Source organism: Brassica oleracea, chromosome C8 (genome assembly GCF_000695525.1).
Source record: "Brassica oleracea var. oleracea cultivar TO1000 chromosome C8, BOL, whole genome shotgun sequence".
Lineage (NCBI taxonomy): Eukaryota > Viridiplantae > Streptophyta > Magnoliopsida > Brassicales > Brassicaceae > Brassica > Brassica oleracea.
In genome coordinates, this window is record NC_027755.1 from 25,651,098 (window position 1) to 25,706,940 (window position 55,843).

The window sequence follows — 55,843 nt, forward strand, 5'->3', positions numbered from 1 at the left end:
TGAACATGATCTAGTTTGCAACCTGGTGCGAGTGCAAGTAGACACAGAGATCGTGAGTAATGTTACTTATACCTCTGCTGAAGAAGCATCACAAGCGCAACTCCCATGGTATTTTGATAGTGGTTGCTCAAAGCATATGACTGGAAATGAAGACTACCTTGAGAAACTCGAACTCATCAGAGGTGGAAAAGTTACTTTTGGAGATGGTGGACAAGGCAAAATCCGTGCAATTGGAATAACCTCCAGACCTGATGTGCCTAAACTCTCAAATGTTTACTTTGTTGAGGGTCTTAAGGCAAATCTGATCAGTGTGAGTCAACATTGTGATGAGGGATTAGAGGTCATCTTCAACAGCAAGGAATGTCGTGCCGTTGACGCAAGAAACAATGTCATGCTAAGGGGTATTCGTTCCAGAAACAACTGCTATCTTTGGAGACCTTCCAATGTGTGTTTTGCAGCTGCTGAATCCAAACTTGATCTCTGGCACAAGAAACTGGGTCACATGAACACAAATGGACTCTTCAGACTCGTAAATGCTGAAGTAGTAAGAGGTGTCCCTGATTCCGCTCCAAGAACTCCTCAACAAAATGGGGTTGTGGAAAGAAAGAATAGAACTTTGCAAGAAATGGCTAGAGCAATGCTGTGTGGAAACAGTGTTCCATCTGGGTTCTGGGCGGAAGCAATCAACACTGCGTGCTATGTGATAAATCGGGTCTATGTCAAGCCAAAGACCAAGACTTCTCCCTATGAAATTCTCAAAGGTAAAACACCGAACTTGAGTCACATGCATGTGTTTGGATGCTTGTGCTACATTCTGAATGACAAAGAACATCTGGGAAAGTTTGAAGCAAGAAGTGGCGTAGGGATGTTTCTGGGATACTCAGTGAATAGTTCAGCCTACCGTGTGTTTAATCAGCGTACAAAGTTTGTAGGCGACAATGTTAATGTAGTCTTTGACGATAGCATTGGATTCTATGAGGCTCGTGTAACACAGACAATAGACGGTGTCACGCCAAGTTCCTCAAGACAAGCTGAGAATGAAGTGATAGAGGAGTCTGAAGAAGAAGCTAGAACAAGAGGCTTGTTCTTGTCGGCTACAGAGATCAAGTAACAGGTGTTTAGCTTGGGTCTCTGTGATTTAGAGATTAGAAACTGGTATGTCGCTAGTCGTGTGTGACTGAGCATAAATCAGACTAAACAGATCTAGGGGATTGTTTAAAAGGTTTCTAATATACAAGAAAGTGTTCTTGAAATCTCTTGTGTGAGTTATAATTTGAGTGTCTCTGAACTTTCAGATATGTCATTAAAATTCTTCAGTAACTTACCAACATCCCATATTCTCAACTTATGAAATCCCAAATGCAGCACTTGCCAATAAACAACTGACTCCAAACTCCCTTTTCTGAACCGTAGCGGCAATATGTGCATCCGTAAGAAACTCGAAATCCTTGTAATAATAACCACTGTGATATTGTAAGAAAATCCCAATATTCTCATCGACGTCGTAGGAGCCAATAGTGGCCACAAAAACATAGAATCCTCTCCGCCAGTGAATGCATAAACCAGAACAGATCCAAGTGGAGACACTAACCGTCGCAGAAAAGAAATATCATATATAGCAGTTAGGACTTCCGCATGATTCTCTTTGATAAGGTTCTTTGAGAAACTATCACTACTCTCGTTGATGTTCCAGTTGACCATTATCACGTTTTTCCAACACGCTAAGAAGGTTGTGTTTCTCTCGAACAATACATCCACGTAACCATGACTTTCACCGGCTTGTAAGGATCGTCCACTGACAAGTGTCGCCATATAAAGCTCATTCTTATGAATTTCAACAAGGATTGATGCTAAGAATACCTTGTTAAGGATGAGTATGCTTTCTAAAGAATGATGATGGAGGATCTCTAACCCAAGAGAGATCATCGTTTGCTCACTACTATCTTCATCAGATGTGGGATAAACATCTCCCCCCCTCCTCCCCCCCACCTTCTCGTCATTGCAATCCTCCACTTCCTCTTTGTAAAAATGTCTCATGTGAGCTCGATGTGGGTGCCATTACTGATCGTTCCTCTGTTTTACAGGTGTGACAACACATTGTTGCAAGATGCTGACAAATTCTTCACCAACCAAGCATCTCTGGGTTTTAAGAATAGCAGACATGATTCCCCTACTCCATTGTTGACGCACACAGCCTTGATGTTGCGAGAGATTTATCTCACAATAGCGAGTGTACACGTTTGAGACGGTGGGAAACTCCATAGCTGGATTCTTAGCAGATTCGAAAACAACATCAGGTTTGTTGGTTTCCACATAATTACTTCGAACAAATACAGTGTGTGAACCTGATAGACCTCCTTGATAACTTGATGAAGCTCTTCCCTTAGAGCAGGAGAAAAACCTGATTTTGGAGCATGAGTTGAGTGAAATACGCAGGAATATACGAATGTTAAATAAAGTTGTGGAGCCTTTATTTAACATTCGTATGTTCCTGCGTATTTCACTCAACTCATGCTCCAAAATCAGGTTTTTCTCCTGCTCTAAAGGAAGAGCTTCGTCAAGTTTAGTGATCTTCGCAGTCAATATTTTTGTATCCTCTTGTTCAGCCTCACGAGCTTGGTGTGGAACACGATCCGGTGGTTCGCGATTGATGTGTCGGTTAAAATTGTTTCTCCATGCACCATAATTCATATCTTTCTTCTGTAAATCCAAAAAGGTATTGCCAGCTCTCTCGTCGCAGATAGGAATAAGTTCTGGTTTGGGAGCATCCATATGTTCTCCTCTGTTGTTGGACCTACTGCTCTCCCAAAAATAATAATCACTTCGCCCAACTGTTGCCACCACCATTACTTTTCACAAAAGCTTCATTAGAAAAAAGTTGGAGTTTTTTGGGCATAAACTGATTCATTAAACTTTATGCTTTCATCTTCCACTTTTCCCACTATGACTCGGTTCATCTCGTCTTCTTCCAACATGTCATAGATTGGAGCAATTTCTGTAACGTCTTCATTAGCCACGTCATGGGTTGAAAAGTTTTCTGCATCGTCTTGATCAGACACATCGAATATTGGATCAAAATTTTGCTCTGAAATTTTTTCTCCTTCTTCTGTATCAGAAACGTCAAAAATTGGACCTCCAAGTTGAACAACATAAGAGTTCTCATTGTCTCTTGTGTCCTAAACTTTTGTATCCAAGTCTTCATACTTATTATCAAAGTATGAATCATTGTTTTTGTTGTTGCGGATAGGGGGTTGATAACGAAGGCGGGACAAAGGATTTTCGTCCTCCTCAAATTCGTCGTCGATAGCAGCTTGGTTGTTGCGTTCTTGGCGAAATACAGGAGTCGCGTGCTGTGTACTCAAGGCGGCCACTGCAGCTGTAAGGTTCTCGATTTGAGCTTGAAGATCTGGGATGGCTCGTCCCGTGATTCCAGTCTCTGTTGGAGGAACAAATTTCTTTAGCCTCACCATTGAATCGTAGGAGCGTAGCGAAGCTCTGATACCAGTCTGGCGCAGCGTACAAACTGTTGAACGATCGATCAAAGAACCTTTAGGGCACATGTTCTTGGATCGATCAAAGAGTTTCTTGCCATAGCTTCTTTGAGAGCAACTTCTTGGTAGATGAATTTAATCAAATCTCACAAGGAATAAGCAAAAAGCTCTATTATTAATTATCAAAGTCTAATAAATAAACAACGACAACGAAGGCTATATATATATATATATAAGCCAAATCTAAACACCAAACCCTAAGATAAACATGTTTAAGATAAAAGACCTAAAGCCCATAGAATTATCATAATTATAAATATAAAATAGGAAAATCCTAAGTCATAACGTTAACCAGGTTACTTGTCGGTCAAGCATGATGCCGCTGCATCAGGACGTGATACTTGTTTTGGTTTGTATGCGTTATAAAAATTTGGATTTGTACTTGACTTATAAAAATGAATACTTGCTATTTCAAATACCTGCCGAAGAATGAATTACTTGCAAATGAGAGATAACAACCAATCCATGCTCTCATTTTGCATCTTCTTTTTTTGAAAAAGAGGTTCATAATCTTCCGACTTTGTCATTCTCATGGTGAGAAGAGGCAGACCTAAATATTTCACGGGGAAGTGACCATGTTTGAATGGGAAAGTCGCAAGAAGATCCTCTCGATTTTGATCCAAAACACCCGCCAAATATATTGTTGATTTTTCAGTGCTGATCTTTAACCCTGGAGGCACTGCAAACTCACCGAATACCTTGATTATACCTTCAACTGATCTTCTCTGATCATCAACAAATACCATTAGATCATCAGCAAAACACAAGTGTGCTAAGTTAATGTTCTTGCATTTAGGGTGAAAACCAATTCTTATTTCAATTGCCGTTTTATCAGTCAAAAGAGATAGCACATTCATGCATATAACAAATAGATATGGTGCAGCACAGCCTTCAGGCAACCCTCTTTTACTCTGAAAAAGATGGCTAGCTGTCCATTCACTTGGACCGGGAAATAGACTATCGTTATGCAAAGTTTGATCTAGTGTATATAATTCGGCGGGAAAACCTAAAGCATAAAGATTATTAAAAAACTTCCCATTGAACTAAATTAAATGTTTTGATATGTGAATTTTCATTGCACATATTGGTGATATGTCCTCCTTGTGATAGTCTTTCACTATCTTTGTTGCAAGTAACAGATTGTTTTGGCGTAATGAATTTCAGAAGCATTTTCTTTAGTCGGTTTGCAAGAGTTTTTGAGACTACCTTATACATAACATTACACAAAGAGATCGACATGTAATTTTCATATTTTTACAAAATGACAGCTGATCCTTTGGATGAGGAATATAATCAGAGAGGTAGTTGATCATAATTAATGGAGTTCTACTGAAAACAGGGGATGAGATTAAAGCTGGGGCCGCCGTCAGCATATCAAAGAGGTTCTTAACAACCTGGTAGATGACCGCACGAGGCCACTTATCAGTAGGAGATTTGAGAGATTTTTTCAGGAGTTTTTGACTCACGGGCCAGATGACTATCATGATATGACAGTGGAAGAACTAGAAGTTCTTTTGCAATCCGGATGTGGGTCAAAGGATATTTCGCATCTTGAGCAGGAAGTGACTCAAGGGGAGATTAAAAACATTATTTGCTATTCTAAGTGACAAATCCCCGAGGCTTAATGGATTCACAAGTGAGTTCTTTAAGGCTTCATGGGCAACAGTGGGAAATGACTTCACGGCAATGATCCAATCTTTCTTCATTAAGGGTTTTCTTCCCAAAATCAACATATTTTTGGTTAGCTCATGAGGCTATATATAAACCACACACTTGTGCAAAGTATAGATCATTGATCAAACAAGTACTAGGTAACAATCTAGTTTTGGTAATTGTTTGTCTGAGACTAAAAACACGAAGTGCAAATATGATTGTGAGAGATATCTTGAAGAGTGTCACCAGAGATAACGATGTTAATATTTATTTGGATCTTCAAAGACCAGCTAATACCGAGTATTTTGAGGTTGTTAATTAACATCTAATACCCTTTTGTTTAGGAGTTTGATGATGTATTAAAACCTTGTCCTTCATTAACTTTCAATGCTCTGTTTTTATGAGTTTTAGTGTTTTACCAACAATAATAATTTAGATGATTTTTGTAATAAAACAAAAGATTTTTTTACCAATGATTCAAATTTTACCAGTCACTTTTGTTTTTAAATAATTTTACATTTTTAAAAGAAAATAAGTGCTATGTGGCGGTTTTATATAATGATGAGCAAAAATAGAGAGAATTAGGTGGTTTCAGGCACTATGTGCAACAATACATTTTTTAAATAATATTTAAAAATAAAATCTTGTTAATATATTATAATTTCTTACCAATACTTTCATTTTTAGTTTTATTTAATTAAACATAAAATTAAGATAAAATTTTATATTTAAGAATATATATGTATATATTTAAAATTAAAATCTTGGATATAATTTTTATCTATTTCTTTTGGTTACAATATATTAAATAATTTTTAATAAAATTAAGAGAAAAATATTAGATATAAAAATTGTATAATTATTAAAAAGTACAACTAAATAGTATTAGTTGCATTTTTATATATTAAAAGAAATTAATGGTAATAGGATTAGAAATTTAATTTAATTTTTTAAATGCATAAATTTTGAAAACAATTTTTTAGTAAAAAAAATGTAGAATTATAAAAGAATAGAATTAAATAATATTTCAAAAATTTTAAATATTGTCATATAGTAAAATTACATATGCATACTTCCCATAAAATCTACACTTACAATCTATTAAAACAAGAAATTTGATAGTTCCATAATTATAAATTATTAACTTTTGAAATCCATTCATGACCATTAGGATTCATTAACACACATTGTAAAACAATAAAATTTAAGTCTACCTATTCTGCTAAGAGTAAACTTCGTTTTACTGTAGACTGACAAAGAAGTCTACAATTTGGATTATTATTTGCAATTAAAATTTTGTAGGTTATTTTTTTATTGAAAATATTTTGGTGAGTTTTGCAATTGACAAGAATTTTCTTAGAATTTGACTTTCATAGAGTGGACTTCATTGGTAATCTATTTATTTCAAAAAAGGTTAGGCTTTGCTACCGACCAATTTTGACTTCCCGGAAGTAGACTGCATAAGAAGTCTACAATAGTGTAGACTTCATCTCAAGTCCACTTGAAAACATGACATGTTAGTTTTGTATTTGACCATAATTTTCTTTTGAAACCTACTTTTTTTAGCAGAGAAAGATATAATTAGAAGTCTACATTTAATTTTTGGCCAGTTTTAATTTCTTAGTCAAACACAAAATAACTTATCTTTGTAGAGTAGCTTCTGGTGATGTCTACAAAAAATCAAAGTTTTGGTCAAATGCAAAAACTAATTTCTCGTAGATTTATAGTTAAATCTGATGTATGCAGATTTCAGATGAAGATTACTTTAAAAAGTCACAGATACAGTCAAATAAAAAATCTAACCTCTTATACACAGATTTATTTATAAGTCTACCATTTTTTTTTTCAAAGGTACGTTCGTAAACTTCTCGTGAAGTCTACGGTGTAAAAAATTAAATTTGATCAATTGCAAAAACTAAATGTATATTGACTGACAAACTGTTAAGTAAGTATACATCTAACTGTAGACATACAAGTAAGTATACAAGTATATGAACAAGGACAAAAACCAAGTGATTAGTTACCTTTTCTGGTGTAAGTTTGTTTCCAGACTTTCTCACCGTCCAAACTTCGAAGATCACCAAAATAAAATATAGTTTAGTGTTTCTAACTGAAAAATCACCAAAATATGAAAGTTTTGTTTTTGAAAATGAAAGTTATAAGAGTTTTTAGATGAAATTAAAGAGAAAATGAGAAGGAATGAGGTTTAATTGGTGTAGAATGAGGAAAAAAAAAAACACAAACTCAATGTTTAAACTTTTAAAGCTTCAGATCGGTTGTTCAAGGTGGTTTAAAAATTGATGATAATAGCATTTTTGAAACTAAATAGAAATATTTAGGATGTATGGGTTTTTAACATTTATTAAAAATAAAAGAAATTTAAAATAATGGTATTTTTGTATATATTTGAAACAATTAAAGATTATGTTAGAACTTCTTGGCAAAATATTGTTAAAAAGGGTCATGTTTGTATTTGACCTCAAACTGTAGGTCATTTTAGTAAAACCTCATATATTTAATTGCTAACTAAAAAAGAGGTGAATTAATTTAATATGATCATTGTTATGATATTAATTGACAAAACTAAAAATGACCCAGTTAAAAGAAAATGAACCACATGCTTAATTGGATGCACCAAAAGGATCCGTTGCTGATAGACGTAATTGATGCTATCAATTTGTACAAATGATGATCGCTCTCATCATAGCTAGGCCGATACTTTAATCCGAGATCCGGATTCGATCCGAGATTCGATCCGGATCCGATCCGAAAATCCGGATATTCGGAGGGGTCGAATCCGGATCCGGATAGTAAAATGTTGGATCCGTCAAAGTCAGATTCGGATCCGGATATCTTAATTTTTAAGTCCGGATATCCGGATCCGTAAGTTTTATTAATAAATATTTCAAAAATAGTAATATATATATATATAAATTAATTTTATTTATTATATTTTCATTTTTATAATAGTATATATAAATTTTGTAATATTATACATAGAAATAATTAAAGACATTATATATATTTTTATTTTTAAATTATTGTTAATATTTTATATATATTAATATTATTTTTATTTATTTAAGGATCCAAATCCGGATCCGGATATCCACCGGATATTACAATTTTTAGAAGGATATTCGATATCCGGATATCCAAAAACCCCGGATCCGGATAAAGATAGTAAAATTATGGATCCGCCGGATAAAGATCCGAATCCAAATACCTTAAAATTACCCGCATATCCGATCAGTCTTATGCCTAATCATAGTAACCACTCCACAAAGCTCCGGAGTCGAAGAGAAATGATAGAGAAGAAAACATTCATTGAATAGTATTGTTTTATTAGAATATATATAATAAATAATTCCATGGCAGTCCAAAGACGTGCTTTGCTTAAATCATTATATGTTCCTTCATTTTGTTTTTTGTTTTATTCTTACTTCTTTTTTTTTTGTTAAAAAAGTGTACACCCTCAAACTATTATCCATTTGAAGCACGCATGATATGATCATAAGCTTGATACCATATTTTTACGTTGCAAAAAAAAATTGCAAATGAAAAACTTTTATGAAATAGAGCAATTCACTTAAATACCCTCTTTTAATTTTCTTTTCACTAACCAAAATAGCCTTTTATTTTAATTTTTTAATATTTATTTATAATTTTAAAAAATTTGAAACTCCACCATTTAACTGTAAAACTTAAGTTTAGATTACTTAATCTTAGGGTAATGTATATTTAACTTTTAATAAGATCTTTTTTGGTCATTTGACTATTTTGTAAAAATAAACTAAAAAACGCTATCTTAAGGAATTTTTCTATGAAATATGTCTGTTTTAAGTGATTTAATTTGACAAAAAAAAAGTGATTTAATTAATGTTATAATATTTAAATTTAATTAATTTACATATTAAAGTACTAATATTAGGTAAAAAAATTTATTTGAGAAATTTAACAATGGTGGATTTTCTAACCGAGTTGGTTCACTTTTCCAAAAAGAAGAAAGTGAAAACTTTATGTATGTACTGTAGTATTTGTTTTTTCAGTATCTTTTCATAACTTTAATTACTAAAGTTGACTGTTTTTGTTATCGATAGGTAAAATCTACCGCAAAAAATAAAGAAGAGAGAAAAGAGAGTTTTGAGCGAGAGAGAAAAAAGGTAGAGAGAGCGTTTCTCCGCAAATGAAGGGACTAAAGTGAGTTCGGTCAGAGGTCTCGAGTACCAGACATAGATAGCTCACTTACTTCCTTAAAATCTCCACCCAATCACTAGCCACTGCTCCCCCCCACTTCGTTCCGCGTGCTCAAACGGTCTTCAAAACCAATCTGTCCTTAACACTAGCGAGGAACAAGAGTGAGAGACGGGTTTCCATTGAACAATCAATCACAGTTTGCAGGTTTGATTCCACTCTCATTACCTTTTTTTGTCAACTGGGTTCTTTGATTTAACCTGTGAATTTGAACTGGGTTTTGCTCTCATGGTTTCAGTGGTAGTTGCTCCCTTTCTTTCTCATAAAAAAATTGCACCTTCTCACAAAGTTTCTCTTTTTATTTATTTATTTATTTGTATTTAATAAAAGATTCAAAAGAAGATCTTTGTGCTTCAGATCAAACTGTTTGGTTGCTTTTAGAGAGCTTTGGATTCTACTTATTGTTCCTTTCTTGTTTTATTTGATTAGTTTAATTGGTTTGCTTGTTATCTTACACATGGAAGATTACTCTCTTCATACATTTCTGTACTACTAATAGATTGCTTAGATCTTCTTACATCGTTCTGCATATAGCATTTTGGATAAGATTCTGCTCCTTCATGTTCAGATAATGTTTGTTCTTGGACATGTAGAAAGATACAGCTATAAAGAATGAAGATTTCTTTTCTTTTCCACAGAGACAAGAACTGAGATTGTGCTGACTCTACAATGCCAGAGTCAAGGGAAGCATCGAACTACGATGAGGCATCTATGGATCAAAGCATGCTCTTCTCTGATGGTCTTAAGGTATACATTCTTTCTATACGTGGAACTTATACATACATTGAAATGAAAATGGTCTAAGCCTCTGCTTCTTTCTCAGGACTTGAGGAATCTGCGAACGCAGTTGTATTCAGCAGCTGAGTACTTCGAACTATCTTACACAACCGACGATAAAAGACAGATGTGAGTTTTATATTCAGCACCGCTTCATATTCAGTTCCATGATTGAAACTGTTCTTCCTTTTATTTCTCGTGTTTTAAATGCAGAGTTGTAGAGACACTCAAAGATTACGCAGTGAAGGCTCTGGTGAATACAGTTGACCATCTAGGCTCCATCACGTACAAAGTCAACGACTTCATCGACGAAAAGGTGGATGAAGTAGCAGAGACCGAACTAAGAGTATCTTGCATCGAACAGGTAAAGATATAAGTAAGTCCCTCACTTTAGATTCTTTGTCTGATCTGATTGATTCATCTTCTTCTGGTCTTTACAGAGGCTAAGGATGTGCCAAGAGTATATGGATCATGAAGGACGTTCACAGCAATCACTTGTGATTGAAACTCCAAAGTTCCATAAACGATACATCTTGCCAGCTGGTGAAACTATAAAGACTACCAATCTTGACAAGCTTAACTACTTTGGAAGCAGCTTAGAGGATGCAGATGACTGGAACCAGTTTCGAAATGGTAACTTTGTTTCTGTTCTGTTCGGACATAAGTTGGTTTCTTGATTTGGTTTGGTTTCTTTTGAAGCTGTGCGTGCTACAATCCGGGAAACGCCTCCCCCTCCTCCACCCGTTAGGTAAAGACTCCAACATCAAACCAACATCTTGAAACACAAAATTTTAATGACTCTTTAACACATGTTCTTGCAGAAAATCAACATCTCAGGCTTCATCTCCACGGCAACCACCTCAGAGATCAGCAACCTTTTCGTTTACGTCCACTATTCCAAAGAAAGAGCAAGGTAGAAACCGCAATAGCTCTGTTTTGTTTTCTTTGAATAATGATCTTATTTTTAATGTATGGTTGTGTGTGTGTGATATAATCAGATAAGAGATCAGTGTCACCGCATCGGTTTCCGCTACTAAGATCAGGATCAGTGGCTACCAGGAAGTCAGCATCTATCAGCAGGCCAACTACACCAAGCAAGAGCAGATCTATAACTCCTATACGGGTAAGGATAACTAAGTTCTGTTTTTTCATCAGTTTGTCGCTTTCTTGATTCTTGTTTTGTGTTTTTTTTCAGTACCCTTCAGAACCAAGAAGATCAGCTTCGGTTCGGGTTGGGTTCGAGAAAGAAAACCAGAAAGAAACAGAGCAGCAGCAGCAACCAAGTAAGAGCAAACGACTGCTTAAGGCTTTGCTTAGTCGACGCAAAACCAAGAAAGACGACACTCTCTACACTTTCTTGGACGAATACTGAAGGAGTTTTATTTGTGGAACCGGTTCACTTAACCGGAAAAATTGCCAATTTCCCTTTTTCTATTTAATTAATAAATATATATTATAGAGAAAAAAAATATCTATTATTATATATAAACCGCACTAGTAAAATGTGAATGCAGTTTCTAAGATTTTCTCTTGAATTAGAACCAAACTGAAGATTGAATATTGACGCTGACTTCCTGGTATCTAAGATATATCTCATACGGTTCAACCTTTCTTTAGGAAACTACACCGGTCAGTAGAAGCCAACCAAGAAAACTTAAAACGGACCGTTAAAGGGCTGAACTTTCAGTTCTTTGACTCTCTAACTCTAAACGCAATTAAATGATAAGCACTCCCAAATGCAATTTATTTTAGTTACATTTTTAGTTTACAAAGATATAATAGATTTCATTTCAATACGGTCGTTTACTCAGTTTACAGAATTTTCCATAATGTTTTCTTCGTCCGTAGGTGGAGGCGGAGGTGGAGGGTTATCTCTTGGGTCTGGGTGTGGTCCTGGATAATCCATCATTTTATGACCATACAGCTCTTCAACCTATTATTTTGCATCACCAACATTTATTTTTTTAGGTAAATTTACATACAAAGAGTTACAACAAATCTTATACGTTTTTAGAAAAATAAAAATGACGATTGAATATTTGAGACAAGAAAAACAATGGAAATTGTATTTCCAAAACACAAATAAAACAGCATACCTTGTTCTCAGCAACTTCGTCACCCTCCTTCAATCCTAATAATTTATAAGTTCAGATATCATATATATGATATACATTTTGGGATCAACCTAATTATTCATAAGTAGAAAAAGTAGATATAGCAATTTTATATATTAGAAAGTTGAAAATATTTACATAATATTATAGAAAAAAAAATAAACAGTTTAATTTTACCTTACTATATAATTTTACTAATTTTGTTGGTATACAAATTTAATTACCTGAAGAGTACAATGAAAATTACCTGAAGAGCACAATGAAAGCACGAGCAAGAACGATATAAAGATGATTCGGTGTATTTTTTTTAAATAAAAATAAATTCTAAAATAGAGATGATTTTTGATTCGGTGTATTTTTTTAAAATAGAAATCTCCAAATATAAAGAAAAATATAGAAGAATGCTATATATTTTTCTATTTAAAAAATAGTAATCTCTATTTCAGATGAAAAATAGAAATGAATTTGAGTGATTTTAAATCTAAATATTATTATAGAAGTGAAAATAGGAGTGGACTGAATATGTTCTTAGACATGTTGACCAACTCGCAGAAAATCAACATCCCACACTCCCATCTCCACAGCAACGACCTCAGCGGTCAGCAAGCTTTTCGTTTACGTCCACATTCCGATGAAAGAACAAGGTAGAAACGACAATAGCTCTGATTTTTTTGTTTGAATAACAATCTTGAATTACAATAGTTATGTGTGTGATATAATCAGATAAGAGATCGCTTTCGCCGCATCGGTTCCCATTACTAATTTACTAGGATCGAGATCAATGGCTACGTGGCAATCAGCATCAATCAGCCGGCCAATGAAACCAACCAAGAGCAGATCTATAACTCCTTAGGCTTTGCTTAGTCAAAGAAATACGACAATGTCTACACTTTCTTGAACTAATACCGACGGAGTTTTATTTGTGCAACCGGTTCACTTAACCGGGAAACTGAACATGAATTCGGTTTCTATGAATATTTTTAGACTTCCCAACTTGGCATATCATACGGTTTTACTTTTCCTTGCGAATCTAAACGGGTAAATAATAGAGCCAACCAAGAAGACTTAAACCTTACTGTAAAAGGGTTGAAGTTTGAATTCTTTGATTCTCTAGTTCTAAACATAATTAATTGATAAAATAAGAACTCACGAATGCAATTTATTTAATTATATGTTTTACAAAGATGGAATGGATTTCAATATTCAGTTAACATAATTTTCCATCATGTTTTCTTCGTCGGAAGGTGGAGGCGGAGGAACTGTCGGGTCGTGTCCTGGGTTTGGGCCTGTTGGAGGATAATCCATCATTCGATCACTATACAGCTCTTCAACCTATTATCACATTTTATTTAAAGTCACCAACAATTATTTTTAGGTAAATTTACACAAACAGTTCAAGTTGAACACGTATATTTATTTTAAAAACTGACGACTGATATATTTATTTTAAATCATTGAGGACTCTTGAAACAAGAAAAACAATGAAAATACAAAGAAGGGTCCCCTACAAGAAAAACATTTTGTTATTGAGATTAATGCATACCTTGTTCGAGGAATAGAGGTCGTTATCAGCAATTTCGTGACCCTCCCCAAATCCTAATAATATATATACAAAGTTTATATGTAGGGATCAACCTAATTATTCTTCTGAAGTAGAAAAGTATATATATTGATTTTAGATATTGAAATTGGAAAATATTTACATCATATTTTCTGAAAACCAAAATAAACAGTTTTGACACACTCTTAATATATCATGTTACGGCTTTAATGTTTGAAGACATTTTTAGTATACAAATTTAATTACCTGAAGAGCACAATGAAAGCATGAGCAAGAACGATATGAAAACCACAAGCTTCATCTTTAAACGCCTTATTCTGCTATTGTATTTAAGTTGTTTAGAAACTAACCCATGCTTCTGTATATATATATACACTTATCACTATTAATGTTGTTGCCATTTGGTCTTGTAGGTTGAATTTAAAAGTTTGACTGACCAAAAATTAATTGTTTACTTTAAAAAGTCTAAAACATATATAAGTTGTCTTTGTTGGTTTTAGAAGTAATTTTTTTTTTTTGACAACAGTTTTAGAAGTAAATTAAACACACAAAGAATATAATCTCATATATATTAAAAGAGAAGCATTTGTCATTAACGTGTTCACACTATATTCGCCACATATCAGGCTCACATCAATTTTAATTTGAGTATGCTGACATCCGGCTTCACAATCTTTAAGAATTAATGCGTTCACATAATAATTTTTTAAATTCCACCACATATAATTTAATGTGTTCACACTAAATTTTTTTAACCAGTTCATTTTTAGTTCATGCGTTTTTAACATTTGTATTTTTGAATTGAAATTCTTTCTGTATAACTATTGAATAATATCATTTTGAAAGAAAAAAATTACAAAATCACTAAGATTCACATCAACTAAAATGCTGTAATGAAAATGTTTTTAGAAATTGAAAGTTTCTTATCTTGCCGAACTTAGCCATGGTTGATGATTTTGTACACAAATGCAATAAATAATTGTGATTGGTTATGAATTAAGAAAACTGAGGTAAAGAACACCACACATAAAGTCGGATATTTAGTTTAGCCAAATATTGATTTTCTTTGCTAAGTTTTCATATCAACCAAGAATTATAAACATAGTCAGATTGCTTGAAAAAATCAGAAATTAAAAAAAAAACTTTAAAAGAATAGAAAATTGAGGAAATCGATTGAAAAACAAAATTCAGGTGCCGAGTGAATAAATCATATTATTTTTTTACACAATTGTATCCTTTTTTATTATATTTATCAAGACACTTTATAAGAAATACATGTTATTGGTTATAGACTATATTGTAACATGCCCAACAATATTGAATGTTTCGTATCTTGCCGAACTTAGCTATGTTATCAATTTTGCAACATGCCCAACAATATTGACACTATGTCCAACCATTTTTGTTGCTATTCTTAAAATATGGTCCAATAATTATGTATGTTAAATAAACCCATAATATTTGTTTTACATTTATTTATTTTGCTCTATATTATTAGAAGAAAGTAAATCTGGGTAAAATATATGGATTCGAAGAACCAAACCAAACTAGATTTGAAAGTAATATTAAACACAAACTAAAACTGATTAATTACTTAGATGGATCTAAAAGTTTAATATCTAGATAACCAAACTCGAATATGATCCAAACTAAAATATTTTGGATACCAAAAATATCTAAATCATAATTATATACTTAAATATGTTAACTATTTTAAATTTTATATGTATGAGATATTCAAAAATATGAAAATATCTAAAAATTATCAACATAGCCAGAAGTAAATATCTGAAAATAACATAATAATGTTTACAATACTGAAAATATTTATTTGTTCCCCATCCAAATATTTAAATTGAACTAATTTTATGTAAATTTAAATATTTAGCTTTACATTATTGAAAATTCTATGTTGTATATTATTTATTTCAGATATTAAGGATTTAAATATATTTGGATTTTGTTAAAAATACATGATTAAAATGGGTACCCAAACTCGAATCCAAACTGAACCCGCAATGATTCGAACCAAATTCAAACCAAAATTTATAAAAATCCGAATAAATCAACTGAATCTGAACGGATATATGAATGTTCATCCCAATAAAAAAACTATATAACAAATATCTTAGTACAACATACAATAATAATCTAATAAACTATTTCACTCTGCGCACAATGCTGGTTACTACCTAGTAGCAAAATATATCTGTGAAAATTTAATCTAAAAGACTAGAAACACAAGGTCTTTAAAACAAGATAGAATTTCATGTTTACCATTTTCATGGCACCATTATTAATTTTTACCACCACTAAATGAACATTTTCAAAAATATCTTCTTCATTAAGTGGCAAAATACTATTATACATTCGTTCTCTATATATATAATAAATAATTATTTAAATAAATAAAAAATAATAAATTTTTTCTTTTCTGTTTTTCGAATTATAGTTTTTCAAATTAGAAATTTTTTATATAGTTTTTTTTTGAATTTTAATTTTTCGAAATTTTTTTTTCAAAATTTCTTTTTAAAAATCGAAATTATGTTTGAAACTTTTTTAAAATTTTTTTTATAAAAACATTTATTTATATATTCATTAGAATCTTAAATTTCATATTCCAAAAACCTTACCCCACCCTTTAACTCTAAACCTCCAAGTCTAGATTAGTTAATCATAGAGGTATAAATGCCTTTTACCTTTCATTAAAAATAAGGGTAAAAGTGGTTAGTGTAAACATGAAATGTAGTTAGTGTAAACATGAAAAGTGGTACTATGAATGTGGTATCTGTGGCAATTTCCCTTAAAACATCCAACCTTTCTCTTTTTTTGGAAAGTAACATTTTTTTTCTTTCATCACTATTATCTGAAGTTTTAAGAACCGATCTTTCTCTATCTAGTTTTCAAGAGAATCGACACTGGAAATAGCTATGCAACGATATGGATCTCTTCTTTAAAAAAATTACTAACCTATTATAAGTAGATAAATAACATTTTTATTTTAGAGAAATTCATTTATATGTTTTTAAATATATTTATGAAAAATTATAGAAGTGAAGCCAATTCTTATAGCATCTGCAAAAGAAACTCAATCACTTTAAATATAGAGTTTTTTGTTCTCCAAATTTGAAGTTTCATCTTTTTATTTGCATTTTGGTCATTATAATTAATTACACATCACATTTATGATTCTTAAATATTTAATCGTTTATCTTTTTAATCCTTAAATTTGTTATGAACATAAAATTAAATAAAATTTTACTATAAGATTTATAATATTTCAAAACTAGAATTGGGCAACAAGAATATTAAAAGAAAACTTCATAAAAAAACTTTTTTAAAAAGTACATGATGATATAATTTATACAGATTTTAAATATTACAGCAAAACTAATAATTTGGTAATTGTTTCCGGAAAAATTGTCAATAACAAATTTTGTGTAATCAAAGATGGAGCATTACGGAAATAATTGTATTATTTTATTTGTAATTTAATATTTAAATATTTATTTTTATTTATAATTTTATATTTTAGTGTAAGATTATATTAATATATTGATGTAATATTTTTATATATGTGTTAGTTATTCATAAAAATATTGATTTGCATTAACTATAACAAATATAAATATTATAGTGTAGAATATAAATAATTTAAAATTAAGTTTGAATTTTTTTTTGAAATTTCACTTCTGAATAATAACACTTTGAAACTCAAATATGAATTTTGAACTTCAAATTGTTCTTTATAGAAGTGCGTTAGATTGTTCTTTTAACTAGACAATGCTTCACGATACTCGTTTCAAACAAAAAGCTGACATTCTATACCTTTTTTTTCATCTTTTGATTAGTATTGTTTTCGGTTTCCAGTTGACATAACCGTTACAAAATCCTCGAGAACATCACTGTTCCAAAGTTTCCACGTATTCGTTTTTCATTTGCATGGGATTAATTTACTAATCTATTAGCGAAGAGAAGTAACAACATATATGAACATTAGGCGTTACAATTCCCCTTGTCATTTTGTGTTTTGTTTTAGGTATTTTTCTAATATATTTGATTTTCTCAAATTTTCATGCAAATGTATTTTTATTTAATATATAGTGGCTAATATTCTGCAATGTTGTTCGCTATTGATTAGAATAATTTAAATTATATGTTGAGTAATATTTTTACAGTAACAGATAAATGCTTTTTAAATCTTGCACTTTTATCCAAAATCTATAATAATAATAAATGACAGTTATCTCTCTCCACATCCCTCGACGTCATATCTTAGCATGGGGCATTTTTAACACGTGGCACTATGTATTTAATTCATAAACTGTTTTTAGTTATGTTTCGATCCTGCAAAGTATTATTTTCAATCGCCACCTCTTCTCTTGAAATGGGCCTTAAATTATTCTTATGTATAGATTTAGCTCAATTCTCTTAATCCAACAACTCCAATCAAACCAGCTTCATTTCTTCGTATTCCTAAAACCTAATTTCCACCGTGTACCATAACCAGCAACGTTACGTCTCACCTCAACATTAAACCATATCATAAAGCTTCACCATTAATTTCTTCAACCCATTCCTCCCACGACGTCATATTTAATTTTCCGTTCCTATATCTCCTTTAAACTTCTGAGGAATTGATACTATTAATAGTGAGTATACACCAGTTCAGAATGTTCTTTGTAAACCCGTTCGGTATCTTACAACAACTCCAAAAAAGAACAAAAGTAGTTTGAAGTGTGTTTTCCTCTCCAATTCATCTGCTGCCCTCTGATGAATTTCAGTTTTACACTATAGGCAAGTGGTTCAGACGAGGCTCCTCTGTTACTAGGCGGATCAATTGATGGGGTAGATATGCTGCTGCTTGATGCAAATGTATTTTGATTACATGTTTTTAAAAAGTTTTGTTCTTTATTAATAAGTTGATATCATAAGTGATGATGATGTTAGGTACCTATTTTCCATTAATTTCTATCTATTGCAGTTCATTTTTTGTGCTTTAAATTTGGCTAAAGATTCTTTGCTAGCGGTGTACTCAAGGCTTTTCATCAGAGCCATGGTTTTGGGAATATGCAATTGCTTCGGTGCTATCTTTTTCGAGAGTTTTTGATGACTAATGTCAACTGAGAGTCATAATTTCCTGGTTGTCTTTGTTAGAGCATCTCCAAAAATACTCTCTATTATAGAGTTTTGCAAACTCTATATTTGAAGTTTCAAGTTGTTCTTCTCCAAAATCAAAAATTCAAATTTAACTTTAAAATTATTTGTAATTTACACTATGATCCTTATATTTATCATAATTAATATAAATCCATAAAAATTTTATAGGTAACTAACACATATATAAAAATATTATAGTAATATTAATTAATAAATTCTTATATTAAAATATAAAATTATAATTAGAAATACATAATTAAATATTAAACTATAAGCAAAATAACATATTATTACATAAAATTATTTTCTTAATGCTCCATTTTTGGTTACACAAAATTTGTTTGGAAAATATTTTAGAAGTTCTGGAGAAAATTCACTAGACTATTAGTGTTGTTGTAATATTTAAATTTGTGTAATAATTATGTCTTCATGTATCTTCTTTAAAAAAATTATATTAAGTTTCTTTTGTAATATTCTTGTTGTCTAATTCTACTTTTAAAATATTATAAATCTTATTTTATTTTATTTTTAAAAAATTATGTGTAAAAATTAAATTTATAAAAATAAATTTGAAGTATTTAAAATATACAAAAGTTTTAAAGATTAAAACTATGAATGAGAAAAAACATAAAAACTATAAATGTAAGATATAATTATTTATAAAGACCAAGATGCAAATAAAAATATGAAACTTCTTTTTCTTTTTTTTTTATCGAAAAAATATGAAACTTCAAATTTAGAGTTTTGAGTAGTGAAACTTCAATTCACTTCTTAAAACTCTAAATTTGAAGTTTTGAAGTTCTTTTTTGGAGAACAAAAAACTATATATTTGAAGTTATAGAGTTTCTTTTGGAGATGCTCTTAGTGATGTTGATGATGATGACACTGAAGCTCTTATGGCTGAACTCGACCAGATAAAAAAAGAGAGTGGAGGAGAGGCTCAAGAAGGTATGTGTTCTTCTCTGTGTTTTTGTGAGACGGTGTCATCTCATTGAAGCGTTTTTCTCTCATTCTACAATGATTCAAGCTTCACTTAGTGTGCACCGTCCCAACACGTTCAAAAACTTATTGAATGAAGACTCGGTTTATGAGCTTAATACTTTTGATGTAACATAAAGCCCAACTTCCTCTTTACCGAGAGTCCCCATGTGCTATTCGTTTCATTGACCAAACTGTTTTCGTGGAGCTTGTGGAGCTTCTTGCTGAAACGTTTGAACCTATCCCAAGTGAGAGCTTCAGGTTTCGGGATTACAAACAATTTATGGTATTATCCAACACGACTACTGATTTACCAGGTTTGAATTCATTTCCCTCTTTTAAAACCTTTGCATATATTTATTTCACATATCACACTTGCTAGCTTAGGACATGTACTCATTTTGTAGATGTTGTTGGGCAAGTAAGGGGATTATAACTACTTACAATGAAGAGACATAAAGTACACAACGCATAATGATCACCATAAGCATTGAAAGGTATATATATCTACTAAAAAAAAATCATTTTCTTTTAAAGGTGAGCGCACATAAGGTTTTACAGTCTGGACATGTCTAATCGTTAGCCTACATGTCTTTGCAGTCACTCAGATGTTTGCCTAAGTGTTTTTGCCGATCTAGCTAGGCTCCTTGATGCAAATTTGCTTCGGAGTTGTGATGAACCAAAGGTGGTGGTTGCCACAAACATCAATCCCAAGTTAGTTAGTGGCATAAGTGGACCACCATTTCTAAAACATGTTATTCGAGTGTCTTAAAACATGTTAATTGATTGTATTATTTCAGGGCGGTTATTCCTGATGCCATCTCTGATACTAATTTCTATTTTGGTATGAGTATGATGCTAAGAAAAGTTTTCTTGAGTGAAAAATTTTCGTGAATCATGGTAACTGTGTTGTTAATGGTGATGTCGTCTGTGGGGGAAGTGAGACAATTGATCCAAGTAACAGCTCTGTCGCGCTGGAAGGAACACAGGTGAGGATACACCTGTGAAGCAAGTTGGGTGCACTGGAAAGAAGCCACGCATTAACCAAATCAGAAAACTGGATAACCTGTTTAATGAAATTTCCCAAATACTAAAGTTAAGAGTACTTCAAATCTTTCTTTTTTGTCTAAATGTTAAAAGAGTACTTCAAATCTTTTCCATATTTTGTTTTGTCGCTATAATTTGTAAGATATTTGCACCGTCTCAGACCTTCGAAGTCAATAAATTAAAAATTCATGCTACACCACCCTTTTCCTTTTCCTAACTAAGCATCATTTGTATAAAAAATCAGGCAAATCTGGTTTACTACGATTTGCATATTAACGGCAACTAACATGGTATTTCGAAACAATAACCTTCAAATAAAGAAACAATAACCTTCAAATAAAGAAACAATAAACCCTATCACACACCATCTACGTCTCAGGCTCTCGGCGTTGCTCTCTCTCTCTACACGACAGCAAAATGTTGGAGTTACACCAAAATTATTACACTACGTTAATTTTATGCCACTATGCGATTCTTAGAAGTTAGGACTTGCGTGTTCCTTAATTAAAAAAAAAAAAATCAGGTTTGAACCAAAGCTTATATGGAAACTATAGAAAAATAGCATTGCTTGAGCAACAATAAATTACCTTATTGCTATGGAGACTTAAGTAAAAATGTTCAAGCTGTTTAAAAAGAACTTCCAATACTCTTTAAGGTATTCTACCAAAAAAATATTCTTTAATGTAATTTCACTAAATCTTATATATTATTTAAGAAATCAAAACAAAGGTTCCTCGGTGTTGTCTTCATTCAACTATATAAAAAGTCAAACTTCTCATGAAGAACATCCGCCCTATTATTACTCATAACGACACCAATTAACACTTGCAGATTATTAAAACAGACAATTTCATCAGTCACAGAGGTATCAATGAATTTACTGAAGCACATAATAGAATCTCAACATTTACTTTCTGAGAACTAACAGATTGAAGTTACTCAGCATGAAGATTATCACTAATCAGTGCCGTCCCAAATAATTATGAGGCTTAAAAAAATTAAATATATGTGGCCTTATGGTTTTTTACCTAATTAATTTGATTTACGAGTTATATATTGTAATAAACTAAATAACAAAACATATATTCTACTCTGTTTATAATATTGTTTTCAGTTTAGAATATATTTTTGAAAAAGTTTCATAAAATCAAAAATATTTTTCAGTTTAGAGTATATTTTAAAAATGCTTCATAAAAATATTTTCAAAAAATAATACACCCTGACCTACGGGCGAGCAAACCACTAATCTTTTATATATTAAAGCGCAAGTCGCTTGGCAAAAATACTGACATGTGGAAAATGTTTAAAAAAATTTAATAATTAATCAATTAACTGTTCGACATAGTGGTTAAAAGTTTGAGCCAATTACAAAGTTAATCAAGTGTAAAAAAATAACTGCCCCTTACCACAAAGAACTCCAAGTTTTTTACTTTCATGGCACAAATTCAAACAGTCTCTTCAATATAATTTTCAGATAACTATTTCTTCTTTATTTGTTCTCTTTTTTTGAATCTTTCGTCTCTTTATCATTTCTTTGAGATTTATTTGTTCTGTCTTTCTCAATCGTTTCATCTCTTTAACATTTTTGAGTATTGAGTGTAATTCATATTGCTTTATAGTTGTAAATTTTTTTTTCAAACCTATTTTTCTCTGCTTCTCAAAGTAATAATCTTTTATTCATTTTTTTGTATTGTTCAGCTTGAAGTTTTTTTTTTCAGATTATTCATAGGAGGAGGAAGCTAGAAAGAGGCAGCCGCTGCAGATATAAATTTTAAACTCAGATTATGAAAATACTAAAGCAAGTATTTTGCCACTTTTCTCTAAGTTAACATGGAAAGTTTTAATGATTTTTTTGAAGAACTATTTTCTTTTGTAAATTTTTGTGGTCTGTTATGGATATAGGGCGAAATAATGACTAGCTTATCTTGCCACCCATAAGAAAGGTGAATATGGCTTGATTTGTTATGGATACAGGGAGAAACAATGACTAGCTCATCTTGCCATAAGAAAGGTGAATATGGCATATCGATGGTGTTGTATGGACAAGATTAAAGTTATATTGTAAACATAGAGATTTTAGCTTATTATAGCTAGAAGGTGTTGTAAAATTTTAGCTATGTTATGGCTATAACGAATTCAATATTTTTTTTTGCATGTACGTGGTATGACAAAATATGACATAGAAATAATTAATATGACAAAATATTTATTTAATGTAATATTGTTAAAGTATAAATTATGTATTGAAGTATATTTATTTTATTTTTTGAAAGAAGAATGTAAACAAGACTACTATCAAATGTGAATGCGATAATAGCAAAGATTACAACTCAACAAGAAAGCTCCCAAGTTCCATGTACAGAGTTTCACAGAATCTTGAAAAAAAGAATTCAAAAAAAGATGTACTTTCCTGCCTTGAAGCATTGAATGCACGTAGTAGATTCAGAAGAACAGTAGAGCCAATGGAAGCAAGAACGAGCAGGTAGCTGAGAAGCGTGCGATGGACACAGAAGAAGCAGTTGTTCGATTGCTGTAGATTTCAGGATGACGACAGCGATGACGGCGGAAAATCTCGTCGACCAAACGGTATTCAAAACTGCCGTAAAGGGAGCAATCAAGAGACGAAGCGACACCGTGGATAGCAATCTGAGAAGAGAGGAAAAGATCCGGTTCGGTGACGAGAACGCCGTCGACGGCGAAACCCGAAACGGAGTTGTTCGTGACCACGATCGAGTTTCCGGGGAGGAGAGTCGGGAGGGGAGAGAGAGGCTGCAAGAAACGGAGATCGGTGAAGGAGAGACGCTGAGGAACGATGTGATAAGCGACTGAGAGACGACGACCGTTGGTGGAGGATGAGGAGAGATTGGCGGTGTCGAAGTCGGTGGGGATGAAAATGGTGGCGGAGAGAGGGATGCCGACTTGGTCTTCGGCGGCGAAGAGGAAATCGGAGGCCCAGTCGCGGAAGTCGCCTGCTCCGATCATCGCCTCGATGATTCTGTCGGCGTGTAGGTGATCTTGCGGCGTCTGCGACGGAGGATAAGCGGCGGAAGTGAGGAACGAGATGGTGGTGATGAGGAAGAGGAGAAGGAGATGACCTGACGTGGCCATCGGAGAGCGAATCAATCTTGGAATCTTCTGAAGTTCGTTAGAAGCTGTTAAGTTTACATGACGGCTAAAATCATATAACTTGGGAGGAAGGATGAGTCGTACCGGTTCGGTTATGTAGGTGACTGGTCAAACCGGTAATTTAGTATTCAAATACAGGATTTTGTGTTTCAATGCTATTTATTTAGCTACGGTTCAGATCAATAACAGATGGTTTACGATTTTGTTTATACATCAGAAAAAACTTGCTTGTTGAATTTCTATCTTTGAGTAGAGATATAAAACAAGTTTATCCATCCCGTTCTGACCCGTACCGCGGTGGGTTAGTCATCGAACGGGTCACAGCGGGCCTATTCCGTGCGGACTGCGGTCCTCAGAATGCTGGTCCAAATCCGTACCGCAGAACATATAGGCCTTCGCGGACCGTCCCACGGGATGGCTCCTTATCAAACCGTCTACTAAAGCTTCCTTCGTAAATGTTCAAGTGGAAGAGTTGTGTAAAAGAGCTGAAGAGAGCTCATTAAGCTTCACTAAAGTTTTATCAAAATCAATGCCATAAAGCTATGTTTGTGCTTGCGTTCTTGAGTTAAAAGTCTTTTTGTTATCAGCATAAGATTTTATTAAGTTTGAATCTGATTGAGTTGTTGTCTTTGTAATAATTTGGCTCAAGTATTGTATGTCTTCATCGAACCATCTCTCTTTGTAATTCTTTTGGATTTCAAACAAAAATCGTGAATCACTTTGTCAAATTATACAACTGACATGAAATACAACTAACTTTTCTCCTAAACAACATCATTGTAACCAAATTTAATTTAAGAAAAATACCATTTCACCGTACTGAAAACAAAACCAATCAACTTAAACAAGAAATCTCACATTGTAATAAAGCAATTCATAGTTGTGTGTAATAAAAAGAGAAAACCAAATCAAAATACCACCAGAGCTTGAATCGTCATCGCCGGAGCTGGAGTCGTCATCGCCGGATCTTGGATCATCATCACCGGAGCTCTAATCATCATTGCCGGAACTCTTAATGTTTTCTGGGGAAATGTCACAAGAATCGATTTCTTCTTACTATCTCTCTCGTTTTTTCCAGGTAAAATAAGAAATGAAAAAAAAAATACGAATCCATGTAATCCCGCATGACCCGTTCGGTCCATCCCGCATGACCCGTTCGGTCCATCCCGCAAAATGCCCAGTTCCGCAAAGATCCGTCCCGCGATACCTACAAATTTACGAACCTAGAAAACCTCATCCTAATATTGTTTCGCGATAGTCTTTTACGGACCAGGCCCGCGGTGCAAGTCCATGATCGTCATTTCTATCTTTGAGGAATATATTATTTGTTTAATATGATAAATCTCTTAATAAATTGATATTTAGACAGTATAGTCATGGATAACTATGATGTAATTGCTATTAATGATAGACTGATCTAATATTACATATATTTCTCCTTTACTGTAAGATATCATTTTTTGTTGGACGCGGTAGTGGTGGCGGTGGCGGATCATCAGTAACTGGCGGGTGAGGAGGTCGAACAATTATGGGAGTTGGATTAAATGGGCCTGGATAGTCGATCATTCACTCAACACTAAATGTAGCCTGCATTATATATTTTGCACCAGATTTATTTAAACCATGACAATAGTAATTAGGTTTAATTAGGTAAGATAGCCAAATTCAGACAATTTTGGCAGACGTATAAACTAAAAGGAGACAAATGTTAAACAAAAAAATCGCACTGATATACTATTTAGCAAACATTAAACATAATTCGAAAATAGTGTTATTTCATGGTAAAGAAAAAAATAGAATCTAAAAGAAAAAAAAAACATATCCGTTTTCCAGTTTGACCAAATTTAGTCGTCAGGTTAATATTACTCTATTATCATAAGTTAACATATAAGAATTGAACATGTAATTTTATTGCTTACCTTGTCTGATGAATGTTGACTGACTTGAGTAACTTCATCGTCCTTCACAAGCCCTAAGAAAAAAAACAGATGCAAATGTATGTAAATAAATATATATATATATATATATATGTGTGTATTTTAATTTTTTTGATATAATCAAAGGTGTATATTAATATTTCTATTTAGATAAAAAATATTATTAAAAGTTTGAAATCCGTATAAATCACACTAGAACTTGGGTATTAAATGGCTACCACTATTTATATAGACTTTAAATAAAATAAAATATCAAATTTCTTATAGTTTTATTAAATTTTTTTGATTTAAAATAATTAGTTTTTCTTTTAAAAACGAAAAATATTTATTAGTTGATGTCTTGATGATGATTAATTGTGAACTTCAAAATGAATTTACTAAATAAATATTTTTTGACTAAATTGTTAAAAATTTATTAAAAACTATTAATCAAAAAATGATTTATTTATAAACTAAATTAATATGTTTTAATATACGTGAATTTTTTTATTCATATATATACATATATTAATTTAAAACAGATGTTGTAGTATATTTAATTGTAAGTCTTTAAGTTTAATTAATGTGTTATACTTAGATATGGATTTTGCTAATTTAATTTGTGAATACCTGAAGAACACAATGAAAATACAAGCAACAACGAGATGAAAATCAACAACTTCATCCTTGTGGATGCACGTTTTTATGAAACGTTAATTGAAGGGACTGAAATTCTTTTAAAATAAGCTATGGGATGTAAGATGAAATAACAAAAATGAAAATTCTTATTTTGTGATGAATGTGGAGAAGATGACTTCTATGGTGTCATATATCTCCAATTTATAGTCTCTTTGCATTTAACCTTTTTTGTTACTTGCACTTTCCTTTTGTCCTTTACACTTTCCATTCAACATAATCATTAATTTGGAGAGATTTGCTATAGTAACATCTTAAATATAAATCTAAAAAAAAATATTAAGATTTTGAAAGTTCAATAGTGTTTTTTTTTCTTTCTAAAAAGGTTCTTAGCAAATTTGGGCCTCTACAAATATTTAATAAAGTTAAATTTTAGAATATTGTAAATTTTAGTTAGTTAGTCTATCATTTAAAAATAAGAAAGAATAAAATAAAATTCCTTTTTTTGGCAGAATAAAATTCTATCAATAAAAAAATATTGAAATAAAATTATTTTGTATATTTATATATTCATAACGTTAAAAATCAGAGTGGCATTAGTTATATCAATAGCTATTTCATGTCATAGTGAGGTACAATAAAAAATCTGTAAATTAATATTTAATAAATGAATAAACATCATAAATTAATAAATTTCACCACAATCATAAGGTTGGCCAATGTAAAATACAACATAATTAATTGAAACAATGAGATAATAAAAGAATTATTTTTTATGTAAATATATAATCCTAATATAAAGATAAATGAATAATTATGTATATAAATATAGTAAATATTTTGTATTTTTTTATTCACTGTGAAGTTTGTTTTAAGTTTTTTCATATTTCTAAATATATTGATACATATTTTTTTCAAAAATATAATGTTTCTCACTCTAAAACTCTCCAACCCCTCTCTAATCTCTTCGAACATCAAAACACCAAACTTTATATCTATTTCTCACATTTTCTTATGTCTTCTCACTAATTTATATTTTGTTTGCAGGTTTTTCATTACATGATTCTCATCTTTCACTCTTTTAAAGGTAGATCTCTAAATTTTGGATATGAATTTCTGTGTGTGTTTATATGTTAGATTCTAAAAAGATATATATTCAACATAGTGTGACTGTTTTGTTTATTTTGTAAGCATAAAATTTTCATTTTTGAGGTTTTTTTCTGTTTTGAAGTCATTTGAATATTTTTGAATTTGCAGGTTTTTTCAGATCTGAGAGGTTTATTTTGTAAGCATAAAATTTTCATTTTTGAAGTTTTTCTCTGTTTTGAAGTCATTTGAATGTTTTTGAATTTGCAGGTTTTTTCAGATCTGAGAGACTTTGAAAGACTTCATAGAAAACTCTGAGAAGACTCTCGGAAGACTTCTCAGAAGCCTTCTTAGAAAGTCTTCTAATGCATTTTATGTTAGAAGACTTCTAGTCTTCAGGAAGTCTTCTGAAGTCTTCTGCCTAAAGTGGTATAAATTTTGGATATGTATTTTGTGTGTGTTTATATATTAGATTCTAAAAAATTATAGATCCAACCTAATGTGACTGTTTTGTTTATTATCTAAAAATTTATTTTTGAAGTCTTCTCTATTTTGAAGTCATTTGAATGCTTTTGAATTTGCAGATTTTTCATATTTGAGACAGATTTGGAAGACTTTTGAGATAATTCTTGGAAGACTCTAGGAAGACTCTCGAAAAACTCTCGGAAGAATCTCGGAAGACTTATTGGGAAATCTTCTAATGTATTTTATGCTAGAAACTTCTCACGAAGTTTTCAGAAAGTCTTCCAAAGTCTTCTACTCAAAGTGGTACAAAGAGATGATGTGAAGTAGAGTCCAAACTTATCTATGTTCAGGAATAATATCTAGCTGTGTAAAAATTTTGTTTATGGTCTTTTTATGATTTGTATGTGTAATATTTTAGTTGTGAATTATTTTGTAAATTTTAAGAGATGTTAATCAAAAGAATGGTAAATATGTTCATGTTTTGCCAAAAGTACTTGACTTCATTAAAGTTATTGATGAAACATACCAAAAAATATTTTACTCATTCTACCCACACATAACAAAGCATAACAACACAAAAACTTAGTAAAATTTTCTAAAACTAAGAGAGAAGACTTCTCAAGAGACCTTAATCAAATTCACAAAAGATCAAAATTGAATTTTAAGCGAAAGTTAAAATTTTAAATCTCATGGAAGTTAAAAATTGTATCTTATGAGAAAGACAACACAAACACAGAACATCAACTTAATAAAACAAAATCATCGGAGAAGACTTCTTGTGAAATCTTCTCTTTTAGTTTAGCTAGAGACATTATTAAACATCAATGTTTGTAACTTCATAATTATCACCAATTAAGTTATAAATTCGACTGAGTAGTCCCAATATTGACTAATAAACATGAATTAGCAAGAAGATATTAAAAATTCATTTTAATTTTGGATAAATTTGAAGTTTAATAAAGATTTACGTAGAAGACTTGTTTTGAAGTCATCCATGGAAGACTTCAAAAGAAGACAACTTTGTGTAGACTTCAAAAGAAGTCTTCTATTTAGGTCATTTTTCCAATTCCTAATTTACGAAGGAAGACTTCTTAAGAAGTCTACTTTACAGAAGACATTTTCGGAAGTCTTCCTTTGTAAATACTCGCTTACTTTTGAAATTGAAATTTTTTCGAAATTTCCAGAGAAGACTTCTTTAGAAATTCCCAGAGAAGACTTCTTCTCGGATAAACATGTTACTTTTAAATTTGACCGAAGTTAGTCAGAATTTTGACTTTTTGTAGAAGACTTCTAGGGAAGTCTACCTGGAGAATATTTCGAAGACTAAGTCTTCCGGAAGTCTTCTCAATGTCGCAAGAAGTCTGCTGGGTTACTTTTGCAATTGACTATATTTGACTTTTCGAGAAAAGACTTCTTTAGAAGTCTTCCGTCGGATGACTTCTCTAAAAATCTTCTCTCGCAGACAAAGGTTTGACCAAAACCCATAATTAAACTCGAGAAGACTTCTTTAGAAGTTTTCTCAATGATATTAAATGTTTTATTATTATTTTTCAATTGCAAAAGTAACCCACACAGACATCTTCCATCATTGAGAAGACTTATGGAAGACTTCTGTAGAAGTTTTCTCCAGGAATACTTCCTTAGAAGTCTTCTACAAAAAGTCAAATTTCTTATCAACTTCGGTCAAATTTAAAAGTAACATGTTTATCCGAGAAAACTTGAAAATAAGTTTTCTCTGGAAATTTCGAAATTTTTTGTTTACAAAGGAAAGTTAGAAAACTTTTTTAGAATTTTTCTCAATGATATTAAATGTTTTATTTTATAACATTAAAAGTTAGAGTGACATAAGTTATATTAATAATGATGTCATGTCATAGTGAGGTACAATTAAAAAAATCTATAAATTAAAAAAATCATAAATTAATAAATTTTACTAGTCTTGAGTTGGGAAAATGTAAAATACAACATACTCCAATAAAATAATGAAACAACGAAATTTTGAAATTTTTATGTAAATATATAATCCTAATATAAAGAAAAACTAATAATTATGTATATAAATTTTATACAAAATATAATAAATATTTTTTATATTTTTATCTACAGTAAATTTTATTTTAAGTTTTGTTTCATATTTCTAACTATATTGATATTATTTTCATTTTACACTTAAAAATATTTACGTTTACTATGTTAACACAATATAATTGAATAAAAACAATATAAGACCATATCTCTTATTTTTATCATTATTATGGTCCAATATTTTATTTCAAATGATCTACACTTTAAACATGTAAGCTCCATCTATTAATAATGATCTAGTTTTGTATAAAAAAAAATATTGTATCCAAAAATTTAATCAATACATATACGGTAAAATGAAGTTTTCTTCATAATCTTACATAAATCTTTTTTTTTGTCATCGGCATAAACAGATTCCTAAGACTCTGCAGACCAAACCGGTAACTCTGCATCCATGTGAACGACAAAAGACGTCTGCTTTCGGGCACTGTGTGCAAGACAATTCGCCCGTGTATTATGTGTTCTGGGTACATGAATGATGTTCGAGTTGTTGAAACTTTTCTTCAAGATCTTGATATCTTTCAAATAACTTGCAAAAACTGGTCATTCTTCCAGTTCTGAAACCATCTTCACCAACTGAGAACAATTCGTTGCAAATGTAACCTGAAACTAACGTAAATTCCACGTACATTTCATTGTCCAAATAAGCGTTTCCACTTCCGCGTGAAGGAATGACATACTCGCTCTTGTGTTCTTTACGCCTATCAAACCATCAAAACCTTGCAAAGTACTATATCATCCTTGTCCTGAAAAAATCTCCTTATCTTTTCATGACTCATCTGTAAAGCACATATGCATCTACATGGAATGATTGGTAGGTTAGTGGCCTCGACCTCTATATTTTGGGGAATCTTTTGTGCTATGAAACATGTGCTTCAGTCCACAATATAGACTCTCTTTCTGCCAATTTTAAAGTGTTCATATGATCAATATTTATATTACTAAAAATTTCATTATTTCTTTTTTTTCAAATGTACCATAATATTGAAGTAAATTGATGATCTTCCTTTTGTGGAACATAAATCATATTTTAAAATATATAGAATTTAAAATAAATTCTGTAAATTAATAACTCTATAAATTAAGAAAATGTCAAAATTTCAACAATATTAATTTATAAAAATTTTATTGTATAGAAAAACAAATAGTCTTTAAAAAAATTAGCAACGAACATCTGGCAGTGACTTTTCAAAACAGAAATAACATACGAATATGAAGTATAAACTGTAAAAAGAAAAACTTCTTCAAACTAGCATCAGACATCTGGTTATTAATTTTTACATAAAGGCATTTACATTTAAAGGTATTCAAAATTTTAGTATATTACAGATACTGTAAACTATTATGCCTTTTTATATAAAAATAATTGTTGTTTCTTATACCCTTCTCTTTCTCTCTTGCTTATTATATCCTTTTTGCTTAGCAAACACTAAACCATCCTCTCAGTTGCTCTGCCAAACTGTCAAAGCGTTCTTCTCAACATTTTTCTCTATTGATTTTGTGAGTAGAAGTTTTGAATTTTTTCTTCTTTTTTTTTTAATAAGAAGTGTTAAATCTGAGACTTCTTATGGTTTTGAAAATATAATTTCCTTTTTTTATTCAAATCACATGCATTATTTTGCATGTAAAGTCGGATCAACCGATTTGTTTTTCATTTTTCTTAATACTTATCAGAGACACCATTATTATTATAACAAAGTTTATATTACATCAACAATGTTATGTTTACAATACTTACAGTCTAAAACTATTGAGAATTGTAGATGTCCAAGGTACTGTATCCACAATATTATATCTACAAAATTATTGTTTTAGATAAGCATACTAGGTCGTGTTCAAAAAAAAAAAAAAAAAGATAAGCATACTAGGTTGTTTAAGAAAAAAGAATAAGCATACTAGATATAAGAAATTATAACCAAATTGATAACAACATTGAAACAATATAGTGTTTACATGGAAAAACAGTTTCAAAAAAAAAAAATATAGTGTTTACATGCAGTGGTGGACGTACTAGTAAATATATGGTGTTACATAACCCCCACAAATACTTATATTATTTAATTGCATATAAAATGAGAAAAAATACCAGCCTACTTGACAAAATGTGTCTATTAAACTCTCTAAACCAAGATTCAATACAACTTTCTAAACCAAGATTCAATACATCTGTATCTTTTGACCCTTTCAATACTTGATTGAACCCGGTTTAAATCTTCGTGAGTGCGTCACTGTTTATGTGGAAATATTCTATAGTTTATGACCTCTTTTCATATAATTTGCTAAATAATATTTTCTCCGTTTTATTAAGTTAAAAGTTTTAGAGAAAAATTAATTTTTTAAAAATTATTTCACAAAAATAAACTTTTTATATTTTCTATAAAAAAGTTGTAATCTTCAAGAAAATTAATTGATTTTATTGAGTTACTATTGATTAAAAAATATTAAAAATTAAAATTACAGAAACGATACATTTATAGTGTTTTTAATATGTATGAAAACACTAAAATCTATGTTTGTGAAATGGAAAAAATAAAAAAGTGAAATCTGATTAGATTGTATCTTTTATTAAGGTGTTTATCTATCGTAATTCGTAAACTGATATATGAGGTATAAAGAAAACCTTTAATTTATGTGATCTACTTTTCACTAATGATTATAGTATACAAAAATTCAAAACACAATCATGAATAAAAAGTGAAAACTATTCTGTAGTTACGATTTCTTTGACTATGTCACTATGAGGTAAAAGAACCTTTAATTTATGTGATCTACCTTTCACTAATGATCATAATATACAAAAATTAAAAACAAAATCATAGATAAAAAGTGAAAACTATTCTATAGTTACCATTTTTTTGACTATCTAATTATATTTTTGTTTTAGTCATACCTAGTTATAATTTAGTTAGATGAAATATGGAATGAGGTACAAGATATTTATTATAAAATCAGCATCACTAGACCACACACGTAAAAAGCCAAGAGAAAAACATTACATTTGTCCGGAACATCATGGTCCAATGGTAAGTACGGGCTCATTCCTGCACCCAGGTTGTGAGTTCGAACCCTGCCGGAGGGAACTACCTCATGATGTCTCTGGACACCCCACACGGATATGGGTCCATGCTTTAAGGCTCATTTGCATACCTAGAGAGAGGATCTATCTGTGGGCTGCACCTCCCCTTGGGGATTAGTCTGGGCCCTTCCATAGGCCCGGGATACCCCCAGGATAAAAAAAAAAAAAAACATTACATTTTCTTTTTTGACTGTTTCCTTTTCTACTCTCAATGATTAAGCGAAACAGTTTAACCCAAAAAGAGAAAAATACCCCTCAAAAAATAAAACAAGATTTTTCTTTTGAATATTAATTAAACTAAGAAATACTAAAAGGAACATAATCAGAGGGTAGGGGGGTTATTGGGAGATAAAAGTTATTTAGATTGGGAGAGGAACATAATCAGAGGGTCAACTTCTGAGTTTCGCTCCTTCATTGGACTGAGTGGCTCTTCTCCCTCTGCAAGTAAACAAACATACAGAGGTCTTATACTAAGGCATTACCATTTACCACTAAGGAAACTCCATTTACTCTTGAATCAGGGGAGTTGTGTGTGACTATCCCAAACGCCGTTGTCGAGAAAAACAAGAAAGCATGGGAATGTTTTATTGTTGGACAATTCTATGAGGATTCACCCCCTAAAGGAGCAGTTCATGCCATTGTCAACGGTATTTGGAGTAGACAAAGGCGTGATATTTCAGTATCAAAGATGGAAGGGAATGCTTTCCTTTTCCGAGTCCCCTGCCCGAACCCAAGAAGAAGAATCCTGGCACAGAGCTTCTGGCAAATAGATGGACAGACGATGTTCGTTGCAAAGTGGTCCCCCGGCATACAGCAGAATAAACCGGAGCTTGAAATGGTTCCTGTCTGGCTTGAGCTCACGGGTGTTCCACTACAATTTTTCAACCGGGACGCTCTCAAGGAAATTGCTGGTCTAGTGGGTCATCCTGTTCGACTCCACCCTTCCACAGAGAACCTGACAGACATTGAAGTGGCGAAGGTTTACACTATTATCGATCCAAGGAAACCTATCCCAGAGTATGTGAATGCGAGATTCGAGAGTGGAGACATATCTTGTATCTCAGTATCAAGTCCGTGGTTGCCATCACTCTGCTCATATTGCAAGAAGGTCGGACACACGATCTCCAGGTGTAAGTCTGCTCCGAGAACCTGCACGGTATGCAACTCGGCTAAGCACACAACAGCAAACTGCCCACGGAAAAACAACGAGGCAGCCAAAGGAAAAATGATCTTAAAGCGACCTCATCCCCCTTCTCGAAACTTGGTTTACAAACCTATTGTGAACCAAAACAACGATACTCGGCCTAAAGCAAAGGAAATCTCAGTGAGCAAGAACCTCCCTCTTTCAAACAACCAGCCTCAAGCTGTGGAAAAGGGTGAATGTTCCAAGGCCTCCATCAACAATGCTTTACCTGCTAACCCTTTCTCTGCCTCGGGCGACAAGTTAGAGGTAGGAGAAATCTGTGTTGATCTCACTGGATTTGGGGGATCAAACCATTCTCACACCTCTTCATCCAGTGAGGACTCGCTGCCGGACTCTCTAACTGGATCTGGGGATGAAGACGAAGATAAATCAAATGACGGTCATGACAAATATATTGAGGTGATCTCTAAAAGGTTTAAAAGGCAATCGAAGTATAAGGAAAAGGCCAGGGCTAGAGGCCCTCCAACCCTCTAAATTTTTACCTCTTTTATGGATCTTTTTTGTTGGAATATAAGAGGATTTAATGATAATGTAAAGCGGCGTGGTTTTAGGAAATGGATGAAGAAATATAACCCTATTTTCGGAGGTCTCATAGAGACGCATGTACAGCCGGTTAATGCTGCGACTATAGTATCTCGCACGCTTCCGGGATGGTTTTGTGAAAACAATTATGAGTTTTCAGACATGGGAAGAATCTGGATCATCTGGCACCCTTCTGTCACTGTTACAATTCTTTCCAAATCACTGCAACTTGTCAACTGCAAAGTTAAGCTCTCCCACAATCAAATGGAGCTGATTGTCTCGATTGTTTATGGTACAAATGACCAGGTGGAAAGACGCGCCCTCTGGTCTGAAATAGAAACATCTTCATGTCACCCTCAAATATCAGGAAGACCCTGGCTTGTAATGGGTGATTTCAATGAAATCATATCACCCTCCGAGCACTCCAAGTATGATCAATACACAAGCAAACGGGGCATGAGGGATTTCAGTGATTGCCTTCATCGCAGCGGCCTCTCCGACATTCCCTCGTGTGGGAACGCTTTCACTTGGACTAATCGACATATCTCCAAGAAGCTTGACAGGATTCTTGTCAATGATTCATGGCTGCAGACCTTCCCACAAAGCATTGGAGTGTTTGGGGAGCCTGGTATCTCAGATCACAGCCCCTGCTGTGTATTCTTGGATCAAAATAAGCCAAAACAGAAAAGACCCTTCAAGTATTTTGCCCACCTGGCACAGCACCCGGATTTCTCTTCTCTAATCAAAGAGTGCTGGAATGCTTTTCAGTGGATCTCACCAGCTCCGAGTCTCAAAAAAGTTGAAGGAGTTAAAACCTGTGATTAGGAACTTCAGCAAGGAAAATTATTCTGATCTAGAGAAGCGAGTTTCTGAGGCTTTTGAGGCTCTAATCTGCTGCCAACGTTTAACTCTGTCTAGTCCTTCACCGATAAATGCAGAAGCTGAGAAAGCTGCTCACCAAAAATGGTCTACTCTTGCAAAAGCAGAAGACTCGTTTCTCAGACAGCGTTCTCGGATACAGTGGACGACACTAGGTGATGCCAATACGGTTTTCTACCATAGAGTTATAAAGGCAAGAAGAGACCACAACCAGATTGTTTTCTTTATAGATGATAATGATATTATCATTGACGACCTCGATGCCATAAAAGCCCATGCTGTAAGCTACTATCAGGACATGCTCGGAGGTATTTTGGTCCCGACAATTTCGTCCCCGCAAGATATTGCAGCATTGGTACCAATCAAATGTGACTCGATTTCAATTTCTCTCATTGAGGCGCCTTTCAGTGCTCAGGAGATCAAGCTGGCGTTCATGTCTCTCCCTAAAAATAAGGCACCATGGCCTGATGGTTACCCGGGGGAGTTTTTTACTGCACATTGGGACATTGTTGGGGCAGATATGATCAGGGCAGTAGGCGAGTTCCTTCAGACAGGGCAATTACTGCAGCAATGGAACTCCACTATTCTCACTTTAGTCCCGAAGAAAACGAATGCTTGCAAGATCTCTGACTTCCGGCCGATCTCTTGTTGCAATTCAGTCTATAAAGTGGCGTCAAAGCTTCTTGCAAACCGCCTAAAGCAGGTCCTCCCAAGGCTCATCTCTAATGCCCAGTCTGCCTTCATACCAGGTCGTTTGCTTGTAGAAAATGTCCTGCTCGCCACTGAGCTTGTGAAGGGTTATAACTGGAAGGCAATCTCAAAGCGTTGCATGCTTAAGGTAGATCTTCGAAAGGCTTTTGATACGCTTAACTGGAGCTTCATCCTCAACACTCTCGAGGCAATGGATTTCCCTCCTATGTTTAGGCAACTAATAGAGCAGTGTATCACGACAACACGTTTCTCGGTTGCAATAAACGGTGAACTCTGTGGTTATTTCAGGGGAACTAAAGGACTAAGACAAGGTGACCCCCTCTCACCATATCTTTTTGTCTTAGCTCTTGAAGTATTTTCTCAGATGCTACGCGGGAAGTTCAGTGATGGATCTATTGGGTATCATCCAAAAGCCTCCTCACCGTGTGTCACACATCTAGCATTCGCAGATGATATTATGGTATTTTTTGATGGAGAGAAACCGTCTCTGGAAGCAATTGCAAGGACTTTCGATTCTTTTGCAAGCTGGTCTGGGCTAACAATGAACAGAGCGAAGACGGAACTATACACGGCAGGTCTGAACCAGAATGAATCTAACGACTTGGAAAGTCTAGGATTCACACTTGGTTCATTACCTATAAGGTGTTTGGGGCTGCCACTGATGCACATGAATCTCCGGATTACCGATTATAGACCACTGCTTGATAAGCTTAAGGGCTGTTTCACTGCATTGTCCACTAAGGCTCTATCTTTTGCAGGAAGAAAACAACTACTGTCCTCCGTCATCTATGGTACCATCAACTTTTGGACATCTGTTTTCTTATTACCGAAAGGGTGCTTGAAGCAAATCCAGTCCCTATGCTCAAAGTTTCTGTGGGCTGGTAAGATCACAGGAAACACTAACGTCAAAATTTCATGGACTACAGTCTGCCTACCAAAACGTGAAGGGGGATTAGGCCTTCGTGATTTCGGCTTGTGGAACAAAACACTTTGTCTGAAGTTGATTTGGAGGCTGTTCGATAGTACTGACTCGCTCTGGGCTGATTGGATAAAAGAAAACAGAATGTCTGGTCGGAACTTTTGGGAGATTGATGAGAAAAAGGCGACATCATGGACATGGTGCAGTCTATTAAAACTGAGACCTCTTGCAGCTCTGTTCCTGCGGGCTGAACTGGGTAACGGTGCAACTATCAGTTTCTGGTGGGATCATTGGACTCCTCTAGGGCCTTTGATTAAGCGTTTTGGTCTCAGGGGTCCTCTTGAGATTTCTATTCCAATAAATGTAGTTGTCTCAGATGTTTATGTAGAGGAAGGTTGGCGCCTTAGGGGAGCGCGCTCTCCTGCTGCTGAGGAGCTCCAAATTCATCTTACCACTATCAACCTGCCCCAGCCATCTCAAGATTCAACCAATGAAGACTCTTACTACTGGGAGATTGCAGGGTCCAAGACCAAAGGTTTCTCAACAAAGGAGACTTGGGAGGTACTCCGTCCACGAGAGCAGGTAAAAGATTGGGCCGCATCCGTCTGGTTTAAAGGTGCTGTACCACGACAAGCTTTCACTCACTGGGTTGCTCAGTACGATCGTCTCCCTACAAGGGAAAGATTGGTAAGTTGGGGCTTACAAGTTCCTCTTTGCTGCTGTCTATGTAACTCGATGGTTGAAAACAAAGACCATGTTTTCCTGAGATGCAATTGGTCAGGGCAACTCTGGAATATGATCCTGCGAAGGTTGGGTCTAAGACAACTAGCTTTCCACACATGGACGGCGTTCTCGGAGTGGATTAAGCTAAGAAGCTCACATTGCTCTAGGCTCCTTAAACGTCTGGTCTCCCAAGCAACAATATACAATATCTGGATTGCAAGGAACAGAAGACTTCATGACAACAACAACTCAAATCCAGCCCAAGTGTTCAAGATCATAGACCGCCAAGTCCGAGACATCATTCTGGGACATCGGCACCAACGAAAATTCAGTGGCCTAATGCAAGATTGGCTCGCTTTTGAGTAACAACACCAGCCACTTCCATTCATCTGGAAGCTCTTTTGACTAGACCGAGCCTTGTTTTTATTATTTTTGCCAAGGCAAATTCTAGAATGTTTAAAAACTATTGTATCTTTACGATCCTGCTTCATTAATATGAAAATTCACATTTTGGCAAAAAAAAAAAGATTATAAGACCGTAAGAGAAGAAGTAACGCACTTGGGTTTTCGGAGATGACCATAAGGCGCCGTTGTAATATAGAAGCTACGAATATGAAGATTGAGCACATACCAAACATGATTGTGATCGGAAACGCATCAACCTGCACAACCACAAGCTTTTTTATAGTAAAAAAAAAACAAAAAGATTTATGTGAAGAAGAAGAAGACCGGACTTATTCTTACGTTGTACAAGATGATGCAGACAAAGAGGTTGAGCGGAACACGGAAGAAGTTCATTATGGTGCTTCTCGCTTCTTCAGGGATATACTGTGATCTCATCTTCATTATCGATGCCGAAAATATTCCTATACAAGCCTCAAAAACACAGAAACCAAGTAGCTGGATGGAGGAAGTTAATGACAAGCCTTCCTCTTTCACCTTTGACGGAGTCACCAAGACCTGACCAAACATGTTTTTATTATAAAAAATATTTGGTTAAACATAAGAGATAACAATGTAGGTTCAGACCCCTGAGAGATACACTTGTTGTAATGGGAAGCAGAAGAGAAGCAGCGGAGACTAGAAAGACGATTTGCATGTAGTTTTCTACTCTGAGAGATGAGCGAGCCATGAGACGAGCTGCAAGGGAGCTTCCCAACATCGAAGCCAACATGAAGGTTGCAAAGACGAAGCCGTGTGGGATTTCTTCATCGTTTGGGCTGAGAGCCGGTGTCCAGAGGAAAACAAATGTGTACATTGAGGCTTCGAACAGAGATTGAATAGCACCCAACAATGCAATCTTTTCATCTGATAAATAAACAAAGACTGTGTTAGAGATAATGAGGAAGCACAGTTTATATCAACAGTTTTTTAACGTAAACTTTGAACCTGCCTGAAGCAATTGCTATAGCAGCGACTTTGAACTGAGTCATCAAATCTTTGCTGTCAGATGGATCTCCGAAATTCTCAGACCATGTTGTCAATATGATGACCATTCCAATTGCAAGAAAGCAAGCAGCGGCGTCAAAGGGAGCAACAGGACCAAAGGAAAAAACGTCGACAAGTAAATTACCAAACAAGCCGGAAAGAATAGCCACCAGACCATTCCCAAAGAAAACAGTCTTGGAGATTGTCAGTGACAGCAACTGTTGGTCAAAGTTCCTTTGTGCATAGTTGTTCAGAAAAAGCAAAAAAAAAATCACATCAGCCATGGCTAACACTAAGAGTCTTTACTTTCTTCTACATCCAACTTTGAATAAAAAAAATTGCAAATGAGGTTTGCTATATTCTAGAACAATCTAATTTTGAGAAACTATTGTTTTTACAGCCATCAAGAATTGACTGTGCCACTCATCGAGAAGCAGACATTGCTTTGAGTTAGAATATGTTCTATCAAACCACTAACAAGCATCTAAGAAACATAGAGTTCGAACACCCAGCTAGACTCATGGTTCATAAGTAGAAAAAAATAAGAGAAAGACTAACCTTGTTGTGCTCAGCAATGAGCCAAGATTCGAAGGCAGAATTCAAGAGAGAAGTAGCAATACCTCCCAAGATACGACCGACCATCAAAACTGTGTACTGTGGAGAATGCTTGGTGATGCAGCTATGTAAACTATACAGTATGTACACATGCCCTCTTTCGACCCCTGAATCCAAAACACACACAGATAAAATAAGTTCTCCTCTGATAACACACGAAACTTGAACATAAAAAAAAAAAAAGGAAAGAGGATTCTCACTGTTTGTGAGCAAGAGATCCAACAATGGTTCCAAAGAGCATAGAGGAGCCGAAACCAGCTATGAAAAGCTGACCAATATCTCGTTTACCAAAACCATAAGTGCTGTACAGGTAATACACATAAGGTCCCTGAAGCCAATCTCCAGCTGTAGCAGCAACACAAAACATATATCATAATGAATTGATCCATTTGACATAAATAACAAATCAATAATCTCTTCATGTTTATTATCCAAGAAGCTGGTGATACAATCTCATCTAAATCGAAAGCGAGAAGCAAGTGTTTGTAGATACGATTTTTTTGAAGTGGAGAGAAATAGGGGATGATGAGGTACGTACCCATCATGACGGAGAAGACGAGGACGTAACTGTTTTTGAAGGAATTGAAGGGAGAAGAAGTGTTTTGATCCTTGTTTCTCTTGCTCATTTCCAGAGCCGCTACTACGGCAGCCATCACTCCGAACACCAAGTAGTAGAATACCTCCATCGTTACTTTTGCTTCTCTCTCTATCCCACTCAGAGTTCGAGAGCCATAATAAGCCTACATATCCGGGTTATCGGATTAAAGTCAGATACGGATATTCAGTTGTAATAGGAAACAGATATCAGAATATTGGGAAAATGATAATTTAATTCCCGATATTTACACATTTCATTCCCCAACTATTGACTGACTATGCAACATATATAATTCCTTAACTGTATGTTGACTTAACAAAATCAGACGTCTAATTCGTTTGGCCTTTTTGTCTTGCTGAGTATTCTTTTGTTTAATCTAATTCCATGCATGTAAAAACTGGCAAAGCTCTTTAGTTCTCGCTTGTATCATTCATCCTGCACATACAACACAACTCTTGGCTTTAAGAGAAATGGAACTTACAACATTCGTTGCATAAACTGTACCTGGTAAAGAACAGATTTTATGGGAGGATCAATCTTCATTTCTTCCTCGAGCTATAATTTACGGAGTTACCACAGTCAATTTCAAAACTTAATCCCACAACATTGTTAATTCTAACAAATCTAGCAAATTGGAACCATAATGATTTGTCTCGCATTAGTCTTTGCTTTTAAAACGGTCTCGTTTCTTGTTTTCACTTTTCTCCACTTTAGCTTTTTTTTTTCGAAAGCATGATTAATGGGGGTTCTTAGGGTGGGGTTCTTATCGGAATATAAGAACCCCACCCTAATAACCCTCATTAATCATGCTCTAGGTCTCTTTATTTTCTTGGGAATTGTAGATAGAGTTGATGATCATTGGTTGACCTACCACAATGGTTGATCACCACACTCACATTTTGGTAAGCCAAGTTGTTTGTTTCCAAAGTTATGCAACATATTTAATTGATCCCCATGTACCAAACTCATTGTTAAGTTTCATTCGTGGGACCCTTTTTATATTTAAATCCCTAATCATAACAAATTAATACGACTGAGTGTTTACATCCACAAAAAGATTTTTGTCTAATTTCACATAAACACTCCCACTTATTAGATAGTTTAGTTCTTAAACACATTATGAAAACTAACATGGCAAACCAATATTAAAGAAACGCAACAAACTTACATTGGAAAGACTTCAAACCAAAGGAACTCACAAATGTAGTCTATAAGCATAACATCATTGCCTTCAACCAAATCACCAAACAAATTTTTCATCATCATTTTTTTCTTACGTTAATCACGAAAACGCGATCATTATTGACGTGTAAAATCATAATATAAAGAAGGCTAACAACTACGTTTTGGAATATATACGATACATTCTATGGAGACAAAGACGTGTAGAGATAAACAGTATATATAATATTCATATCACCAATTAGCTTATTCTTGAGCATATCATTTAACTACTTGTAAACAATGACATTCGTTCACCTACTGGTCTCTCTTCTCATCTGCATTACCTTCACGTCGTCTATCTCCGTCGTCCCTGACCCATCAACACAAGACCTAATCAACAGAATATGCAAACAAACAATCGACTTCCAGTTCTGTAATAAAACCATCACATCTCAGCTAATCAGACGACGCACATCCATCAAGACAATCGCGAAGCTAACCGCGGCAAAAGCATGGATCAACGCCATAGAAACGCTTGACAACATCGAAGGTTCTCTTCTTCCCAAAGCCAAAGACCGTAGAAGCAAAGAAGAGTTCGCTGCTTGCAGGAAAGCGTATAGATTGGTGGATGCTCATCTTGACAACGCGTTAAAGTATTTGTATCTTAAAGATTATCGGTTCATGAGAGCATATCAAGCTCTTGCGCTTGTGAATATTTCGATGTGTAGGACGAGTTTCTTTCACCCTACGCCTATGGTTTATGCGAACTGGAATATGAGGATCTTGACGGATATAGCGATTTATGCTGGCAAGATTCTTGCTCCTCCTCCTCCTCTAAGGACCAAGACCAAGAAGAAGACACCGTGAGGGTCATCGTTTCGGAGTCGAAGCTTGATTTTGTTACCTTTTATTATTGAATCCAGTAGATGTAAAAATCACTTTGATGGCATCATTTTTGTTTTATTGTTACATTTTCTTTATCTTGTTTTCGTTGGTAGACATGCTTGTAATGTTGTTAATAATTCTAGCTCCATTGCAATATTTGGGAAGAAAATAGCAGAATTGTATTTTTTCGTAATGTTTTGGCAAGAAATTTCCACACACAAAACGTGTGCTGGAACCGTAACTTTCAAAATTTGACGCAACCACTAGACCAGCTTGTTGGATTTTAGTTTGGGACCAGGCCTGATCTCTTATTATGTGAATGCATTCTCGGAATTTTTTTTATCTTTTATTCTTTTTTTTTTTTGAATGAATGTTAAATTTATTCATGCAAAAACATATTTACATCATGTGCAACTGTTTATGATTCAAAGAATCAGACTCATGAAAGTAAGAATAAAATTCCTAAGTTAGGGATCCATTGGAGTGAAAGCAGGCAAAGCCTAACAGTTTTATTTGCAAGCTTTGCTAGACACTGGGCTTCTCTTTCTTGTTCACCATATCGTCGAGCGTTGCGCTCTCTCCATATTGAGTGTACAGCTGTTTGGAAAACATACCGGACAATGAAGTTTTTAATGGGAGTGAGCCCAGGCCTGGTGATGATCGCAATGAGTTGACTCCAGTATGTGGTGAATCTGTTTTGCAACAAACCCTCCGCAAGAGCCTTCCAGATCTGTCTTGTGTACCTGCAACCGAAGAAGAGATGTTCACGGGTTTCTTCAGCTGCATTACACAGAATGCATGTCGCGTTTATCCCAGTGTGCCAAAGCCGCATTTTATCTCCAGTTTGCAGTCTGTTGAGCGCAGCTATCCAGACAAGAAAGGAGAACTTTGGAGTTGAATGGGTGAACCAGATGCCTTTGCTCCAGTTGCAAGCTTGGCGGCTGTGGCGAATCTGTTCCTAGGTTTTTTTAGCAGAAAATTTATTTGCAAATCTGCCGTCCTCTTGCTTCCACAGAGCAATATCATCACCCTGATTCGTAGCTAACCCAAAAGACTCTATTTCATTATCCACCTCATTTAAAATGCTCACTCTGTGCCTTCTCCTTCTTCGCTGTCTACCAAGAACATCAGACAATAAGGCATTATCACCAATGCCTAAGTCGATCAGCAGCGATCACCAAGAGCAACTTTGAGGCAACCGAGCTTGGACCAGACATCATACCGGAAGGAGGTATGTTTCCCATTCCCAACTTCCATCCGAAGGAACTGTGTTGCAAGTTCTCGATGCTTGAGGAGTTTTCTCCAAACCCATGAGCCAGAGGTTGTAGTATTACTAACTGACCAAAAGGATCCCTTCCTGATGAGATAGCAATGAATCCAACGGACCCATAACGAAGCTTTTTCAGAGGAGATGCGCCATATTAGCTTCAAGCAGAAGACTGTGTTTATTTCCTTCAGTGGCCTTATTCCCAATCCTCCTTCACTTTTTGGCAAACATAGATCCTTCCAACAGACTTTTGCTTTTATGTTTTGAGTTCCGGACCTGACCAAAGAAAAGCCGAACAGAGGCTCTCGATCTCCTTCAGACAACTACTAGGCAGGGTGAAAGCTTGCATCCAGAAGTTGGCCATGCTGGTAATGACGGAGTTGATGAGTTGCAATCTACCAGCATGGGAGAGAAATCTTCCGGTCCAAGACTTCATGCGCTTCCTGATCTTCTCAACCAGAGGCATGTAGTCAGTGATCATCATGCGTTTTGTGAGCAGGGGAAGACCCAAGTAGCGAACTGGTAGATGACCAGATGCCAAAGGAAAGTTGCTGAGGATCTCTGTCTATGTATCTACTGAAGTACCAGCGATGTACAGCGTTGACTTCTCCAGGCTAATGTTTAATCCATATATGGCGGCAAACTCTTCAAAAACTTTGAGTACTCCTTCTATAGAACGTTTGGTCCCATCAGTGAACACCATCAGATCATCAGCGAAACACAAGTGTGTTACCACGGCCTTGTCAAGCATGCTATATAAGACGTTGATGCAGATAACGAATAGATAAGGAGATAAGGCACAGCCTTGTCTTAGTCCTCTTTTGCTCTGGAAGTATCCCGCAAGTTCTCCATTGACCTAAACTGAGAAGGATGCTGTGCAGACACAAAGCTCCACCCAATGAACAAACTCTTCTGGTATGTTAAGTGCTCGCAAGGTATTCAATAGGAAAGGCCAATGAACAGAGTCAAAAGCCTTCGCTATGTCGATCTTCATTGCACAGCGGGGTGAGATGTCCTCCTTGTGATAGTCCTTAACAATCTCCGTAGCTAGCAACAGGTTCTCCACAAGCAGCCTGTCTTTGATGAAAGCCGATTGATTGTAGGAGATACACCGGGGAAGAGATCCTCTTAGACGGTTCACAATGATTTTTGAGATCACTTTGTAGATGACATTGCAGCAGGAGATTGGCTGATAGTCTCTCATCTCAGTTGTTGTGTCTGTCTTGGGAATTAGCGCGAGAATGGTTGAGTTGACATCCTTCGGAAGGAAGCCCTTGCTGAAGAAAGACTGGACCGCAACAGTGAGATCTTTGCCTATTACACTCCAAGATGCTTTGAAGAATTCGGTGGTGAATCCATCTGGGCCAGGAGATTTGTTACTAGGCATTCGAAAGATCATGTCTCATACCTCTTCCTCCGTTACCAGTCGCGTGAGCATCGCCCTCTCATCATCAGAGCATCTAAAGGGTAATATCCCTTGAAGCTCCACAACTGATCTGCTCTGTATATCTGGCGGTTCACGGGAGAGAAACTCATGGAAAAATCTATCTGCCTCATGCTTGATTTCCTCTTGCGTTGTTGCCATGTGTCCAGAGGAACACTTTATCTCACGGATAGAATTCGTTGCTTCCCTGACCTTGGCATGATTATGAAACACCCTGTTATTTCTGTCTCCCACGTGAAGCCAATGAAGCTTTGATCGTTGCTTGAGGAGCTTCTCTTCAATATCTGAGATTCTCTACCATCTTTCAGCCGCTGCTTGTTCTGCACTCATATTCTCTTGACTCGGTTCTCTGAGAGTTTTCTCATGCCTTTCACAGAGAATCAACTAGGCTTCCTTGACTTTTTTTGATAATTCTCCCAGTTTCTCTTTGCTGAGTCTCCTAATCAGAGGCTTCAAAGCCTTGAGGGACTTTGAGAATCTGTAAAGGGCAGAAGTAGATTGGAAAAGAGGTTGACAGTCTTTCCAATAATCTGCAACTGTGTCAAGCAACTCCGGCATATCAGCAACTGCATTAGTAAATTTGAACGGTCTCTTCTTCCCAACTGCTTGAGTTGTTAGATGGAACCGTCCCCTAAGGTGATCTGAACAGCCACCAGCCTCAAAGACTCCATAAGCTTGGTTACGGTTATGGAGCCATTTCTCGTTGATTAGAATACGATCCAGTTGCTTACATATAATCCCTTCGTTACGCTTGTTGCACCACGTGAATTTCGGTCCTTGATATCCCATATCCAAGAGCCTACAGTGCTGTATAACATCTTCGAAATCCCGCATACCCGATGTAGATACACCAGAATCTATATAGCTTGAGTGTTCCTCTCCGTCAAGAATCTCATTAAAATCACCCATGAGAATCCATTCTTTGTTTTTGAAGATAGGAGAATTCTGGTGAGCTTCGATGTCTCTCCATAGTTCCTTTCTTTTCTCCGCCGTGTTATCAGCATAGATGAACGAGCAGAAGAACTCCTCCACTTCCCCTTCCATTTGAACAGAAACAGTAATGATCTAATCAGTTTTTTTTACAGGCGTTAGTCTGACTTGTGAACTCCATAATATCCAAAGCCTTCCCCTTCTATTAAACTCATAATTATTCATAAAAGACCATCCTGGAAAAACAGAAGACACAATTTGCGCCGCCTTTCTCTCCTTTACTCGTGTTTCAATTAAACAGTCAAACTTGAAGTCATTTCTCCTGATCCATTTCCTGACAACAGTGTGCTTAGAAGGTTTATTGAATCCCATGATGTTCCAGAAGAATCCAGTCATTGAGAAGATTTGCGAGTACTTCGCTTTCCTAGGTGACTAGGAGGTTCTGAGTCCTTGCCTGAGATCTCAGGAATGACCCGGTGATTTGTCTTTGAGACTCTTGGTAAAGAAGGACGAAGAGTAGTTCCCTGCATTGAGCTTCCGCCTACTGCAGTTGTTACTTCATCTTGCTTGACACTGACTGTTTCCTCTTTTCTTTCAACTGCATTTACGGTAGTCTCAACCTCCACCAGAGATGCAATATCGATATTTTCCTCCACTTCCTGAGTCTCCATCCCCTTGTCTACTGCATTTATCTCCTTTGCTTGGCTCAGCAACTCTCTGTTGTCATCTATGTCGTTCAGAGCTGAGTACCGCGAGGGTGTCGCAATTCTCACCTGACCATACTTGAGTGTTGCTTTCGGACTTCTACTGGCTTTCCCCGGAGTAACGTTAGCCCAATCTGTGACCAATTCCCCCTCCTCTATCTCATCTTCGTTGTCCTCCCTTTCCTTCTTTGTTATTACTTTCATGTTGTTTTCTACTTCCACTGCTTTTCCAGTTTGGGCTTGGACCCTCCCTGTCTGTTGTGACTCCATCCCCTCAAGTTCTGATATCTCCAAAGTTTGTTTTGATGCCTCCTCTACTTCTTTTGAAACCTCCATTATTTGTTTTTGAGGCTCCTCAATTGTTGGAACCTCCTCTGTTTGTATTGAAACCTCCACGACTTGTTTTGATATCTCGGTTGTGTGCTCTGGAACCTCCACTACTTGCTTTGAGACCTCTGTGTTTCCTCTGTAACCCTCTGCTATTATCTCTTTTACAGATTTTGTAGTCCCATCCTTCTTATTCATAATGCAGACCTTCTCGATATTTCCCTATTTCCCACACGTATGGCACCGGAGTGACAGACGAGGGTAGCTGAACTCCACCAGAAATGATTTCCCATCTTTTGTAAAGTTGATCTCTTTGGGAAAATCCTTTGCAAGATCAGCGTTTACAAACACTTTTGCTACCTTGAAGTTGGAGCATGAAGCCGTTTCTGGGTGTAGTCTGACCGGGAAGCCTTTTTTATCGTTCTTTGCAAAACAATGCGTTTTTCTGTCTTTATCTTCCTCTTTTTCACCAGTTTCCTTCTTTTATTCTTTCTTGTAGCCTTTTTTTTTTGTTAAGTATGTGAATTTCATTAACTTAATAATGAGGCAATGAGATACAATAGGCTTCCACGAATCTAATCCTAATGAATCTAAGACGCTACGTCGACAAGACAAAGCAGTGGAGCCTTAGCAAGCCACAAAAAAAGGTAAAAAAGACTCACTAAGACTAATAAGGTTCGAACACAACCATGAGGATGTGAATAAAGCTTAGCTAATTAAACAGATTGAAAGACAACCTTTTAGCTAACAGTAGACCAAAGTGAAGATTTTGAAGCCGGAACCTGCATCAAAATCGCTCGGATCAATAGAGAATCGCAACCGGAGAACAGTCCGAGGGACCGCGGACCGTCCCGAAGGTGACTTCAACAGAAGGATAGGCGAAGCAGGGTCGGCAAGTCCTGGTCCGGCCATCGCAAGCAGTGAAGTCCACTCCAGATATTGCTATCTCAAGAAGCTGCCACGCCTTGCTCTGAGAATTCTAGCTGGTGTAAAGAAACCAGTAGATGAAGTACAGGTGGGATACTTGCAGGCGGAAGCAGAGGTTTAATCGGCTGGACTCTGGTCCCACCACACGAGCAGAGTACAAAGGATTCCGGCATCAGAACACCAAGAGAGGCAGAGGACAGCGGCCAACTTTCTTCTGAAGCTTGAGGAACAGAGGAGCAAGAGCTCCTAATAGCAGGCGAACAGAGAGAATAAACTCAACAAAACACCAGATGGTTATCGAGAAGCCATTACCGAGAAGAAGTCCCCGACGATAAGCCTCGATATCGCCTTTTCAACTTGGAACAAGAGGGGGAAGTTCTTACCAAAGCGGTCGCAAGAGGAGACAGGGGAAGACGGTGGAGACAGCAACTGACCAGAACGGCGAAGGCGACGCAAAGCCACTCTGGCGAACCTTCCTAGAGAGATCTGACCCAGATCTACTCAAAGTCAAACCCTAGATCTACCCGCTATACGATGCCTCCAGCTCAGATCTGGCTCACCACGACCTCACCATCTCTCCAAGGAGGCTGAGGACTCCCACCACCGCTGGTTTGAATCGTCTGGTCCGGCCGCAACCCGACGATAAACAGAAGAGATGAAGCAAGGAGGAAGTGGAGAAGACGAAGCTTGAGAGGGTAGAGGCTAGGACGTTTTGGACTAAATATCTATTGGGATGTAAATTGTCTCTTCGAAGTTGTTCAAGACAGGAGTGCCAAAGTTCAACCTCAAGCCGGTGTTATGAGTCATCATGATTTTCAATGAATCTAGGGCCAGGTTTAATAACTTGATAAGAGTCATTTACGAAGTGGCTAAGTTCCATTATTTACTTCCAGAAAGACTAGTCAGTATATGTTTGGACATAGATCCAATAATTACCACAAAATAGTTATACATTACTACACCAACGTTGACATACATGGAAAAAAAAAAACGTTGACATACATGGTTTCATTAACATAAATTCCAAAATAGAAATAACCAACGAAAACGCCGGTATATAGTTCATAAGATATCCGATAAGGATGTTGTCAATTACTATGAACAACCCCATGTAAATATATTCGAACAACATAACAGGATTCATGCAAGTGGATAGTAAGCAAAATGGGCCAAACCACACGTTCCTTCAGGTGCATCCACGTCTCTCTTGATTCTCATGTAACCATTTTCTCCCCAATTTTCTCCCCATGAGTTCTTCAATAACCAGTACTTAGTCCCTTCTTCACTAATCCCATAACCAACAATCGTAACCGCATGAGTCTGGTGCGTCCCACAGTACTCTCCGTCAAATATCCCCCCGGAGTATTGCATAAACGCAGCCCCTGATCCAGCTATCGCCACAGAAACAGGCTGTTTAGACACCGCTTTTAGCAATGCTTCCTCGTCATCACTTGGAACCGTCTCGTATCCGCTTATGGTAGCAGCAACGAAATCAGTAACTTGGGTGGCTGAAGAACATGTTCCTTGTGATTCTTGGTAAGGATAGTTATCCTCCGTGGTGATTCCTTGGTTGTTAATAATGTACTCGAAAGCTTTTGACATTATCCCTCCATTGCATCCATTGTTAAAGTCTCTGCTACAATCCACCAGCTGCTGTTCCGACAGGGATACAAGATCACCTTTTGCAATCTTTGTAATACCTTCCACGGCTGCCACCGCCGAGAAAGCCCAACAACATCCTGTTCCATATTTCCAGAAATTTCATATTATATTCTCTCTTGAACTGTGATAAGAAAGAAACACACAAAAATTTGGTGGACCACATGTGGTCTAATGATTGCACCAATGTTCAAGAAATCGGTAGATGGTAATTAGGCGTTAACATTAACATTTAGGCGGATTATTCGGGCTTTACGTCAATGCATTCTTTATTTATTATATTTCTTATATTTATATTACATATATTAAGTTTTATGTGTTTAATTTCAAATTACTTTAATGAAATATTTAAAAATTAGATATAGAAAAAACAAAATTGGAGAGAAAAATATAATCATTTATTTATAGAAATAATTGATGGTGAAGATGGTATAATTAAATTAGTCATCATCTATTTTTATGTTAAGTGATTTAACAGATTTAAATCAGATTAGATCGATTTAAAATTTTTAACTGATTTAGACAATTTTAACCGATTTAAGCAATTTAAATCAGATTTTTAGAAAATCGTTTCGGTTATTACTGATTTGCTGTATAGGCGGGATGCCTCATAAGGTGGCACCTGAACTTTAGAACATTAATTTGTACTATATAGTGTTAGCACTTTGTACTAGTATCAAGTATCAACACGTTGTGTCATCATTTTAATCTAAATCTAGTCAAATACGTATTGTTAAAAAAAATTAGAAGGTACTGTATAGTATATAGAGTTATGATAATTAATTACCACATTGGCCTTGGTTCTTAACGGAAGTAACGGCCCCCTCCTGTCTCCAGTCCAAGCTCTCACCGGTTTCACTGACATTTTCATATCTAAACGACATAGTCTTGTCGGTTTCTGAAACTTCGTTCGTACCTTCGGGGACCACTAGGCCCATGTACTTTGCCAGGAACTCCTTGTCGGTGAGATCAGAAAACTGGTTGACATCCAACTTGAATGTTATGTTCGTATTCATGTTGAATGTCTCAACGAACTCTAAGTTCTTCTTAAAGATCTCGAATCTACTAGCTTGTTCAGAAATGTCGGAGTAAACACGATGGAATCGAGACATCCATTGCACATGTTTCTCCATGGCAGAAGCTTTGAAGAGTCCTCCACGAGATGTGGCTCCAGAGGTTATGTAACTCAGCACAATGGACATAATCAAGAAAACGAACGAAGCCATTCTTTTAGATAGAGAAAAGTAGGAGATGTTTTCTATAAATGCTTAGGTTTATATGACTTGGTTGGCAAGAAACTATGGTAACGTGGTCTTATATAGAGATTATAGATTAGTGTATGAAGTGAGGTGCATATACGGTGCATGTTTTTCCGTTTGAATATTCTACATGTTATGAATAAGATATTTTAATAGCTTCACGTTGCTAATTTTCTACACGTTACGAAATCAAGTCAATGCCCAATACGTACGTATATATTTTTTTCTGCTTTTGAGAAGAACAAGACAATATAGGTTCGCGCAATCTACAGACGTTTGTTGGGGTCTGGCCGTAGATACCGCAACTTCCAAAGTTCAAATTTCATTTTTCTGAAATAAAAATTATTCGTTTTGTTGTGTTCAGTTTTTCAAAAGAGATTTACTATCAAAAACTAAAAGAAGTATAAGCACTACAAAAGATTTACTAGAAATATAGCGAACGATGACACGATACTCCGTGTGTTAGCTCTCAAAAGGTTATATGAATACCACTGATATCCAATCCGAGAGCTATATTAACGCATGATGATTAGGCTGAGTAAAGTGTGTAGCCCAATTAGTTAGGAATTTTTATTATAAGAAACTAGGAAACAGCGGCAATTGAATTTTTTACTATAAAAATATTTAATATTAATTAAATGTATATCTTTAATAAAAATTATTTAAATTTTTTTTTCATTTAAGTAGAAAAAATATTAGTTAAAATATGAGAATGTAAAATATATGTCACAAATTAACTACAAATTGGTTGTTGAATTTAGAGTGAAATGTTTCAAACAAAATTGTTCGCTTAAATAATATATCAATTGAAATATATAATGTTTTAAAAGTATAAAAAGAAGGTAAAAGTTCTAAAAGAATTTGAAAACACAGGCTGCTGCTAACACGTGACTAGTCTGGACCCACTTCGATGGGGGCTCGATACCTATGTATAGTTCAAAAAAAAAGAAAAAAAATTAAAGAAAGGATAAAGAAATCTATTAAAAAAAAATTTTTGTAGTTACACTAAAAAATGGAATTTATAACATGTAACAAAATTGTGATAGTTTAACAACAAATTTTGAAAGTACTATAAATGAAATAAAAAAAACCGGTTCATGTTCTAATTTGGTTCTTTGGTTTTAGAAGTTTAGGATCCGTTTGGGTATTTAGAAAATTCAGTTTGGTTTCGGTTCGTTTTTTCCGGTTCTCGGTTCGGTTCATCTAACAAAGTTAGGAACCAACTAATATCCAAAATAATTTGGATCCTATTAAGTTCTTGTTTGGTTCTGTTTTTTTAGTTAATTCAAGTAAAAAGTTATCAATTTAAGATTTTTAATTAAATATCAGATTTTTTTTGTATTTTTGGATAAAAATTTAGATAATTCGAATAATTTTAAATATTTCTGACAAAAAGTATTATGGTAATTCAATTTTTTGAGTATTCCAGCTTATAAAAAGTATTTTTCAATTATTTTATTATTTTTTTAAAAAAATATAGTTAATATTTATAAGTGTATAAATTATATTATAGAAATTTTGAGTAGTGATTCAGTTCTTGATTTGGTTTTAGTTTGGTTCTGGATCAGTTCTGGTTTTCAAGATATATGATCTTTTTGGATAATTTATAAGATCTAAACTTGAACCACCTCTTTTTTTTTTATTTGTTCAATTTGATTCTTCGGTTCAGGATAAATGTGCCCATGCCTATCTCATATGATCATTTGGGTCGTTCAATATTTTTGCCATTTCTTTCTTTATTTTTTTGTTTCTTGTTGTTGCATATTTTCAATGTCCACAACTCTTTATATAGATACCATATGTTATATCAGTTAGCCATACAAGATTGTAACAATTAATCACCAAAAATACAATGAGTGATCATCATATGTTGCAATGGTTAATCTTTACATATTGTAATGATTTTTTATAAATACTTGTAAATGTTCATTTAAGCAGTTGCAATGATTTATTTAAATGGTTTTAAGCTTTTGACTTATGTTTATTTATCTTTAGATTTTCCCATAAATTTGTTCACTTTAGTACTATATATTAGCCACATTCTTTTTGAAGTGAGATTTATATTTTTCAATAGTTATAAATTATTCTGAAATTCTTATTGCTTTTAAAAATATTAAGATACATACACTGAAATTGTTTATCAAAATTAGGCATGGGCACATTTTTCCATAATTGAAGAACCAAACCAAAAATAAAGGTTCGGTTTGGGTTTGGATCCTACCAAATAACTGAGCGGATCATATATCTCTAGAACCAAAGAACCGGAACCAAACTGGAACCGAATCAAGAACCGAATGGATACCAAATTAATTTCTATAATATAATTTATATATTTATAAGTATTAAGTATATATATTTTGTTTTCCAATAATCAAATAATTAAAAATATTACTTATAAACCAAAATACCCAAAAGTGAATAACCAGAATATTCTTTTATCCAATTTTTTAAAAATTATGTGAATTATCCAAATTTTTATCTGAAAATCCAAAAATTTAATATTTAATCTGATAAACCTGAATCTTTTTTACTTTTGACCCAAATTAACCGTAAAACCAAAACCAAAGCGAAACTGAATGTATATTAGTCAGTTCCTAACTTTGATATCCAAACTAAATTGAGAACCGATAACATTGAAACAGAACCAAACCAAATCTTCTAAATACCCGAACAGATTCTAGACCTCTAGGATCGAAGACAACCGAAAAAACAAACCTGTACAGGAACCGAATGGACAGTGATAATCAAAATTCTGATTTGAGAGCATTTTGATATTTGAATTTGGGAGAAGATGTTGTAGAAATTGTAATATATGGAGCTGAAAAGTATTAGTTTTAAAAGATGCAACTTTTCAATTCAACACAGTTATAAAATAAAAAGTATATAAGATGTCAATTTTTTATAGTAATCTATAGTAAAAACACACAATCGTCAATAGCATTAATGTAATAAGTTATAATAAAGACACATATTTGTAAAACTCATTTGTTGGGTTTCTATGATTGTGTTCGACCATTCAAAATTTAAAAGCATACAATATTCATTAATACATAGATACAGTATAAAGCGACCAGCTATTATATTTGTATATGTAATTTACTAATTCATAACATTATTAATGTTTTTCGTAGAAACTTACCGTTGATGACTCCCACTTTTTTTTCGAGTCCAAACTATCCTACCTCTACGGACGCACAGACATATAAGTGATACACTTGAAGATGTTGTTGAAGTTGTGATGGACCATAGTAACTGTTTTCGTCTTCCTAAAGATCCCTCATTCATTATTTTCTAGCAATCACCATTTTAAAAATCCCTAAAAATAAGAATTAATGTATGAAGAATGTAACATACAAATGAAAGTCTTTTCAAAAGAAAAAAAAAAGAATGTACCATACATCGAACACATGACAATACGTGGATCCCATTTAAAATAAGCCAGCATTAAGCCTTTTATATAGAAGTACTAAACTTCATTAGCATTAGAATCTGAAGATATTACTTTTTTTTCCTTTTTGGCGATGGTATGTAATATGATGAATATGATAAAATATGTCCACTGTGCTAATTGCAACATCAATGAAACTAACAGTTCATATATATCATTCTATTTACTCCCTCTCTTCTAACTATTCAAAAAGAGTTCTATCTTTTGAAATAAAACAACCGCATAATTGATTTCTTAACAAAAGGGTGTAACTCTTAGAGGATGTGAATTCAAACCAAATGCCACATGGATAGATAAATTAGAGAACTTCATTTCTTTTATTCTCATCTATGTACGCGGTGGCCGCCGATGGCTTATGAGTGGACTGCAAGCGTTGATCAATTCAGAAATTTTCTCATTAATTAGCGCCATTCGTGTTAGTTGTTACAGTAGCATCAATCGAATGGTAAAAATAATGTAAAGGAAAAATGGTGTAAGAAAAGAGTAGAACTTTACGCTCCAAACCTAGTATTATTAGTTCGGTCATCAGCTTGTCTAAAATTCCAAGCTCTGCAGCAAAATATAATGGTAACGTCTGGTTTCCCCGGTCAACTGATTATTCTGAAAAGTGACATGGTCGATTTTAATATGTGCAATCAATTAAACAACATCTAAATCTAATATGCACAATCAACTAATTTAGTAAAATATATGTATACTATAAAAATGATTCAGAAAATTAAACAGACAACTAACGATAATCAGC

The 55,843-nt window shown here is 34.5% G+C and overlaps 5 protein-coding genes, 1 long non-coding RNA gene and 1 pseudogene across 7 annotated transcripts; 2 read left to right on the top strand and 5 right to left on the bottom strand.

Moving 5' to 3' along the window:
• Window positions 1–9,328: 9,328 nt before the first annotated feature.
• LOC106309693 (protein ABIL2) lies at window positions 9,329–11,758 on the top strand. Of its 2 annotated transcripts, none has more exons than XM_013746788.1 (9): window positions 9,329–9,605; window positions 10,052–10,205; window positions 10,282–10,364; window positions 10,449–10,599; window positions 10,676–10,868; window positions 10,935–10,983; window positions 11,057–11,148; window positions 11,234–11,358; window positions 11,431–11,758. In XM_013746788.1, exons 2-9 carry the CDS (start codon window positions 10,128–10,130, stop codon window positions 11,605–11,607), a joined length of 948 nt encoding a protein of 315 aa, XP_013602242.1. In that variant the 5' UTR covers window positions 9,329–9,605; window positions 10,052–10,127; the 3' UTR covers window positions 11,608–11,758. The 2 variants fall into 2 exon arrangements, with proteins under 2 accessions (XP_013602242.1, XP_013602241.1); XM_013746787.1 differs by having other exon boundaries at window positions 10,097–10,205.
• A 1,725-nt stretch (window positions 11,759–13,483) lies between these two features.
• On the bottom strand, window positions 13,484–14,244 carry LOC106311276. The gene is made up of 3 exons (XM_013748488.1): window positions 14,157–14,244; window positions 13,893–13,945; window positions 13,484–13,681 (listed from the first exon to the last, which is right to left on the bottom strand). Exons 1-3 carry the CDS (start codon window positions 14,209–14,211, stop codon window positions 13,553–13,555), a joined length of 237 nt encoding a protein of 78 aa, XP_013603942.1. The 5' UTR covers window positions 14,212–14,244; the 3' UTR covers window positions 13,484–13,552.
• Window positions 14,245–23,367: 9,123 nt separating this feature from the next.
• LOC106310867 (FAS1 domain-containing protein SELMODRAFT_448915-like) lies at window positions 23,368–24,301 on the bottom strand. Its single transcript, XM_013748101.1, has one exon. It carries the CDS (start codon window positions 24,201–24,203, stop codon window positions 23,538–23,540), a length of 666 nt encoding a protein of 221 aa, XP_013603555.1. The 5' UTR covers window positions 24,204–24,301; the 3' UTR covers window positions 23,368–23,537.
• Window positions 24,302–25,692: 1,391 nt separating this feature from the next.
• On the bottom strand, window positions 25,693–26,923 carry LOC106311418. Its single transcript, XR_001264013.1, has 3 exons — window positions 26,768–26,923; window positions 26,141–26,193; window positions 25,693–25,808 (listed from the first exon to the last, which is right to left on the bottom strand). It is a non-coding gene; the product is annotated as an uncharacterized LOC106311418 (long non-coding RNA).
• A 6,822-nt stretch (window positions 26,924–33,745) lies between these two features.
• On the bottom strand, window positions 33,746–41,696 carry LOC106310747 (annotated as a pseudogene).
• Window positions 41,697–42,440: 744 nt separating this feature from the next.
• LOC106310620 lies at window positions 42,441–43,270 on the top strand. The gene has a single exon (XM_013747846.1). The coding sequence runs from the start codon at window positions 42,549–42,551 to the stop codon at window positions 43,113–43,115; it is 567 nt and encodes a 188-aa protein (XP_013603300.1). The 5' UTR covers window positions 42,441–42,548; the 3' UTR covers window positions 43,116–43,270.
• Window positions 43,271–49,743: 6,473 nt separating this feature from the next.
• Window positions 49,744–51,749, bottom strand: LOC106310754 (zingipain-2-like). The gene is made up of 2 exons (XM_013747972.1): window positions 51,179–51,749; window positions 49,744–50,471 (listed from the first exon to the last, which is right to left on the bottom strand). Exons 1-2 carry the CDS (start codon window positions 51,615–51,617, stop codon window positions 49,873–49,875), a joined length of 1,038 nt encoding a protein of 345 aa, XP_013603426.1. The 5' UTR covers window positions 51,618–51,749; the 3' UTR covers window positions 49,744–49,872.
• Window positions 51,750–55,843: the final 4,094 nt, after the last annotated feature.

What these genes read in the sequence shown, in the direction of transcription:
- LOC106310867 (XM_013748101.1), bottom strand. Translation starts at nt 24,203, where the DNA reads ATGGCCACGTCAGGTCATCTCCTTCTCCTCTTCCTCATCACCACCATC.
- LOC106310620 (XM_013747846.1), top strand. Translation starts at nt 42,549, where the DNA reads ATGACATTCGTTCACCTACTGGTCTCTCTTCTCATCTGCATTACCTTC.
- LOC106311276 (XM_013748488.1), bottom strand. Translation starts at nt 14,211, where the DNA reads ATGAAGCTTGTGGTTTTCATATCGTTCTTGCTCATGCTTTCATTGTGC. An exon ending in GCTTTCATTGTGCTCTTCAG is followed by an intron (nt 13,946 to 14,156) that starts GTAATTAAATTT and finishes ATATATTATTAG; the next exon opens with GATTTGGGGAGGGTCACGAA. An exon ending in ACCTCTATTCCTCGAACAAG is followed by an intron (nt 13,682 to 13,892) that starts GTATGCATTAAT and finishes ATGTGATAATAG; the next exon opens with GTTGAAGAGCTGTATAGTGA.
- LOC106309693 (XM_013746788.1), top strand. Translation starts at nt 10,128, where the DNA reads ATGCCAGAGTCAAGGGAAGCATCGAACTACGATGAGGCATCTATGGAT. An exon ending in TATTCCAAAGAAAGAGCAAG is followed by an intron (nt 11,149 to 11,233) that starts GTAGAAACCGCA and finishes TGATATAATCAG; the next exon opens with ATAAGAGATCAGTGTCACCG. An exon ending in GATCTATAACTCCTATACGG is followed by an intron (nt 11,359 to 11,430) that starts GTAAGGATAACT and finishes GTTTTTTTTCAG; the next exon opens with TACCCTTCAGAACCAAGAAG.
- LOC106310754 (XM_013747972.1), bottom strand. Translation starts at nt 51,617, where the DNA reads ATGGCTTCGTTCGTTTTCTTGATTATGTCCATTGTGCTGAGTTACATA. An exon ending in TAAGAACCAAGGCCAATGTG is followed by an intron (nt 50,472 to 51,178) that starts GTAATTAATTAT and finishes AATATGGAACAG; the next exon opens with GATGTTGTTGGGCTTTCTCG.